At 44.2% G+C, this 72,089-nt stretch overlaps 1 protein-coding gene across 1 annotated transcript; it reads right to left on the bottom strand.

The window, feature by feature from the left end:
* Positions 1-26,262: 26,262 nt before the first annotated feature.
* Positions 26,263-53,817, bottom strand: DHRS3 (dehydrogenase/reductase 3). The gene is made up of 6 exons (XM_040429032.1): positions 53,364-53,817; positions 31,866-32,009; positions 31,214-31,333; positions 29,363-29,601; positions 28,584-28,709; positions 26,263-27,495 (listed from the first exon to the last, which is right to left on the bottom strand). The coding sequence occupies exons 1-6, from the start codon at positions 53,595-53,597 to the stop codon at positions 27,411-27,413; spliced, it is 948 nt and encodes a 315-aa protein (XP_040284966.1). The 5' UTR covers positions 53,598-53,817; the 3' UTR covers positions 26,263-27,410.
* Positions 53,818-72,089: the final 18,272 nt, after the last annotated feature.

The raw sequence follows: 72,089 nt of genomic DNA, 5'->3' as shown, positions 1-72,089 counted from the left end.
GGAGACACTGTGGGCGGGCATTAATTACAATGGGGGGCACGGCCGATCCGGGGAACATAAAAATGGGGGCCACTGTGGGGGACATGAAAATGGGGGCCACTGTGGGAGACATAAAAATGGGGGCCACTGTGGGGGACATGAAAATGGGGGCCACTGTGGGGGACATGAAAATAGGGGCCACTGTGGGGACAGTGGGACATGAAAATGGGGGCCACTGTGGGGGACATGAAAATGGGGGCCACTGTGGGGGACATGAAAATGGGGGCCACTGTGGGGGACATTATTTTTAATAAGGATCACTATTGACACTATGTGCTAGTTGAGACCTGCTGTGATTGGGTTTTAATTAGTTATTAAATGCTAACATGACAGTTTTTTGGTTTTGCACATTATTGATGATCGTATTTCATGACTACTCTTCTAAGGGTATTGCCTTCCTTTATACTGCAGTTCTCCTCTACCACTCTGCCTGCGACTTTTATCAGTTTAAGCAGTAATTTTTTGATTTTCTTTTGCTCTCAATAAATCTTGTGTTTAGCATAAAAAAAAATATATATATATATACAGGGAGTGCAGAATTATTAGGCAAGTTGTATTTTTGAGGATTAATTTTATTATTGAACAACAACCATGTTCTCAATGAACCCAAAAAACTCATTAATATTAAAGCTGAATATTTTTGGAAGTAGTTTTTTAGTTTGTTTTAGTTTTAGCTATTTTAGGGGGATATCTGTGTGTGCAGGTGACTATTACTGTGCATAATTATTAGGCAACTTAACAAAAAACAAATATATACCCATTTCAATTATTTATTTTTCCCAGTGAAACCAATATAACATCTCAACATTCACAAATATACATTTCTGACATTCAAAAACAAAACAAAAACAAATCAGTGACCAATATAGCCACCTTTCTTTGCAAGGACACTCAAAAGCCTGCCATCCATGGATTCTGTCAGTGTTTTGATCTGTTCACCATCAACATTGCGTGCAGCAGCAACCACAGCCTCCCAGACACTGTTCAGAGAGGTGTACTGTTTTCCCTCCTTGTAAATCTCACATTTGATGATGGACCACAGGTTCTCAATGGGGTTCAGATCAGGTGAACAAGGAGGCCATGTCATTAGATTTTCTTCTTTTATACCCTTTCTTGCCAGCCACGCTGTGGAGTACTTGGACGCGTGTGATTGAGCATTGTCCTGCATGAAAATCATGTTTTTCTTGAAGGATGCAGACTTCTTCCTGTACCACTGCTTGAAGAAGATGTCTTCCAGAAACTGGCAGTAGGACTGGGAGTTGAGCTTGACTCCATCCTCAACCCGAAAAGGCCCCACAAGCTCATCTTTGATGATACCAGCCCAAACCAGTACTCCACCTCCACCTTGCTGGCGTCTGAGTCGGACTGGAGCTCTCTGCCCTTTACCAATCCAGCCACGGGCCCATCCATCTGGCCCCATCAAGACTCACTCTCATTTCATCAGTCCATAAAACCTTAGAAAAATCAGTCTTGAGATATTTCTTGGCCCAGTCTTGACGTTTCAGCTTGTGTGTCTTGTTCAGTGGTGGTCGTCTTTCAGCCTTTCTTACCTTGGCCATGTCTCTGAGTATTGCACACCTTGTGCTTTTGGGCACTCCAGTGATGTTGCAGCTCTGAAATATGGCCAAACTGGTGGCAAGTGGCATCTTGGCAGCTGCACGCTTGACTTTTCTCAGTTCATGGGCAGTTATTTTGCGCCTTGGTTTTTCCACACGCTTCTTGCGACCCTGTTGACTATTTTGAATGAAACGCTTCATTGTTCGATGATCACGCTTCAGAAGCTTTGCAATTTTAAGAGTGCTGCATCCCTCTGCAAGATATCTCACTATTTTTGACTTTTCTGAGCCTGTCAAGTCCTTCTTTTGACCCATTTTGCCAAAGGAAAGGAAGTTGCCTAATAATTATGCACACCTAATATAGGGTGTTGATGTAATTAGACCACACCCCTTCTCATTACAGAGATGCACATCACCTAATATGCTTAATTGGTAGTAGGCTTTCGAGCCTATACAGCTTGGAGTAAGACAACATGCATGAAGAGGATGATGTGGTCAAAATACTCATTTGCCTAATAATTCTGCACGCAGTGTATATATATATATATATGGTGAGACACTTGCAAGTACTCTTCTGATATGATTTCATCGAGCAGTTTTGATGGGGGGGGGGGGAGTTTTTTTGACACTCGACCTGAGAGAAATTTTACCTAGAAACTGCACTGCACTGACATCATCACTCCTGCTGCACCAAGACCGGAGAACAGATCAGTCCTGCTCTGCACTGCTCATTGTGGGACAGGTCAGTATTCAAACTAAGGTATCATCACTGTGTATGGGCCTCATATTGTGTGTGGGGGGGCGCTTTTGGGAACTTTATACTGTTAGGGGGACACTAAGGGGGCATCATACTGCATGGGGGAACTCGGGGGCATCATACTGTGTGGGGAGGCACTAAGGGGTCATCATACTGTGTCAGGGGCACTAAGAGGACATTCTTACAGTATTGACACTTTAAGGGAGCATTCTTGCTATGTTTGGAGCACTGTTACTGTGTGGGGGCACAAAGAAAAAAAGCCCTCCTTAAGCTATTGAAAAGTTGGGAGGTATTGCTACAGTGACTTGTGAAAGATCAGACAGTGATCAGTTGTAATATCCAGCAGTTTATCTTCACCGCCTTGTATTACGCTAACTTGAACAATCAACCATAGGACCATATTCTAATAATTCATCCACTATGACTGTGGCGGGTAACACCAATAGCGTAATAATTGATTATGCAGGATAACATTCATTTCATTATTTCCGCATCCAGTGAATTAGGGAACTTGATGGACAGCGAAATGAATGGGAGTGATTCTCTAATATTTAAAAAGCCACATGATACAAAATGTGCATGTTGACTCCCTGCAGGCCGCCAGCAGGCAGTACTTTTTCTTTGCTTCAGGCTTTACGCTGCAGCATTGCTTGTTTATATTGACTGCTGTGTAATGACATGAAATTAAAGGAGTTGATGACATATCAGTAGTGTATGCAATCAATTCAAAGACTCCAGCCAAGTAGTATCTTGTGCAATTTAGTTTATTATGCATATACAATGGTGGTTGCTGCGGCGAAGTGACGTTTCGGCACCTCCGTGCCTTCATCAGACTAGTGCCGCTTTGTGGGAGACGAGATGCAATTGTGGACGCAGTGAGGAGTAGACATGCGGTAGTACCGCTAGAAAGAGAGAGCGCCAGGGCATGCAGGGCTTTTTTTCTCAGAGAAAAGGTGTTGGAACTCACCCCCCTCCCCTGGACACGCCCCTACCCACCCCTAGGACCGTCCCCTAAAACCGCCCCTTTAGAGAACAGGGATGCAAGTAAAATTTGGGGGGGGCTATAAAAGTCCAGCCCAGCAAAGAAACCCCCCAGATGGGGATGGCACTGTTAATGGGGGATCTGGGGATGGCACTGTTAATGGGGGATCTGGGGATGGCACTGTTATGGGGTGGAGGATCTGTGGATGGCACTGTTATGGGGGATCTGTGGATGGCATCCACAGATCCCCCATCCTATAACAGTGCCATCTACAGACCCCCCATCCTATAACAGTGCCATCCACAGACCCCCCCCACCCCATAACAGTGCCATCTACAGACCCCCCCCTTAACAGTGCCATCCACAGACCCCCCCACCCCATAACAGTGCCTTCCACAGACCCCCCCACCCCATAACAGTGCCATCCACAGACCCCCCCACCCCATAACAGTGCCTTCCACAGACCCCCCCACCCCATAACAGTGCCATCCACAGACCCCCCCACCCCATAACAGTGCCATCCACAGACCCCCCCACCCCATAACAGTGCCATCCACAGACTCCCCTTAACAGTGCCATCCACAGACCCCCCCACCCCATAACAGTGCCATCCACAGACCCCCCCCCCACCCCTTAACAGTGCCATCCACAGACCCCCACCCCTTAACAGTGCCATCCACAGACACCCCCCATTAACAGTGCCATCCACAGACCCCCCCCCTTAACAGTGCCATCCACAGACCCCCCCACCCCATAACAGTGCCATCCACAGACCCCACCCCCACCCCATAACAGTGTCATCCACAGACCCCCCATTTCCACTCCAGTACAGTTATAAAATGTGTAATTCAATTAATAATGATTCATGCTGCCCCCTCTGTAGTATAACATTCAATATATCCTACTCACAGGGCTACTGTTATATCGTAATGCAGGCCGGCCGGGCAGACGAGCGGCAGAGTGACTGACTGCCGTCACGTGCCTGCGCCGCCTGCTTCATTCATAAAGTAGGCCGGGCAGGCACGTGACGTCAGTCAGTCACTCTGCCGCTCGTCTGCCTGGCCGGCCTGCATTACGATATAACAGTAGCCCTGTGAGTAGGATATATTGAATGTTATACTACAGAGGGGGCAGCATGAATCATTATTAATTGAATTACACATTTTATAACTGTACTGGAGCGGAGGGGCCGGAGCACAGTGAACGCATCGGCCCCCAGCTCCTCCTCCCAGTCCCTCCCCGCTGATACATCGCAGCCTGCGATACTGGAGCATGGCAGGCTGCGATGTCAAAAGGTGGCGGAACGCCGTTCCGGTGCGTTCCGCCAGAAAAAAAGCCCTGAGTGTATGCCATCAATGCGTTTGATGGCCTGTTGCTTTCCTAGCACCACTGTCACAATATAATAATAGCAAAGACAGGTGCACTCTGCAGACTTACTAAGCCCTCAAACTGATGATAAAATTGAGAGATTAGCCAACATGTTCTACTAGGAGGACATGTCTGAGCCCGAACTCCGCGCCAAGGTTTCTCAAGTAGCTCGGGTCCTAACACTCACCTACCTGAGCCGTATGGGCAATACCAGGAGCCAGTGGGAAAAATTTTGAGAAAAACTAAAGGAACATGGAGCTTTCTTAGCAACGTTGCCACCATGGTAACATGCCAGCAATATGTTAAGTTAGACAATCCCTTTAAGTACAGAAGGCACACTGAGGGGGCTGTACAGGATTAGAAAAACATGGCTGCTTTGTTCCAAAAAGAATGTCACACCTGAGATGCAATTCCAGATACAAGTTGTAGAGCGGCAGACAGGCAAGTGTATCCAAGCTCCATTCAGCTCTAAGGGACTGCCAGAAATACCCGAGTACAACCACATATGTATGTCCGCTGCTTCATTCAAACAGTTCTTGTTATCACTGGGGGCCCCAGCGGTCAGACCCTCGCCAATCAGTCACCTTTTCCCTATCCTGTGGTCCTGGAAAGGGGATAAGTTGTAATGGGGGATCCCCTTTAAGCCCCATTCTAATATATGGGGTACCCAGAGATGAGACTCCTCAGAGCCCTACCCTCCTAGCACATTCCTGGGTAGAGTCAGGATTAGAGGTCACAATGTGCCCGTGACTAATCTTACTTTTGTCACACAGTGCATACAGAAACGCCTATAATACGGGCACACCCCGATTCCTGCTGTTTGGAGTACCCATAATTATTGTCCAACATCTGCCGTCATGTGCACCAGGAACAAGTCTCATTTAATCAGTGTGCTCCATATTGCTGCCTGCTTGGAGCTACAATACATTATATTGTTTTATATGGTGATATTTTCCCTTTTGATTCAGAACTGAGATACTTTGCCAAATAGTGTGAACAAAGATTACTTTGACTCATAGTAAATTGCACGGAATATGTGCACGCCAAGTCAAATCGAACGAAGCCCAAACCTGGGTGTTTCAGATTCTTATCTGTTTTGCGTTAATAGAGTTTTACAGTTAGTTCAGTTCTTGATGAGAATTTTGTATGCTTTCTTTACCTATGTCCTATAATGAATTACACAATTTTGCAGTATTTTTTCTCATAATGTCTTATTTTTCACTTTCTTGTAACCTTAAAGTGGATCTCCTCATTTTATTATTATGATATACTTTTAAGGTGAATCTGTGCTGATTCATTTCTATTTTCATAGTGGTCAGAGGTCCATGTTTCTGATACAGAGCTCCAAATCCCTTGCATAATCATACAGCTAAATTATAAACTTTTATTAGCCTGCCACTAGAGGGAGCTTAGGAGCTTACTGCATACTGTTTCATTATTAAGTTCAATGCATGTGATATTTGTATAAGCTTTGTGACACAGTGAGAGGTTTGGTCTGGGAAAATAGGTATTTTCCTCCCAGCATGTGCGGCTGGGCTGATTTAGAGCCGGGTGAGGTCAAATACCGGACCAGATTTTAAGTGCCTGTCCGGGTTTTGGCAGCACCTGGCTGTCCTTAAATAGGCAGCTGGGCTTAAAAGCCATGTCTCTGTGTTGGGATCTGGGAGCCTTGTGTCTGGATGAAGGCTTGCTACCTGTTTGGCGTGAAAAGGACTTGCTACCTGTTTGGCGTGCGGCCATTCTGCTCAAGGACTCTTTGAGGCAGAATGGCCGCATGGTGTGAATTACCACCAACACCGCAAGGTGACTTTCTTGCTTGATTATGACTGCTTGCTTTGTCACTTCCCTAAAGTGTGAATAAAACACTGAACTGTTTGATCCAAAGAACTTGTTGTTGCCTCTATACTGCATCCGCTAATCCCGTCTACCAGAGTGAAACCCCACAGCTTCTAAACCTTATCTCCTCTTAGAAAGCTGGATGACAACCCCCTTTGATGAAATAATTGCAGTCATATTGATAATCCTAAGCAGCACTTTATTAAATGTTTTGTCTCGATTTATTCGTACAAGGTTATACATAAAAATTAGGGTCCCACCACCCCTAAAAACTACAGAGTTTTTATGTTATGTAAAGAAAAATCCTAAAAATGCTGCCATTTTCACACTGGATGCTAAGCCTATGCATTTGCTGACACTTTCTGTTTATTAATGTATTTATTTTACTCACTTATATAGCGCTACTATATTCCACAGCGCTTTACAGACATTAGCATCAAGCTGAGCCAATGGGGCTCACAATTTAAGGTCCCGAACAGTGAGTCTTTGGAGTGTGGGAGGAAACTGGAGAACCCGGAGGAAACGCACACAAACACGGCGAGAACATACAAACTCCATGCAGATGTTGTCCTTGGTCGGATTTGAATGTAGGACCCCAGCGCTTCAAGGCACCAGTGCTTATCAATGAGCGACCATGCTCCCACAGTTCTGAGGAGACCATTTTTCAGCAGTCATCTCATTATTATCACAGGCAAGATGAAAGAAAACACCTATCCATATATCTACAAGAAAAAATAAGTGAATCATTTGCAATCTCCTGGATTGATTACTAATATGATGAGGTCTGATTGCGAAAGTCCCTTGCACAGGACGATACAGCATGCAATTGTCGGGAACAAAGCGGTCCCGCTTGCTCGTCAGTGGAGGAGAAGTCTGCATTTACCATACTGGCTAATTTTTTTGCCGGCAGCAGATGCTGTTTACACAGCACGATCCGCTGCTAGCAAACGATGATTTCGATGCCTACACAAACGATCCAATTACTTGATGAATGAGCGTTTAACAAATTCATTGGGTAATCAGCAGGACTTTTACACTGCTAGATAAATGTTAACAAGCATTCCTATGTGATAGGCCAACTTAAAAAGATGTGTTTTAGGGAGCACCTAAAACTGGGAATGCTGTTAATTATCCCAATTGCTTGGGATAGGGCATTCCAGAGAACTGGTGCAGATCATCCACAGCGTCCGGAGAAAAAAAATGTTGACTCTATGTGCTCATTAAAATACATGCACAGTATAACTTTGTGTGTAGTGAGTTAGATTCTTTTGCAGAAATTCTGTTAATTCCAAAGGATTAACTTATTTTTTTCTTGCAACTGTGCAGTGACCCGCAGGGGAAGTGCTGTGAGGAGGATGGGATTGGTAATGGATATGGTGATGGTAGTGGTAGAGCATTTGATCAAAAAGCATAAGCCACTGACCACGCCACCGCGCATTAGTATACAATTTTTGATCAAATTGTATACTAATGCCTCATGTATAGCATGCAGCATAGGGGGCGGTATACTATATCTTGCACTGAGAAGCAATTTAAATTATGCTGAGAAGCAGTTATTACTAGATCAAAGCATAGCATGTGAATGTGCGATCCATTTCTGTTCCCCCTTTGGATATTTGAGTAGTCTTTGCATTTTGGTGTCAGCACTCCTCCCAGTCCAGGTGATTTTAATTAGCAGGAGACTGTATCAGGGTTCATATAAGGCTACTTTCACACTGGCGTTTCTGGGTCCGCTTGTGAGATCCGTTTCAGGGCTCTCACAAGCGGCCCAAAACGGATCAGTTCAGCCCCAATGCATTCTGAATGGATAAGGATCCACTCAGAATGCATTAGTTTGGCTCCGTTCCGCCTCCATTCCGCTCTGGTTGCGGACACCAAAACACTGCTTGCAGCGTTTTGGTGTCCGTCTGACGATGCAGAGCCAAACGGATACGTTCTGACTTACAATGTAAGTCAATGGGGATGGATCCTTTTTCACTGACACAATATGGTGCAATTGAAAACGGATCCTTCCCCCATTGACTTTCAATGTAAGTCAGGACGGATCCGTTTTGACTTAGACTTTATAAAGAATAATAATGCAAACGGTTCCGTTCTGAAAGGATATAAGCGTTTGCATTATCAGTGCGGATCCGTCTGTGCAGATACAAGACGGATCCGCACCGAACGCAGGTGTGAAAGTAGCCTAAACCTACCAGCTCTCAGTTGGAGTTCCTGAGAGCATAGGACAAGGTGAGCTTTGACAACTGTTTACATGGTGCGGTGCTGTGTGGTGGCCATTGTTGCTGTGGTGTTGTGCTGGTGTGTTGGCATGGTGCAATGTTGGGTTTGGCATTGCCAGGCAGCAGGGGTGCTGCTTGGCTGCTGGGTCCCATCGCCTACCAGGGCAGTGCCGTGGTGTCAATAGTCGTTGCGCAGTGCTGCACCAAATTTAGAGTAGGTACCCACTCAAAGAGGCAACCTTGGCACGGTGAGTTGGCTTATGCTTTTCAATCAAATTGTATACTAATGCCTCATGTATAGCATGCAGCATCGGGGGCACAATACTATATATTGCACTGAAAAGTGATTTAAATTATGCTGAGAAGCAGTTATTAGATCAAAGCATAGCATGTGTATGTGCTATCCATTTGTGTTGTCCCTTTTGGATGGATCATCTCAACTGACATCAGACACCAACAGCCAGGAGTCTGACACCACACTTGGTTAGCATGTCCCAGGAACAAGCTCTGTGCCCTCATCTGTCCTGAACCTGCCTTTTTCCTTTGCTGCTCCTTCTGCAAGTAATGTATGCCGCCAGCTCTTCTCCGCTTTTCAGCTAGGAAGATATTATTGAGGACAGTCAGCAGATACTGGCCAGCCCACATTTGGAGTAGAGGTCCATTGCTTCCTCTTGTAGGCATGCAAGTAGCGATGGTGACAGTCTCGTGGGGGCAGGTGTTGCCAGCGGTCAGGGATTAGGCCATGAGACTGGGGAGGGTGACATAAGTGATGAGCAGACAGTAGTGGATGATGATGTAGCCGATCTCATGTGGGAGCTTTGTGAAGATGGGCAGGGTGGCAGCGTGCAGCTGAGCCAGCAGGGTGCAAGTGTGGCCGTGATCCAGCAGGGTGGCAGCAGTGTGAGATTTGCAGCCAAATATACCAGGGGTAGACCGTCTGCTACTCAGGAGCCTGCCTGTACCAAAACAACTAGTGGTGCACAGCTTCATAGAGGCAGTGGCAGGCAGTCAGCACAGAGTGGTGGGCGTAAAATTCCATTCTCGCCAGTGTGTGAATTTTTCATTGAGTCGCTTCAGGATGTCAGCGTGGCCGTATGTAGGATCTGAGGGCAGAAGGTGAAGCACGGTCAGGGTGCCAATGTTGGAACCATGGCCCTGCATCAACACATGGAGAGTCACTATAATGTTGCCTGGGAAAACCGTGGTGCTAATGTAGTGGTACATCCTAACGCATCTCCCAGAGGCCCGCACCCCTTCTCCAGCAGTCAGGGCTCCACCACATCAGCAGAAGGGAACTTTGTTTCCTTACCATCATCTAGTGGTCCTGATGCTCCTCCTACTATTACTCTTTCCATCACACGTTGCGCCAGCAATCGATCACCGAGGCGTTAGCAAAAGGACAACAGTATGTGTGCACTCATCTAGAAGCTGAATGTGCTCCTGGCCAAGGTGCTGGTACTGCAGTCCCTCCCTTTCCACGTAGTTAACTCTGCACATTTCAGAGAACTAATGGCTTGTGCCAAGCCAAAGTGGAGAGTCCCAAGCCATAAACTACTTCTCTAAAAAATCTGTACCAGCCCTGCATACGTACCTACAGCAGAAGTTTGGCCATTCCTTGAGCCTGTCGGTGTCTGGTACAGTTCTTGACAGTGCCGGCGTGTGAAGCTATAACTATGGTCAAGTACAATATATGTCCTTTATGGCCCACAGGGTAAATGTGGTTCCTGCACAGGCACACCAGCAACTTGGCCAGGTGATGTCAATGCCGCCTCTGCGTTCCCATGCTGTGTTTCCGGAGCAAATGTCCTCCTCTGCCTCCTCATCCTCCAACTTGTCCTCAACCCCCACTGTAGACACAGTTCAGAGTGGTCCTCCAGCATACCACCTATGCAGAGCATGGCGGTTTCATGTTTTCTGCACTTGGCCAGCCTGGGCAAATGGAATTACATCAGGGTGGAATTGCTTTTCGTCATCAACTAAGAAATCAAATCCTGGCTGTCTACTCACCAGCTGAAGAATTGGAGCCATGGTCACCAATAACGGGAAGAACTGTTTGTCTGCGCTGCATCAAGGAGGGCTGACCCATGCACCCTGCATGGTGCACGTCTTTAATCTGGTTGTAACCGGGTTCCTGAAGTCTTCCACCCAACTTCAAGATGTCTTGAAAACTGTGTGCATGCACTTCAGCCACTCTTACTGTGCAAAACATGCCCTCCTTGAGCTGCAAAACAGAATAGTGTTTCCCAACATCACCTTATATGCAACGTTTCCACACATTGGAACTCCACCCTCCACATGTTCGACCGACTATATATATATGAGGAAGGCCGTGAACGATTTATTGATGATTCAGGCAGACAGGGGTACTCCCCTGTGTAACCTGCCGTTTGCTTAGGCCCTTTGAGGAGGCCACTTTTTTTGTCACTTGCCAGAACTATGGGATGAATGATGTCATTCCACTACTTCACGTCCTGGAGCAGATGCTGATAAATTTGGCTGGCCAGGGGACAGGAAATGTGGCGCGTACATCTAATGGCCACCTGAGCCCTGTGGAGGCTGAACTGGTGAGGTAGGAGAATGAGGACGAGGACATTAACGCCCATGAATTGTGTACAGAAATAGGTGGTTTATCTGCCCAAGTGACAGGAGAGGAGCAGGAGGGGCACGAGGAAGACCAGGCAGATGATCCCAACAGACTTTGGTAGTATTGAGTGGAGATGGAGGCATGTAGTCCCTCTGATTCCCTTGCGGAAATGTCTAGATGCATGCTGAGTTGCTTGCATAGTGTCAGCCACATTATCACCATTCAGCAGTGGAATGACTACTGGCTCTACTCGATGTTAGACCCTCGCTATCGAGCCTAAATGGGGGCCTTTTTTTACACCTCCTGAGAGGGTTGATAAACTCAACTGCCATTGGTCGCTGCATATGTTGTTCCGTCAGCAGTAACTTGAGTCTCTGATGAGCATGTTTCTTCACCCCCCAACTAAAGAAACCAGCCAGCAGCAGGACATGGAGCAGAACCTAAACCAGCAGGTGGTGGCATACTTACCGTGCACCCTGTCACCCCAGATCCAAGATCCCCTGGACAACTGGGCAGCCAAACTTGAATTGTGGCCGCAACTGTCCGAGTTTGCCCTGGACAAGTTTTCCTGCCCGGCCAGTAGTGTGTATCAGAGCGGGTGTTTAGTGCGGCAGGGGGCATAGTTACCCCAAAGAGAACTCGCCTTCCAACACAAAATGTTGAGAGATTAACCTTTTATAAAGATGAATCAGGCATGGATTAGCCAGGATATCCACACATTGGTGCCTGATGCATCAGACTAGATCATTCTGGCATCGTGTTCTGACTGCCACACCAGAATATTGTGAAAAATGGCCTGTTACTTCTGGCACGTGCTTCAGCCACTATTCTGATGCTGCAACCCGCCTGATGCCACACAACTGCTGCCTCTGTGGTGGAATTGTTTTTTCCAGCTTCCCACTACATTATATGCTGTAGTAAAAGTTTCCATTTAAAAGTACAGCTTGTCTTACAAAAAACAAGCCCTCATATGGCTAAATTAATGGGGAAGGGGGAAAGATATGGCTCCAGGCAGGGTTAAAAAATGAAAATGCAGAAATGGAAAATCCTGAAGGGGTCAAATCCATCAGTGCAATAAAAATAGTTGCAAAAGTGTACATGTATACCCTTTAAGCAGAAATAAAATTCATGATGAAAATAATATAGCTGTGAGCATATACTATGCATTTGGAAAATCTTCAAACTGTGCGGCTTGTCCTAAAATAAAATAAAGTTCCAGTTTTTCGTCATTCTGCACTCAATACCTCATAATGACAAAGTGAAAACAGAAGTTAGAAATCTTTCCTAATATATTGAAAAGTAAAAACTAAAATCTTGCATTGACATAAGTCCCTTTACTGATGACTTAGTGAAAGCACCTTTTGGCAATGATTACAGCCTCCAGTCTTCTTGGGTATGATGTCACAAGGTTTGCAAACCTGGATTTGGGGATGTTCTGCCATTGTTCTGTGCAGATCCTCTCAAGCTCTGTCAAGCTGGATGGGGATGATCGTTGAGCGTTCAGGTCTCTCCAGAGATTAGGTTCAAGTCAGGGCTCTGAATTAGGTTCAAGGACATTTGTAGAGTTGTCTCTAAGCCACTCCTATGCAGGGCCGGTGCAAGGATTTTTGCCGCCCTAGGCAAGATAAAAATTGACGCCCCCCCCCCCCCCTTATCAGATGATCTGCCCATATCATGTTCCCCTTTCTCAGTTTTTTAATTAAAAGAACTGCTATGTTTCCCTTAGGGTTAATCCAGCTTCTTGTAGCTGTCTCTTTTTGCGGAAAGGAATTGCGGGCCCATACAACGTGCGGCCCCGATCTGGAACTGCGGACCCGGATCCGCAATTCCGATCCTGAAATAAATAGAACATGTCCTATTCTTGTCCGCAATAGTGCCGGCAATGTGCGGTCCGCAAAGTGCGGAACGCACATTGCCGCTGTTCGTGTTTTGTGGATCCGCAAAACACACACGGATGTGAGGTAAATTAGTTTCCAATGTAGTATTAATAACTAAACAATTACATAATAAACATATTGCATTGTCTACTTACCACCAGGACAATAAGATGATCTGGTCTCTGGCTGCAGTCTGGCTCTGGGAACTCCCTTGTCACTCTCTCTCCCCCCCCCCTTGTCACTCATTATTCCCCCCTCCTTGTCACTCATTATTTCCACCCCCTTGTCATTCATTATTTCCCCCCCCCCTTGTCACTCATTATTCCCCCCCCCCCTTGTCACTCATTATTCTCCCCCCCTTGTCACTCATTATTTCCCCCCCCTTGTCACTCATTATTCTCCCCCCCCTTGTCACTCATTATCCCCCCCCCCTTGTCACTCATTATTTCCCCCCCCTTGTCACTCATTATTCTCCCCCCCTTGTCACTCATTATTCTCCCCCCCCTTGTCACTCATTATTCTCCCCCCCCCTTGTCACTCATTATTCTCCACCCCCCTTGTCACTCATTATTCCCCCCCCCCTTGTCACTCATTATTCTCCCCCCCTTGTCACTCATTATTCTCCCCCCCCCTTGTCACTCATTCTACCCCCACCTCTAGTGTAGCGTGGCCGAGCTCTGTTCGATCCGCGGTACAGGAGCATTTGTTTCCTGTACCCGACCGGACTGACAAGAAGTGCACACTTAGTGTGCACTTCCTGTCAGTCCGGCCGGGTACAGGAAACAAAAGCTCCTGTACCGCGGACCGAACAGAGCTCGGCCACGCTACATTAACAACAACACAGAGCAGGATTCTTTAGAGCGGCAAGCGCTCAGCCTCAGCCGCTCAGGCGGCGCCGCCGGCCGCCCCCAACTTATATAAGCAATTATTTATTTATTTTTTTACCGCAACGGGCGCCGGGCGCCCCCTGCTGCATGGCGCCCTAGGCGACTGCCTAAGTCGCCTTACTGGTGGCGCCGGCCCTGCTCCTATGTTGTCTTGGTGGTGCGCTTAGGGTAATTGTCTTATTGGAAGGTGAACCTTTGGCTCAGGGCACTCCCGATCAGGTTTTCATTAAGAATATCATTGCACTTTGCTCTATTCAGCTTTCCCTAAACCCTGACCAGCTTCCCTGTCTCAGGCACTGAAAAAAACACTCACAGCATGATGCTGCCACCACCATGCTTCACTTTAGGTATGGTATTGGGCAGGTGATTAGCAGTGCCTGGTCTCCTGAACCGACGCTTAAAATTGAGGCCAAAAAGTTCAATCTTGGTTTCATCAGACCAGAGAATCTTGTGTTTCACAGTCTAAGTCATTTAGTTGCTTTTTTGCAAGCTCCAAAAGGGCTTCCATGAGCCTTTATTGATGGTTTACCTTCTGGAGGTTTCTCCGATCTACACGCAGGATCTCTAGATCATAACCATAGTGACCACTGGGTTTTTGGTTACCACCCTTACCAAGACCCTTCTCCTTGATTACTTATTTTAGTGGGGTGACCAGCTCTAGGAAAAATCCTGGTCGTTCAAAATGTCTTCTATTTAAGAATTATGGAGGCTACTGTGTTCCTGTGAACTTTCAGTTCAGCAGAATTTTTTTTGCCCCCTTTTCCAAATCTGTGCCTTCACACAATCCTGTCTCTGGGCTCTACATGCAGTTCTTTTCTCCTTACAGCTTGGTTTATGGTCCGATATGCATTGTCAGCTGTGAGACCTCATATAGACTGAGGTGTATCTTTCCAAATCATGTTCAATCAACTGAATTTACCACAGGTGGACTTCAATCGAAGTGTAGAAACAGGGGCGTAACTAGAAGTGACTGGGCCCCACAGCAAATATATGTAAGGGCCCCTCCAACGCACTTTGCACCTCCCTCCTCCTGTGTAAACCCCACTCCTTTGGCACAGTGTAGCGGTATACTGTATATTGTGTGGCACAGTGGATGCTATATGTGTATAACATAAACATATTTCATATGAAAACTTACAGTTACTTGACCCTTGGGGATCTCGGACACCACTTCAACACTTGGCCGGGGGCTCGGCGGATGCTGATGTTGTGCTTTATCCTAATGAGAAAGATTTCATAATAAGGATTTGGAGAAGGGGCAGAGGGATAGCAGAGCAGGGAAAGGCTGGTGCTGCTACTAGGGGGTCATACCATGGGGGAGTAATAAAGCCCACTATAATGCCCCCCCCAGTAGTAATAATTCTCCTTATAATATGAAAGTGCAAAAATACCCCCTTGTAATGCCCCCAGTTGAGCTAATGTCCCCATAGTGCCCCCATAATGTCCCAGTATAAAATACCCCTATATAGTGCCCCCAGTAAATTCCCCCATACTGCTCCTCTCCCCCCTTCCTGCTAGTGCCCCCATAATGTACCAGTATAAAATGCCCCATATATAGTGCCCCAGTAGAAGCCCCTCAGTGTCCGGCCTCTGATAGGCTGCCGGCCTAGTGTCCCCCATAATGCCCCCCAATAATGTGCCAGTAAGTGTCCCCATAGATGCCCCCCCATCATGTGCCAGTATCAAGTGCCTCTCTCCTCCCCCCCACATGTCCCAGTATCATAGTGCCATCTCTCCCCCCAATGTGCCAGTATCAAGTGCCTCTCTCCTTCCCACCCCCCATGTGCCAGTATCATAGTGCCAAACCCCCCAATGTGCCAGTATCAAGTGCCTCTCTCTTCCCCCCCATGTCCCAGTATCATAGTGCCATCTCCCCCCCAAAGAAGTGCCAGTATCAAGTGCCTCTCTCCCCCCCATGTGCCAGTATCATAGTGCCAAACCCATCCATGTGCCAGTATCAGGTACCAACCCCCCCTCCCCCCAGGTGTCAGTATCAAGTGCCTCTCTCCTCCCCCCCATGTCCCAGTATCATAGTGCCATCTCCCCCCCACACAAAAAAGTGCCAGTATCAAGTGCCTCTCTCCCTCCCCCCCTCATGTGCCAGTATCAGGTGCCTCTCTCCCCCCCATGTGCTAGTATCAGGTGCCAACCCCCCCTCCCCCCCAGGTGCCAGTATCAGGTGCCAACCCCTCTCCCCCCCATGTGCCAGTATCAGGTGCCAACCCCTCTCCCCCCCATGTGCCAGTATCAGGTGCCAACCCCTCTCCCCCCCATGTGCCAGTATCAGGTGCCTCTCTCCCCCCCATGTGCCAGTATCAGGTGCCAACCCCCCCCCATGTGCCAATATCAAGTGCCCCCCCGCTCCCCCCATGGCAGTAACAGTCGGGTATTAAAAAAAAATAATAAACACTTCTACTTACCTCCATGTTACTTCCTGTGTCCCGCCCTGTATGTCCATATATGGAGTCAGTGCTTGTATTTCAGAAAAGTTTCTGCTGGGCTTCGAACCCACGACCTTCTGTATCAGAGGCAAAGCACTTAACCACAAGACCATAAGAGCTGCCTTGCTGCTGACGGAAAACATATGAGACTTCTACTGTTATAGCTGGCTAAGTGGACATCTATACACATGACAGCTGCTCATATATAGAGATATAGCAGAGCTGAGTGTGCTGGGACAGCTGTCATATAGAGATATAGCAGTGCTGGGTGTGTTGGGGCAGCTGTCATGTGTATAGATGTACACTTAGCCAGCTATAACAGTAGAAGTCTCATATTTTTTCGATCAGTTGCAATGCAGCCTTTATGGCTGTGTGGGTAAATGCTTTGCCACTGATACATTGGAGGTTGTGGGTTCGAATCCCAGACACATCAGCAGACTTTAGGAGACAGTAAGATTAGATCACATTAGCGAGGGGGCCTGGTCAGCTGCTGCTGCTGTGAAGGGGCCCTGAACATTAAGACAAGAATCGATATTTAACTAACTTGAAAATAAACTGTCACACACGCTGCTTCCCCAGTAGTTACGCCACTGTGTAGAAATATCTCAAAGATCACCAAGAGAAATGGGAGGTGTCCAGAGCTAAATATCAAGTGTCATAGCAAAGGGTCTGAATACTTATGTCCATATGAAATTTTAGTTTGTTCTTTTTAGTTAATTTGCAAACATTAGCAAAATTCACTTTTTCGTTATGGGGTGTTGAGTGCTGATTGATTTGTGTAAACTTGATTTTTTATTTTATTTTAGCACAAGGCCTTAACCTTCTGAACTTTATGAATACATTATTAATATAAAAAATCACTAAGTGATAGTAAATGGCCCACTGACACTAAATTATTTCAGAGATTTTCTGTTCAAAAATGACTATTCTGGTATGAAATTCTTTGTTATTGCCAAGTTATAAATTGTACCTTCATAACCTGCAAGAATTTAGCACTGGGCAAATTTCCTAGTTCTAAGTTCTGAGGATAATTGTGTATAATAAAATAACATCTTACATAATCTCAGTTCTGAAAAGATCTTTCTGGTGTCACCAGAAATCATATTATATTCGCTGCTGTAGTACAAATGTTGGGACCATTTGTTTACCTGTTTACAGTGTGAGAAGCTACATCCTTCCCTGAGCCCATCTTCAATGATCGACAGTGACTCATGACCATCCTCAAATTTAACCGGACTCCATGTGAACTACCAGTGACACCATACATCTTCAATAGTGGCCTCACAAACACTGGCTTGGTGAAAAGCTATTGTATCCAACATCCCTATACACATATATGCTTGGCTTGACCTTTGGGGAGAGGGAAAAAAGTAGTATCTGGTGTTGGCTTATCCCTTATGGTAACAAAGGATCAAGCATGTTCAAATCCAACATGCCATATCTTTCTTTTTTGCCAACATCTGCTGTTGGGAGAGAGTCAGAAACCCCCAGATTCATCTGACTTTTCTCTGGCTTGTAAAGTCACCTTTAGATCTATGAAGAAAGGAAAGATTAGGGCCATTACCACTGGAATTGCTTGCAAACCCTCCCAAGGAAGCCACATTCTCAGCTGATCATGAACTAGAAACACTTATTAAAGGTGTTTTCCAGGATAGGTTCTCAATAGCAGATCGGTGGAGGTCCGACTCTCGGCATCCCTGCTGATCAATGCAACTTCAAACAAATGCTGCGGCCTCCTCACAACTTACCAAGCAGAGGACTGTACATTGCATAGTCACTGTGCTTGGGATTGAAGCTCAGGCCCATTCAGTTGCACATAGGCTATGTGACCAATGAACGTGATGTAACTAGCCTAGGAACAGACCTTAGCGCTTAACGAAGTCCCAAAGCCTCTTCAAACAGGTGATCAGTGGGGGTGCTGGGTGTTAGACCCCACCAATCTGATGTTGATAACCTATCCTGAGGATAGGTGATCAATATTTTCCTCCTGGAAAATTCCTTTAATACTGGACTCAGGTCACATGTAAAGTGATCTTAAAGAGAACTTGTCACTGTGAACCTGCCCCTAGTTACAGGAGCATAGACAAGCTGAGAAGATATATATTTACAGGTAATAGCTTTTTGGGAAGAGATTGCATAAACCTTGTGATGTCTCTGGTGGTTCTGGGCTTATGAGTCCAGGAGATGGAGTCAATCAATTGACAGCCTTTGTCTGTGTGAGTGCAAACATACACATGTACTTGACATACCATAGCAGTCAATTACTGAGGATGGTCCACTGGATAAAGTCAGCTTCATAGCAGGTTGCCTTTTGCTGGAACTGACATTGTTAGAATCTGGGCCAATGGAGGATATTCTGGTCCTCCACAGAATTAGCCCCATGCTGCTTAATGCCATTACTGCTGAACACTGAAAATTAAACTGGACATTTGGTTGGTTGTGGCTGAATTTTACATTCTGTCTTTGCATTCTTCTGATATTTGCATTCCTTGGATATTTCAGGCTGTTCCTGGGGAGGCGTTAATGAAGCCAAAAGCAATTGTCTCCCGGAGGAGAGTACATTTTGTGAATGTAATAGCAGGCTGTAGGAGTGCTGATTGACTTGTGCACTGGCTGTACTCCACCTGTGCTGGGCCGGGTGAGGAGCAGGTTAGCTGGGCAAAGAGTTCATGGAGAGGTGAGCTGTCTGTTTGTCCTGCTTAATTTATCCACTATTTGGCTAACCCTGGTCTGAACCTAGCCCCCATTATGCCCTTCCCCTTGCCCCCCCAGCAGGCTCATGTCAGCATCAGATCCCCCTCCATGTGACCTGGGTACATAAAAAAAAAAACGACATCAAGGATGGAAACCGCTAGGGAATTCTTTCTGTTTGACTTCTTTCCATGGAATAATAAAAAAAATAACTGTGCAAGCAAAACAGCATTATCATTGAGGCTCAGGAATTCTTATTCTTATCCACAACTGGGGCAACTGGCTGCATATTCCCGCAGTGCGATCTGTGCAGTTGTCATGTTCTCTTTTATCTGTTCATCTGTCTGTTGTTGATATAACCCATTAACATCTAGAAATGGCCATAAAACACTGTCAGAAAAATCACACAAACAGCTCTTCATACAGTAACATCTAAAAGGCTAGAACTATAAGAAGGAAAACTCTCTCACTTGAGAACCATTACACATTTTCCACTGATTCTAAAGATGACAAGACCACAACTGATTGGAGGTCATAATAACTTAATATTTCCTTAGGAAATAACATGAGTGACAAATCAACCAGCTCTGGGATGTTTTACATGAATGAGATCTTCTCCAAGCTCTTGCAACCTCCAAGCATCTAAAGAGATGAGGCATTCTTCAGTAGACCATGTGCATGGCCTACCAAAACAGAAATATCTAAGAGGTAATTGGGTGCCAAGCAGTTCATAAGAAACAAGTAGGTATGGTGAAATATGGAAGACAGGCCATAAAAGTGGAAATCCTATTTATTCAACTTTATAGAACAGATATCAGAGAGATTCTGAAAAGGGCCTTACGAAGCAATGGGCCAGGCAAATTTTTTGGTCATATGCCCATTTACTGTATATAGGACATTCCCTACTCTACAGCATCCGAATCACAAACAGTACATATGACCCCTTTCATCATACACCAAAAATAAATATAGACCACAGATCAGACCCTGTAAAGTAATATAGACCACAGAACAATGAATCTACATAAAAGTACAGTGACTTCTTAAATACATTTCACTATTTGTAAGGATCCTGAACTAAAGTCCGTATAATACTCCAGAGCTGCATTGACAATTATGCCAGTTAAAATCTCCCATAATTCCTTGAGAGTGCAGTATTTGCACTGAGTCAATTCTGGTGATTTACATTCTGGGTATTGTCATATTTACCACAGACTCTGTATGGTAATCTAATGAAGGGAAAACGAAGTGTTTATTTACATGGGTTGATGCACAAAGCAATGATAGGAAACAAACTGTTTGTTCCCAATCATCCAGGAAGGGGGGGGGGATGTAGTATTTCTTTTTGTGGAGAGCGCCCAATAGGCATCAGGAGTTTTAAAGGTCATGCAATGCTTCCCTGGGAAAAAGGCGCACAAATTAGCGCTCTTTCCAAAAAGAAAAGAAGGCTCGGCCTCTTATGCCACCAGAGGTAAGTTAGCTGTTCTATAAGTCAATGTTCGATCTTTTAAACAGGCCTCTAGACAAAATTTAGGATTATGTCTAAGCTAGTGCCTCAACTGCAGACAGCTGTTTTGGAGTAACTGCTCCTCATCAGTGCAAAGGGGATAAGTATTAGATTGGTGGGGGTCCAACCGCTGGGCCCCCCACCAATCACAAGAATGGGAGCCCCATACATCCTGCAGCTGTCACGGACGTTCCCGCAACAGGTGGCAGGAGATCCGTGAGACTGGCAACACGTGGTTTGATCTGACATGTTTTCCGTTTGGATCAAATGACGTCTGTGTTGTTTCTGGTGCTTGCTATACCTTCTTTCCCCAGGTGTGGCTATTATGGTAATTTGATCTTCTCTATTTATAGTTGCTTCTCCCACAATGCTGTGCGGTTTATAGCTTCTGTTTGGACCTTTGGATAGATTGTGGTTGGATCTCCTCTGAGTTCCTGGTGCTTCCATTGCTTCTTTGAAGTCTTTCCTTTCCCTTTTGTATTTTGTTTGGGTTCTGTGCGTTGCATTTCCCAATTGTTTGTATTAGGCCTGAAGGAGACTCCTGTTCGTCCTTCATTTTGGAGGAAGGCTAGATAGGACTCCAGGTATTCCTGCGTATGAACTCACCTACCTTTGGGGTCTGTTCATACCAGTAGTCAGTCAGGATTTTGGTTAGGGTTTTCACTAGGAGGTGTCCATCTTCCTTCACTAGTTCTCAGGCCTGATTCCCTGTTCCCCCCTTTCCCTCCTATCCTCGGTGTGGTGTTTCCATCCCACACCGAAGCGTGACAGCAGCCCCTTAAAATGAATGGAACGGTCGGTCATGCATTTATTTATATGGGAGGTCTGCAGATAGCCGAGTTCAGCGCTCGGCCATCTTGTGGATAGGGGATAACAATGTAACAGGAATACCCCTTTAACTGAGTGAGAGGCCTTTGTCAGGATTTGGGGGGTACTATTTCTCCTTGTGGAGAGCACCTGGTAGGCAACCGTGGCACACTCAATTCATCCCCACATAGATTCATTAGGGGTCATTTAACAAAGACCAGCATTTTACGCTGGTCCCCCTGTGCTGCTGATGGATGCGGTTAATTTATGACGAGCCACAGGCCTTTCCATAAACTAGGTGCATCCTCCAGCAGCCTGCCTAGATTGAAACCTACTTGAGCCCAGGACTGGATTAGATTTCAGTTTTCATTTACATTTGGGAACTGGTCTAAATGCTGGTAAATTTGCCTGGGCTGATGGCCCTGCTACACCCCCACCTAGTCCTCGCCATCCCCCATTGGCAAGGATGATGGAAATATCTTGTGTGCACTTAAATTCAGGCACAAGGGTGACCCGAATAGTTTTTTGGCACCACATCCCTGATTACACAGGGCAATGTGCCGCATGAAAGATGCTGCATGATTGCTTATTTGTCAGGTGATCAGGTGGAACCTTTAACTGGTGCAACTACCAATAAGGAGCATTTGTATGAATGTTCATCCATGATAATTGACCTGATTCTTGGCCCATCTAAATGGGCACTAACTATCCCCCATGCTTTACAAAAACTCGAATGAGATGATAGTTGTGTGCGTGACAATAAGCCTGTTGACCACCAGCAGAATTGTGAATGCATCTCTGACATATAATACAGGCTGCAACAGTAACATATAATACAGGCTGCAACTGTTTTTTTTTTACTCTTTAACCCCCATGAAGAGACTGCACATATGATATTGTCCTGGGTTCCACCAATGACCTAGGTTACCACAAATCTGCTTTAACAGAACACATTCATTTTTTGCAGTAAGGCCTCATTCACACGTCAGTGTTTCGGTCAGTGATTTCCATCAGTGTGAGCCAATACCAGGTGCGACTCTAAACACAGAACCGTTGCAGATATTTCCCTTTACCTTATGTCTTTCGAGGCTCCTGGTTTTGGCTCACAATCACTGGTGGAAATTACTGACCAAAAGACTGATGTATGAATTAGGCATAACTCTCCAGGGCTTGAGAGACTGGCAACAGAAAAGCTTCCATTCCATCAGCATTGCAGGTCTAAGGCCAAGGCAAGTGCATTTATAATACTGAGGCAGTGTGGCTGGCACATTGGCATCTTCATTCTCTAGCAGATATAATGCTGTGGGCACTGCTATGTGGTTTTTACAATTTTAGGTATAATTCTCTGTGGTAAACATAATATTATAGGCAATTGAATGATAACAACTTCATTGGTAAATATGCTGCAGGCATCCATAGACCTTTTTTTATCTTATCGTTTATGATTCGTAGATGAGACATAGTAGCATTGTTCATCCTGGTATTGCTGGATGCTGACAGACGGGCTGATACACGAACACATTGAGCCATACACCCTACTTGTGCTGCTGCTGTATGTACAGTTTCTAGGGGTAAATATATCTGTTCAAGCAAACTCTAATGTAGCAGGCCATGGTTTCTCCTGTACAGGAACCAGCAGAAAATACCTCCATATGTGTCATACACAGATTTACACAAGTCTTTGAGTGCATAAGCGCTAAAGCCTGGCAGCAATATTATGTAATACAAGGTCTAATATCTGTGTGCTCTCTAATGGGAATTAGTTGTTTGATCATGATGCATCCGTCAACTGATCCTGAATTTGTCATCCCTTTTCAGTTGTTTTAGGGGAGCTCTTTAAAAGGGTTCTATAAGTGTTTGATCTTGATGACCTCAGGATAGGTCATCAATATCAGATTGGGGGGGTATCACTTCTGGCACCCCCCGTCGATCAGCTGTTTGAAGAAGCCACATACCCCAGTGAGATACTTCCTAAAGGCAGTGACGCCACATCCATCGGTCACATGGTCTAGGCACAACTCAAGTGAATGGAGCTGAGCTATCATTCCAAGCACAGCCGCAATCTAATGTACAGAGCTGTGTTTAGTAAGCTGTGTGGAGGCTTGAGCGCGGCGACCACCTCCAACAGTTGATAAACAGGGGGTCCTGAGTGTCAGACCCTCACCAATCTGATATTGATCACGTATCCTGAGGATAGGTCATCAATATCAAAATCTCAGAAAACTCCTTCAACATACTGCAAAAAAAGTACATACATAGCCCTAATTCTGGAAAATACAAATGTGATAGCACTCTGCATCCAGCATTCTGCACTGCCTCCATGCTGGATGAGGCATTGGTGTACATTTTGGCCAAAGCCTAATAAGCCACTCACCACGTCAAGGTCGCCTCTAATGAGTGGTCCCTAACACTAGTTCCTACCTGTTCATGGGCCATGACAGCCACACAAAATCCAGGGAATGCAGGTCAGCATTCACGCCAAGCACACTCTGCTTTTAACCCCGTCCGGTGCCATTACAGCTTTCATCGGATCCAGGGATGCAAGTACCAACATGCACGCTGAGCCCACCATATACTTCTCCTGGAGTCAAATGGCTACTGGTAGGTTCTATATAAGCAGACTCAGTTTTATACTGACTTTAAAACCAGCCTCCAGGACAGATTGACTGGTCAGGTGTGCATGACTCCAAGAAGATCGCCACGCCTCCAATATATACTACAAAGAAAAAATGTGGGGGATTGAGTCAGCACAACCCGCCTGTAGGTGCAGATCACTATGGCGAAATACATATACAAACGGAAAATACAAATGTGATAGCACTCTACATCCAGCATTCTGCCCTGCCTCCATGCTGGATGAGGCATTGGTGTACATTTTGGCCAAAGCCTAATAAGCCACTCACCACGTCAAGGTTGCCTCTAATGAGTGGTCTCTAACACTAGTTCCTACCTGTTCATGGGCCATGACAGCCACACAAAATCCAGGAAATGCAGGTCAGCATACACGCCAAGCACACTCTGCTTTTAACCCCGTCCGGTGCCATTACAGCTTTCATCGGATCCAGGGATGCAAGTACCAACATGCACGCTGAACCCACCATATACTTCTCCTGGAGCCAAATGGCTACTGGTAGGTTCTATATAAGCAGACTCCGTTTTATACTGACTTTAAAACCAGCCTCCAGGACAGATTGACTGGTCAGGTGTGCATGACTCCAAGGAGATCGCCGGAACTAGTGTTAGGGACCACTCATTAGAGGCGACCTTGACGTGGTGAGTGGCTTATTACGCTTTGGCCAAAATGTACACCAATGCCTCATCCAGCATGGAGGCAGGGCAGAATGCTGAATGTAGAGTGCTATCACATTTGTATTTTCCGTTTGTATATGTATTTCGCCATAGTGAAGTGCATCCTACATACAGGTTGTGCTGACTCAATCCCCCACATTTTTTCTTTGTAGTATATATTGGAGGCGTGGCGATCTCCTTGGAGTCATGCACACCTGACCAGTCAATCTGTCCTGGAGGCTGGTTTTAAAGTCAGTATAAAACTGAGTCTGCTTATATATAACCTACCAGTAGCCATTTGGCTCCAGGAGAAGTATATGGTGGGCTCAGCGTGCATGTTGGTACTTGCATCCCTGGATCCGATGAAAGCTGTAATGGCACCGGACGGGGTTAAAAGCAGAGTGTGCTTGGCGTGTATGCTGACCTTCATTCCCTGGATTTTGTGTGGCTGTCATGGCCCATGAACAGGTAGGAACTAGTGTTAGGGACCACTCATTAGAGGCGACCTTGACGTGGTGAGTGGCTTATTACGCTTTGGCCAAAATGTACACCAATGCCTCATCCAGCATGGAGGCAGGGCAGAATGCTGGATGTAGAGTGCTATCACATTTGTATTTTCCGTTTGTATATGTATTTCACCATAGTGATGTGCACCTACATACAGGTTGTGCTGACTCAATCCCCCACATTTTTTCTTTGTAGTATATATTGGAGGCGTGGCGATCTCCTTGGAGTCATGCACACCTGACCAGTCAATCTGTCCTGGAGGCTGGTTTTAAAGTCAGTATAAAACTGAGTCTGCTTATATAGAACCTACCAGTAGCCATTTGGCTCCGGGAGAAGTATATGGTGGGCTCAGCGTGCATGTTGGTGCATCCCTGGATCCGATGAAAGCTGTAATGGCACCGGACGGGATTAAAAGCAGAGTGTGCTTGGCGTGTATGCTGACCTGCATTCCCTGGATTTTGTGTGGCTGTCATGGCCCATGAACAGGTAGGAACTAGTGTTAGGGACCACTCATTAGAGGCGACCTTGACGTGGTGAGTGGCTTATTACGCTTTGGCCAAAATGTACACCAATGCCTCATCCAGCATGGAGGCAGGGCAGAATACTGGATGTAGAGTGCTATCACATTTGTATTTTCCGTTTGTATATGTATTTCGCCATAGTGATGTGCACCTACATACAGGTTGTGCTGACTCAATCCCCCACATTTTTTCTTTATAGCCCTAATTCTGTATATCAAACTACAATCAAGAGGAAGAAACAGAATTTATATTTCTGTTAAATTTGGATGAAATTATGTCCCTATGTAAAATAAGTGGCCAATAAAATGTTGATGTACCATTTCTATATATTTTTCTTACAGCACATCATTTCATTATTTTCATTATAAAACATAAGAGACTCCTCATTAATATTATTTTCAAATATTTTAATTTCAGTAATTCAACAAACAAGTAACTAAAACAGACTGTGGCACTTGTGTTGCTCTGGTGAAAACGCTGTATACAATGCAAGATTTATTGTCATTTTTGACATTTGTGATCTATGTCTACATGAATGTCAAAGTGCGAACAAATGGTTCCTTCTCGCTATTTTTAAATAGGACTTAAAACTGTACAAAACCTGATTTTCTTCTTCAAGCCCTTAAAAAACAACTGCTCCCCAAGAAGGTTAGTTATAAAAAAAATATATAATAAAACTACTTGACTGTAAGTTGAAGTAGAACAGTGATTGCTTTGTAGAGGGAATGAAGAAAACTCACAAAAAGCACAGAAAAAACATTTAAGACAAAAACACCCAGAAACATTCTAAAAATATACAGATCATAAAAAATAAAAACATAAAAAGTAAAATTGTAGACCAGAAAGGGGGAAAAAAAAACAAACAAACATACACAGAAACACCTAAAAATATTTTAACAAAACACGTGACAAAGTGGGTGAGGTAAAGACATATAGAAAGGGGCATATCCGAAAAACAAAAAACTCACAATGAGGGTGAATTCACACATGGCATCTGAAAGGGGCTTCTGGAAATCCATGTAATTGCCATCCAAACAACCCCATTTAGATGTATGGAACACATTTTCCACTGCAGAAATATATGCAACAAATCTAACGCATGTGAATATACCCCAAGAGACACACACACACTTAAGAATAAAATGTTGGAACAGCAAAGCTAATCAACTATTGTATTTTTGGAGGACTGAAAAGTGGAGATGAGATTCCACACGTGACCAGTAGAATAACCCAATTAAAACACAGAACTTTAAAAGAGATGTGTGAAGCTTTACACTATTGGTCGATTTAAACAATAAAATTCTATTAAAAAAGTTCAAAACGTAAAATCGGCCTTTAACCTCCAGGTACGTTACAGTTCAGCAATATCAGGGCCTGAACAGAGGCCGTACTGCAATGTCTGTGATCTCGAAGATCAACGTTGCTTCAAAAGCCTTTGTAGATCCGAAGACTCGATGCTTCACAACCATGGTCTGGATGGTTTTTAGGGAGGGGTCTCCATTTCTGCTTTATTAACTATTTCTTTATTCTTCAGCTGAATCTATGTCCTCCCTTTAAACGTGTTCATACAAGTATAAGATCCAGAAAACCTATGGATTTCTTCAAGTGCCGACTGGGGAAGAATGCTGCAGAAACACAAAATAAACAAACTATATCATGGCTGATGTGGAGAAGAAAGGACATGAAACTGAAACGACCTGTGGTTTTGTGTCTACAAAAGGGGAAGGAAATGCTACTGGTCTTACTGCTGACAAAAATAAGATGAGAACACAGGATGCTGAAAGAGGCCTTCAACAGAACTTAAGAAAATAAAACACCGGTGAAGAAAATAAAATGTCAGAAAGAGGCATGGTAATCTGAGGAGGAGCAGAGGGAATGAAGGGCCTATCAAATATGCTAATCATACAAATGTAATTGAGACAAATTTGCTATAGCTCATCTTAAGATGTTCAAGCATGCATGTTTTTTATGGGGGAGAGGGTAAAAAGCTGCTGTCAGACCCCTCTGGTGGTGGCTCCTCTCCCCCTGGAAATCTAACATGTCTTTGGGGAGAGTCATGACACTCCGATACAAATTAGCTAACGGACACCCTAAATTTACTCTTTCATATGCATTAAATTATCAGAAGGTCTCATCACAATCTGCAGCATATGCTAACAGGTCGCATAGTCAGCTTGAGCCGCAATGCAAGAACTAAATTAAACCAAGTGCTATATGACTAAATAAAGTCTGCTACATCTGTACAGTGCTAGACTGATGTGAATGATGGGAGCACCTACCAGATCGATGCAGACTATGGCCTGGTAGGCTTTAAATCTGTGGCTTTACCATTTCCACCCACTGAGGTACTACCGAGCCATGAACAGCTTTAATAATGAGAATCAGCTTCTAATGTGCGGTAATTATGGGCATAACTGCCAGTAATGTAGGCTTAGCAGCTAAAAGGAACTCTACCTCCATTCACAGTTACAACTGCGGCTCGTAGAAGGGCAGTAGAAATTTTAAGATCAAATCACCAAGAAAAATTATCATAAGCTCTTCATGCCCTGAATTCTTTCTGTTGGATTTTGTCTTGGTATAGTGAGCCCCCATTTGGTTCAACAGTGGGGCCCCAGTGGTTACAGCTCTAGCAGTAACCACTTTACACATAAAGGAATTTGTAGACCTTGAGGAGCCCATCATGAGCTTCCCACCACAACAGTGGTCTCCTTACCTTTTAAGGATGACAAGAAGGTGCATTGTCCAAGGGAGCAGTAACAGAGCGTGATTCTTCTGAACAGCTTCCACTGTCCTCCTAGCTACAGTTTCTGGCTTCAGAGGAGGGAATAGATTTGGAAACCTAGAAAATAAGAAAACAATATATTTATACAGTTATGTCTAGCAACATTTGTGAGAAACAAGACAATGAGTCATGGCACTGCTCCATGGCCAAGAGGATCCAGGGGACATGGGCATTTTATTGGGTGTGACTGTAACACTTTGCATTTTGACATTTATTGGGTGTCTGCCTCACTCTCCAAATCACAGTAATGAATAGAGCTCACGTATCAGCGGCTGTAAATTAAGTACAGTGCATTGACTCACGATGATTATTCTGGATCGGACCCAAAATTTCTTAGGTGGGACCTCAAATGTCATTAGATCACTCGATGAGAACAGGATATGGTTTAAAAAGTCAATATATCTTTGTCCTAGGTTCCCTAAGCAAGTGCATTGATGTCTACTGTACACGTAGCAAGGCTCAATTTATGATTTAGCCATTTATTTTCTGCACTAGTTTGTCATAAGGAAAGTCAGTAGGCTTACTCTGCTGCACTAACAAAATTGCTTGAAATTAACCAGTTGGTTCTCAAAGAGACTCCAACCTTCAATGAGGACCTACTGATCTCACCTCACTTTTCTGCAGTGGAAATGTGCCATCTGCTTCATCATAAACATGGTCTCCACTGAATGAAACCCTACAAGCCTCTAAAATATGTAATCTGCACAAACCTGACTCGCATTCCTTGAAACATCTCAGTGTTCGTATGAAAGGGTAATACTGTTGTTGCGTTGACACCCGGGCAATCCAACAGCCCCAAGGTCAGGCTTTCCATAAAAGCAAAAGAGGAGGCTTTAGAAGTGCAGTAGTCAATGGCACCAGGGATTGCTGATAAGGCCAGCACAGAGTTTATGCAAACAATGTGTCCATTCTGTAATTCCAACATGCGTGGCAGGAAAGCTTTAGTCGTCTGCAACAAGACAAAATATCAGTGAAAGATTATATTATACACAGCAGGTACCAAAAAGACACTGATAGTGCAGGCTACATTTCAGATAGGTCCACTGAACAAACCCATGCCAAATTTATTACTATGGAAAAAGAATTGAACCATTTTCCCCCAACATTTAACCATACGTACTAGAATAGGCACATTATACATGAGTGGGACATCGGGACCCCTCACGACTCTACTGAACTTATATCAACATGGAACCCTATGCTGATCTAAGTTGAATTATTGGGGGTTTGGGTCTCTTGGACACATTATATCTATGCTCAAAGGTTGTAATCCCAACTTATCTTCAAGTATACACAGACTCTTCACTACACTTCTTAATCTCCAGACATGATTGCCCTTTGGCGTGAAGTCTCCAGACATTCCAGCATGTACAACAGTAATAATAAAGATACTCTTGCATGCTTTGCTAATTCAGTTCAGGGCAGAGTACATTTCTAATACTGAAGTAGATTTAAAAATGAAACTTTTTAAGTGACCAAAAAATATAAATAAATTGAGTGGGGTTTAGTCCCTCTAAATTGTAATGGTAATCGTAAATCTGTCTCCCATAGCCCTACAGATTTACAGATTTAAGTAAAAAAATTGCGCAAATCTACACTTGTTGACAGCAGGCACAAATTTGGTTCTTTGGTGCACATACTCCCCACAGAAGTGCCAAACTTATTAAGAGGTGTGTTCTCCTTAATATATTTGTTGACTGTTACTCCAGGGAACAGGTTAAGATCAGGTCTTAAAGGGATTCTGTCACCAGGTTTCACCCCTGTCAGCTAAACATATGCTGATGTTCAGGGCCTCATCAGGATTCCTAATGTGGGCTTCTAAATGTGATCCGTAGCCTTATTTTGCTAAAAAACAGGTTTTACTAACCTGTCACTCAAAGAAATAAGGTGCCCAAGGGGATGTCAGGGGATGCAAGGTGCCCGCCGCACCCACCGCCGTTTGTGCCCAGCGCCGCCTTTCCAGACTTCTGCACCGCCTCCTAATCCTCTGTGCCGCCTCTCGCTCTCCCTCCCTCCCTCCTCCTCCTGCTGTAAGATATCGCACGTGCGCACAGGGCTCTGAGAGGCTGGCGCCAGAGTGCAGGTCATACCTGGGTTGAGCGAAGTGCCGGCGCATGCGCACTTCGCTTCAAGAAGCCAAATCGAGAAGTCCGCACGGGCGCATCAGGCAGAGCCCTTTGCGCACGCGCAAGATCTTACAGCAGGAGGAGGGAGGAGGGGGGATGGAGGGAGAGCGAGAGGCGGCACAGAGGATTAGGAGGCGGTGCAGAAGTCTGGAAAGGCGGCGCTGGGCACGAACGGCGGTGGGTGCGGCGGGCACCTTGCATCCCTTGACATCCCCCTTGGGCACCTTATTTCTTTGAGTGACAGGTTAGTAAAACCTGTTTTTTAGCAAAATAAGGCTACAGATCACATTTATAAGCCCACATTAGGAATCCTGATGAGGCCCTGAACATCAGCATATGTTTAGCTGACAGGGGTGAAACCTGGTGACAGAATTCCTTTAACAATCCCCCCACCCAGAGTGTTTTAATAATGGAGGCTGTAGAAAAACAACTCACCCAAAACTGTCCTAATGTGTTTATGTGCTGGGACTTCAGAAGAGCATCGTCATCGCTGTCCATTAGGCTCTTCCCATGAACCACTGCAGCATTATTTACTAAAATGGTGACATCACCCACCTAAAAAAAAAAATGTGCATGAAATACAGAATAAATTATTATATGGCTCAAGCTAAATGAAAGTATAATCTAATGCATCTGCACTGGGAAGGATCATATATAAGTTAAAGTGTTAGGTCCCAAAAGGAAATTCCCTGGTATCCACAGTGGTCTTGGGTGCAGAGCATATAGAGGAAGCTAGCCCCATAGCAATTTAAAAAGTTACCCTTCAGGAGCGGCTTAACACTACCAGAGTACCATTCACCTGAGAAAGTTAGCCCTTATATGCCCCATCTCATCTTCATAAGTCTACTTCAAAGTCACAATAAAAAGTTCCAATTACATAGCTTAATGGTACTTGCTCTGCAGGTCCCAGAAGTGAAGTGGGTATGTTCACACAAAAGGTACGATACAATGTACCCTAGTACCTTTTGCCTTGTAGAGACAACATCCCTGTCAAGTTTCTCCTTCCCATTAAATTGGAAAAGCCTGAAATAGAACCCCCCAGTCACCACATGGGCTGCCTCTATGTACGTACACCTCTGGGTCTTACCTTTTCCCTGACCGCTTTTGCTTGCTGGTAAACTTCTTCTCTATTGCCAACATCACAAACAAAATAATGGCATTCAGCCCCCATTTGCTTTATTTCTTCAGCTGTTTCTTTGAGGCATTTTTCTGTTCTGCCCCATAAAATGATCTTAAAAAAAATATATATATAATAATAAATTAGATATACATTGTGGATACACTCTTACAATGATGTTTTGTAGTGAAGTTTTGAGGATTTCTGCTCTAATGAAGGACTTTTAGATTAAAAGGGTTTTCAGAGATTTTTTTTTTACTGATGACCTATCGTCAGGATAGGTCATCAGTACCTGATCGGTGGGGGTTCAACACCCGGGACTCCCACTGATCAGCTGTTTGAGAAGACACTGCTGCTCCTGTGACTGCCGTGGCCTTCTTGCAGCTTACCAAGCACAGCGCTGTACATTGTATAGAGGCTGTGCTTAATCCTGCTCAGCCCCATTCACTTAGCCTAGGCCACGTGACCGATGAACATGTGGTCACTGGCCTAGGAAAAGCTGAGAGAAAGCCATGGCTCACAGTGCCTTCTCAAACAACTGTGTCGGACTACCACCAATCAGATACTGATGATCTATCCTGAGGATAGGTCACCAGTAATGAAATCTTGGAAAACCCATTTAAGAGCTGGGATCCTTTCAAAGAATCTACTACCTGTTTGGCTGGCTATAGACCTGTTTGGCTGGCCATACATATTAGATTTTGGTGGGACTGGCCGACCATATGGAGGGTTCCCAACTCTTCTGCACTTGACATACTGGGAGTTGTAATTTTGCCACAGGTTGGAGCCACTGCTCTAGAGGATGCTACTCTTATAGCAGTGTTCTGTAAACCTGTTGAAAAACTACAACTCCCAGCACATCCTGACATCTTGTAGTTGTCATGGCATGCTGGGAGATGTAATTTTTGAAACGGCTAGAGAGCCAAAGGATGGGCACCTCTGATCTAATAGTACTGTTGTGTGGCTTCTTCCAACATGTCAACATGATTCAAGAAGTGACAGTGGCCAATTTGTTCCCTGTAGGTGACCATTTTGCACTGTGCTCTGGCCAGGATCAAAGCCTGTTTACTACTATTTAAATTCCTGATTATCTTCAGGCAAGTAGGTCTATTACCACCTTATTGTGGCCATAAAAAGATCGTAAGGATAGACTACGTAGACATACTATTGCATGCAAATTGTGGTTCTACAGCAGCACTTTCTGTGCTATTGTAGTGAAACAATGCACAAAGCAGATATATCTCTTCAGACAAATCTATATAGTAGGTTTAGGATTCCATGGCCTCAAGCATGCTATAAACCTGATCATCCCAGTAAAGGAGCTATTTGCGATCCAGACCATCAGAGGAGCTTCATAGCTCTCATACCTACTGCATTTGTAGGCATCTGGATAATAGCAAAACTGGTCCAAGGCTAGGTCACAATCAAAGAGTTTAAAGTTATACATAGATATACTGATAATCCAGCTAATGTTTTCCTCATGGCAAATACAGTTAATTTTTTTTATTGCAGTTATCATTAGGAAGAAAGTGGGAGACACGAGGAACTGTATTATACTTTAAGAACTGCAATAAAATGAAATGTTCTGCTTCAACAAGTAAAATAAAAGCACCGTTGTCTGTAAAATGTTTGAGTTTTTCAGGATCAGACTTCCAAAAATAGCACCAAACCTGTCCACAGGTTGGATATGGTATTACAGATATGTCCCATTCACTTAAGCTGTGCAATACCAGACTCATGTCCCATGTTAAACAGGCGCCTGGCCTCAAAGTGATCCTCCAGTTCCAGAAAAGAATTCACATTAACTGGAGAAAAAAAATAGAAGGTCACTGTAAGTATTTTGTTTCTTCCCCAGTTAATATAATTTTTTCTTGAACCAGAGGGTTGCTAATAACTTTATAAGTCATATCCCCATGTTGGGTAAATGTTCTCTGCTGTCCCCATAGAGGTTCTGTCCATAACATGACGGCTGACGGAGAGTCATGTGACCAGATACATCCTCAGCCTTTTCCATTCAAACACACTCTACCTGAACTAAACTCCCAACAGTGAAATGCAGATGGCAGATGCAGTGTACTTGAATGTAGAAGACATCACATGAAGGGGATTTGCCTGGTCACATGACCTCAGCAGCCATTTTATGGAATTTTGTGTGGACAGCACACAATGCTTGGGAAACAATGGGGCACTGCTTAGGAAATATAAAAAAGTGGCACAGAATTTCAACAAAGGCTATATTAATAAGTGCCACATAATCATCTTAAATTCGTGAAATACATTGGTCAACAGTAACCAGAAAGTGGCCAACTACTTTAATACCAAAGAAGTCCTTCATGTCTCGCATGACACATGCCCGATATGAGGATAAATTACCTAGAAATAAGTCCATGTGCTTAAACATCATCAGTGCAATCACAGTGCCACCTCCCTGCCCCCGAATCTGATCATATCCGCCTCATTCATGCAGTACATGAAGGTCACCATGTCTTCATTATAACTACCAGATGTTTTCTAACATATAGGGCAAAAGTTCACTGTCTGTATTGCTCCAGGATTAAAAAGGAACAAAGAGACTTTTTCGTTTACACCACACAGTGAATGACCTCGTAAAAATGAACAATACACCGGTCACCTACAGGACAGGCACGTTCGGTAATAAAGGTTTCATTACAGTTGACAGGAAATGTGATTTTACTGCAGTTGTTTCAGGTAAAAAAAAAAGGAAATATGTTCAAATTAAAAATAAGAAAAAAAAGTTTTGTACACTTTGTAAAGTTCATGGACAGATATCTTCTTTTCTCCTGGACGAGATCCAGATGAAATTCTCTTTGATTACCTCCCTACTGAACAAGACACACTCTTCTTTCAAATAATTACTGACCAGAAAATTGACTAGGCCAGCGGCCCGGTGAGGCGGCAAATCCCTGTAGAGTCAGGACTGCCCTGAAAAGCATTCTGCCCTGATGTCACCTCTTACTGACCCCAGGGGGGCCGACCGCCCTCAATGCAGGTGGAATGTGCAAGTATTATTCCAAAGTGGACAATGTAAGCCACCTGATAATCAAACCGGAGTAGATGGCAATGATCCTAGAGGCCACCTGAAACTATTCCCAGAGTTCCCCTCCTCCACCACCTCTTTTAATTAGCACAAACTGGTTTGATAGGGTTGTGTATTTGGTAAAATGTTATATAATGGTGAATGGTAAAAAAAACTGCTTTCATCTGTATACAGGGGCATACCTATAATTTATAGGGCCAAAACACCTAGTATAGGAAAATAAAAAAGCAGCATCAGTAGCAATTAAAGGTATGTAGTAGCACAATATATCAGAAAACCCACATTATTGGCTGTAGTTATGTCCATTTCTATATATCTTATTTTTGAAGAATTTATGTAATCAAATGGAGCTTCTCTAGTTACCGTCAGTCAGTTCACCGGGCAGGCCTACTCCACAATGTGCACAAATGCATTGAATCACCTGGTATGAAAAAATAAATAAAAAATAAGGATTGTGCATGGATGTTGATTGCATCTCATCTCATTATCTGTCATGAGGATAAAGCATGTGTGCAAAAAGCTAATATCAAGCACCTCTGACCAGGGACCATGGACTTGTCCACAAGAGTAGCAGAGGATATCTAGTGGGCCCCAAAGGTCCAGGAGAGAAATAAACACTTGGCTTCCTTTGGATCCAGTCACTTGCCACTAGGGTCTATTTCTTAGATTCAAAAACCTATTAACCTTTATTGACGATATAGGGGGTTAGGCCTCAACAATAATTTCCACTGGTGGGTCCAAGGATGCCCAGCATGCCAATGCCTCTGACAGTGGCGTACCCAGGTGGATAAAAACAGACCAGGCATATTGAAATCAAACATGCAAGATCCAACTTTTCACATCTGCCCTCAGGGCAACGTTGGAACAACCAATAGATAACTGAATGGTTCAGCTGACAGTATTCTAGCGTGTATGGCCACCTGCAGTTTAAAAAGTGTTTTAAAAGCGTAGATATAGCGGGAGCAGGGGTAGCAGTGGTGCCATGGAACTTAAAGGCCCCTCTGCATCATAAGATTTTACAAAAGGCACATGATAAATGTTTCAAGATATGCCTGTGGATGCAGTGTAATAAAAATGGTACTTTTTGAAACTATCCGTATTAGGCCATCTTGGCAAGCAAGCATTTGCTGTAAACATAGAAATTTTCCCCTTCACTGTAAATCTATTAAATTTTTATGTCGTCTTTTAAGTTAGGTTTTACATACAATGTTGGCACAAGTGAAGGAAATTTTTAAATAACTGCAGGTGTCTCAGCTTTATAAATGGATTTGGTTTCCTCCTAGTGAGCAGCTAGCTGGACAGCCATGTATTGTCTGGACTACAATTTAACACCAGCTTCCGTCTGAATGTCAACTACAGGAAGCCAGTTAAAATAGGAAACTATGTTATCTTATCCTGTCCATCCAGACTAAAGTACAAAAAAAAAAGAATACTGGCATAATCAAGCTAGAAAGAGCAGTGCTGCCTCAAATGTACTAAGCATTGTTCAAATGTGAGCACATGATCTGTTTCATAGCAAAGTGGCCATGTTATAGGAGCTTCATTCCGCTTCTAGATGGAAGAATAAGAAAACAATGTATTGAATATTCTACATTATAAAATATTTAATATAATATCTCTACCATGACTCTTAGTCTTGTCCTAACATCCAAGCTAAATCTACGAACGTGAGAGGGTTGATAGGCTCACTGCATCTTGGAGACAAGAGGCATGGATAGGAAAAGCCCAACACAGTCAATTACTCCTTAGTCAATTGACAAAGAATTAGTTCACACTACTGCTTCCCAGAGGGTTTTGTTAAGGTTTCCATTACTTTTAGGCCTCATTGCCTCATGCAAACCGCGGATCAGCAAAAAAAAAAACAGAAGCCGCCCGTGTTCCTTCCGCAATTTGCAAAACGGAACGGGCGGCCCATTGTAGAAATGCCTATTCTTGTCCACAAAACAGACAAGAATAGGACATGCTATATTTATTTTGCGGGGCCACGGAACGGAGCAACGGATGCGGACATCACACAGAGTACTGTCCACATCTTTTGCGGCCCCACTGAAGGGAATGGGTCCGCACCCGAGTCGCAAAAAATGCGGCTCGAGTGCGGACCACTACAACGGTCGTGTGCATGAGGCTTTAGGCTACATGCACACGACCATTCCGTTTTTTGCAGTCCGCAAATTGCGAATCTCCAAAAAACGGAAGCCGTCCAGGTGCCTCCCGCAATTTGCGGAACGGAAGGCCCATTGTAGAAATGCCTATAATTCTCCGCAAAACGGACAAGAATAGGACATGTTATATTTTTTTTGCGGGGCCACGGAACGGAGCAACAGATGTGCTGTCCGCATCTTTTGCGGCCCTATTGAAGTGAATGGGTCCGCACCCGAGCCACAAAAACTGCGGCTCGGATGCGGACCAAAACAACGTTCGTGTGCATGAGGTCTTAAGGTCAAGAAACCTCATCAGAACCAAAAAGACCCATTAATAAGTCAATGTGGTTCCAGTTGGCATCACATGACAAATCCAGTAATTTATGCCATGGCTCCTATTGCAAATGAAAGCCTTGAAGCCAGGGTGAATGAAACTTTTAGAGGCTTTTGCACATTTAACGCTGAATACCTATCCCTAGTCTAGGCCATTATAATGTGGGGTAGGTGAGGGAAAGACCTCAACTGATGTTGAAAATGAAGAGTGACATGGCGCTCAGTGGGAGTTTCACTGTTCTCAGCCATGAACCAAGTTCATGACTTTGCTATACTGGACCCAGCCATCAGGCAAAAGTGGTGCAGCGTCAAAAAATATGATGGGCTTCAACACATGCCTCTGGACCTGTGATTGTGGGGGTCACTAAACCAATGATGTTATGAGCTCCTATTTGTGTTGTGCCATTTTCATCTGTTCTCAAATTAAACAATAAAGACCTTTATTTTTTAAATGACAGTTAATAGTACAAAGACTTTTGATACCATAAAAAGATATAGCTCCATATGAGCAATAAAATGTTCTAGGTGGCTTTCTTCAGAACATTCTTACCAAGATTCATTTAGAGAACCCTGATAGATAAGCATCATTTAGATGATGCAATCAGTAAGGTCCAGTCAACAATAAAGCAAATGTAAGGGTTTAATGCTAATAACCACTAATCTGCTAACACTTTGCAATTAGTTTCAACTACACTGTAAAAGCACTTACTTCTCTCGACCATTGTTATCCAAATACAGTATTGTGGAGGTGACAAGGCCTGCCATTGACTAGTCCTGAATATGCACAAGTGTAGATTAAGCCTAACATTCCCATTCTTTTGTAGAATTATTAAAACAATTGAGGGTGTGGGTCGGTTGTTTGCAAAAAAAAGGTCAAGTAGGAGTCAACTTTTGCAATCCTATTAACACAGGTTAGGGTCACAGAAAGTGCAGCCTACCTACAGTATCCAGGGTCTCAAAAACTTCTAATACTGAATCAAATGGGGAGGTAATGCTACATCCACCAGTTGTGTGATGGTGCTGGCCATGCATCAGAAAAACATTGAAAACTGAGTCATAACGCTTGGTTATAGAAATGTTGCAAAATGTTTAGAGAATATTTTTTACTCATGGAAGAGGCATGATAAGTTCAGATGGTGCCTGCAGAAGTAGCTTAAAAAAAAAAAAGATGCCATATCAGGTCCATCAACCATGTTGGAACCTGGGATATTCTAGTAAAAGTTAGGGGCTGTCAACAGTCATGAAAAGCAAAATTTTAACTTATCAAAATCTTGAAAGGTTTAACCTAATCAGAGGACATGAGTTATTTGCAAGTGCCGCTATGTAGGATATGCCTATTGCTATAAGTGTGTCCAGCGCATTATTTTATAGTCAGGTCTATTGCTTTTTCTTACATTGTAACCTGGTAAAACTAAATACATAATTGTAGGGGCAATGTTTAAAGAAGTGTAATTTTATGACACATGAGACCATCATGGTAAGCAGCCTGCCACTGTAAATCCTTGGAAGCTGCAGTAGTTATAGAAGAATACGTCATTGAAGAAAATGAGGAATAGAAGGCATCAGTCAACTTGCTAATCATGAGGCTGGATGGGTTGGACCGGTGCCAGCCATTTGCTGTAGGAGATCTGGTGCCGTTACCTTGTCCATGCACTGTCTGGCAAAGCTGGTGCAGACATAGTCATTGCTAAGTACTGGAGACCATCATTGCTGCACTTCCTCCGAGAGTGGTAAACAAGTGTAGTGATGTCATTAAGAGTTGGCTGACCTGCCGATGAACCCTGGGCTGTAAATGAGAAGGTGCCAACTCTCTCTCTCCTGCTCTACGCAGACTCACACAGGGGCTAAAGTGTCACTGACCAAACCACAAGAGCTTCACAAAAAGAGAGACAATGGAGACAGTGCAAGCCTTTGATGCCCCTGCACTTTTATATTCTCCCCTCATTTTATGTGTCTTGCGCACCAAGTATTTGACACAGGATAGGTTTTTTGGAAGTCATAAAAACTGGTGGGAAATGACACTTTCAGTTCCTGAAAAGTAGTTGACGGGTGTTAGGTGTTAGCAATCCAAAAAAGTAGACACATGGGCGTTAGCTATTTTGAGAGCTAAAATAAAATCTACTGGGCTCCTGACAACTTTTTACTTAAGATGATGTTTGTTTCAAAAAATATTTACACTAGACTCTACAAGGGATATGACAGGTATTTACTATAACAAATGGATCATGCATGGTGAAGACTAGGATGCTATGTGGCATCTTCTCTCTACTCTGTGATCCATCTTGGCCAGTCACCAGTTCTGAGATGGACCATGTGATATAATCTGGTACTCCTTGGTAAAGGTCTTCTCTGAAGGGCAATAATATGTTGTGTAATCACCCCTGGCACTGCAGTGGTAACTAGATAAAATAGATCACTGTGGGAAGACACCACATATTAGCTTTGCCAACCCCAGACATTAACCATGTGGGCACAGGCTTGGTGAGGCACCTAAAGCCAACGATTAACGTAATAATCCTCAAATACCATATATTATGAAGCCAAGATAGAATTTGTAATTAATCATCCAGATTTGTTTTTAGGTCATCATTGAGAAGGCAAAAGACCACAACAGCAGCAAAATGTGTTTATTCTGGAAAATTACAAACACATCAATCCAACTTTAGGTGGCTACTTCTTAAAACCACATATTACATGTTAAAATATACAAAAAGTCTTCATAAAGAGGTCACCTAAATCCCTTTATCCGAAGAGTATAAATGTAACCTGTGATTAATAAGTGCAGGATACTGAATAATTAGACCCAGCCATGATTTGTTCCTTTCATCTTCCCTTTTTTTTAAGACTCTAGAGAACTGTTACAATCATTCCTGGAATCATTCTACACAATTCGATTATACAAATGATGGAATGAGCGCTGTATAAATTATGGCCTACAGCTATAAGCTTTCAACATCTCTTCATACCAACAGCTCTAAAACCAATCCCATATACTGTGTATTATTTTAAGACTGAAGGACTGATATCTGTGATCCTAGTAATGGGGTTTTCCATATCTGAGGGTATGTCAGTCATGTTACATTGGTTGAGTTGAGCTAACTAACCCCAAAATGATGTCCTAGACAATGGGCTACTACAGTTTTCTGTAGCTATAAACAGCCAGTTTGGCAAGGTTTAACAGTTAACGCAATAGAATGACTCTTTGTTCCTGGCATCAGTAAGGGTCCCAGCTCAAGAATTCTTATAATTAAATTCATTGCCAAAGTACAAATATGGTAAGCATGTGGACAGCCCCCCTCAGTTATGACAAAAAAGTGTTTAAAACTAGTTCCTCAGTAAGTTATCAAAGCAAGTTCTATGTCCATAAACAAAAATGCACGCTACGCTTGACCTAAACTTAAACACATATAGTTGGTCATTTATTATCTCATTTACGCTAGTTTTGGCATAATTAGGTTGCAGATTTTGCAACAAGATCTGCGACTTTACCCCACTCAAGCTACTTTTGCATGGTGGTGGGAAAAGGGGGCAGGGAAGAGGACAGGCCGTCCAGTCCATCTCATTCATTTTCCATGCCAGTTTATGACATGGAAAATGGCCTAAAATTACGCCAGCAAGGGAGCTGGCATAATTTAAAGCATGTCGCATGGCCAGCGGCAGGAAGAGCCAAATTTATGTAGAGGCCTGCGCCTCTACATAACTTTGGCGCATCCACCGGCTCCACAGAGGGATTAACACCGGCGTATAATTCGCCGGTCTTAATAAATGTCCCCCATAGAGTCCAAAATCTGTTAAGCATGTGCAGCAATGTACCATATGTGAGGGAAAACCAATCCTATCCCATCTAGGTTCCACTGAAGCAGGAGGCCGCAAAAGGAGAGTCTTGAATTCCATGGTACTTGCAAGGTCTTCCATGGAACTTACAAGGATGCCAGCTTAATTCACTGGAATTTCAGAAGACAGTTTACAATGCATTCATGGCTGCCTAACAACCGTCTGGCCAGTAGTTCAGTTTACACACTGGCCTTCCCAAATGGTCAATGGCCCAATGCTTCAAGAGGTTTTAACACATTACATCTACCTCTTGGAGACAGGGAGCTGCGTTCTGTATAAAGACAGTCAGGACAACATCAAAGGCTGTTAGAGTTCAAGGCCTCTTTATAAAACAACTGAGTCAACTCTTTAAATAAGATAAGACTGTAATCTTTGGGTCACACTGGCCTAACAAAACCCTCTAAGCTTTTGAAGTCCTTTGAAATCAGGTGATAATTTTTTAGAGGTGAGGTAAAGACACAGTCAAAAGACTACAAGTAAAACTAGTCAATCGTGCACATATTGAAAAGAAGAACTAGACTACTGCTTGTGCGGGACTTAAACCAAGAGAACAACACATTCCAAATTTCCATTAAGTCACTCCTTGTATGATTTAATTCGTTGGTGACATAGCACTTGCCAAAGGAGCCATTTTTTTAATACCATTACAACAATAGTCACACCAGTAGAAGTCTATGGAAATGATGGTAATATGTTTTATTGGTAATGGCATCATGATATAATGTACTCGTTTTAAGTTCAATGAGCAAATTTTCTAAAATATAAAAGATTTTTAAGGGAGAAACACACATCTGCAATTAAGAATGTAACTCCGTGGGTTCCTATTTAATTTACACTGAATGTCAGCTGAAGTTTTCTAAAATCTATCTTGGAGAGTTCATGCCCAATAATGACCGTTTATAAAATCTCCACACTGCTGAGAGGCCATTACTACTACTGATTCTTCATTACCTATGCTTCCCTTTCTTTGCTGTACTGAAAGCAAGTCACCCACCCACGGACTTTCCTATGAAGGAAGCAAAGCTCTTGAAGGCGAAGAAGAAATTAGCAACTGAAAGATGTAGACTAAAAAATAAATAAAAGGGGCTTCAAAGGAATGAAAGTCTATTTTTCAAAACAATACAAAAATAAAAGAAAGGGTGTTAAATTGCTACTCCAGAAAAGTCCCCATAAATTGCGGCCACAGAGGCAGAATTACTTATGAAGTGAAGATTTTATGGTTAACATTCTGCATTTTATAGGTCTGAACAAAAATCCCATGCACTTCCCCACACTTTAAACAATCAAATTTAAATATTATCTTCAGGATTCTTCATCCTGATCCTCTTGGTTCATGGATAAACTAGAAGAACCCTATAGAACATGTACAAAGACAAAGAGAGAAAGAGAACAGGAATAGAGAAGCTGAATATCAAGACATTTATGCCAGTGGTTAATGGGGCTGCCCTTGCCTTTACTATTGATGGCCTATCCTCAGGATAGGTCATGATCTCATCGGCAGTAGGTCGGACATCCTGCACCCCTTTTCTTCAGTCAAGTCTGTGCTGGAAGTCCACACCTCTGTCTGTTGTGTAGTGGGCAGAGAAGGTTAGTGCACACTGTTCCCATTGAAGCGAATGGGACCAGTGCTGCAGTTACAAGATCTGTCCACTGCACAATTAACGGAGAAGTCTAGTTCCTGCTCCGCAAACATCTAATCAATGGGGTGAAAGGGGTTTTGGACCCCGCCAATCAGATATTGATGGCCTATCATGAGGATAGGCCATCAATAGTAAAAGAGTGGACAATCTCTTTAAAGCAGCCATACATACAACCACTCATTTGCCCAAGAATTATTTTATCTAACTCCATGATAAATGTGCATGCTCAACTCAGGGTATGGGCTTATATTTCAATGGAAAGATGTGAATAAACCACTACCAGACCCCTCTGGCAGTAGCTCATCTCCTGCAGGAGCAAAGGATCGGCCAACCTTCCTGTCCCCAGCCGACATTTCCTATCAAGGAAACCTGATTCACATTACATTATCAGCCGACTTCTGAAAACGATTCAGCTGTCTTTACCTTATACGTATGGCCAGTTTAAAGGGGTTGTACAGGTTTAGAAAAAAAGTAACCACTTTATTCCAGAAATAGTTGCACAACTGTCCATGAAATGTGTGTGGCCCCCTGATTGATCAGATACTGATGACCTATTCTGAGGAGAGATCACCAATATTTTACTCCCGGTACACTCCTTTAACGTCAATTCAGTTGAGCTTCAATACCAAATGCAACCAAGACAGGTGTGGCGCGGTTTTTTGAAAGACAGCAGCCGTGTTTTTCTAAACTTATAAAGGGAACAATATCTGGCTGAATGAACAGTACAGGATAACTCAGGAAAGTGCATCTAGATAATTAGTCTTCCACAGAATAATCCCTTTTATAAGACCATAAATCACATCTATGTAGAAGGCTAACAAATATATCACAGGCTATAACTAAATTACATAGAATTTGATTTAATGCTAAATGAAAACCAAGGTCACAAATCCTTGTTGTTGTGAACGAGTGCTGCCCTGCAGAGTTCACTCCTGTTCAGACCGCCCCCACTGGCATTTAGAAAGCCATTTCATGACTAATATCCGTAATGGTATTTTTATAGACAAATAGCCTGGCTTCAGCACTTGATAATTCAAACTCAATGTACTGTGAAAAAAAAATCAATAGGATCCATAAATTACTGGAAAGCTCAAAGCTTCTTTCCCCGTGGAATGAACTGCGTAGTCCTGGATCATTGTCAAAACTGGAGGTCTTAAATCCTTGACACAACTCAATATCCCTTTCCTTTAGAAGGGGACGGATAGAGGGGGGTGCATTCGTATCCTTGTTATCTTAAATTGAGGACAATTATCTGCAATTCTCTGACTGTTTGTTAATAGGAGCACAAGGACAAGAAAGGAAGTTAAGAAAACGGTCAACAAATTCAAGGCCTCCAGGGGAACCTTCATGAAACGTTTTGTCAGTAACAATTATTGACGACTACAGGATAAAACAGAGCATGTAGGAAATGAAGGGAAGGAATTGTAAATCGGAGCCTGCAATTGTCAAAGACCATTTCCTAATGATATGCCTTTCTGAAACAGCTGAAGATATTACTGGAAGTGGAGAACCATTGGCTGTGGAATTCCATAATGGTTTGGATTACAACTCTTTCAGGTCAAAGTTCCTGTACTTTTGCTGACCTAAAGGTTTTTTTCCTGCCACAACTTGAATTGGATCCAAAAAGGATGAGAAGTTTAAGGCTGACATATTGCAGTTTTTGATATATTTTTTTAAAAAGTGGATGACACAGTTACAATGGCATCAGCTATCAGTAGATGTGATCAGAAGCGAATGTTACAACCTACTCTCGGGAGCTCCCCACACACATTAGACTGTTGTCCAAACCCGTCAGTCTTTGCAAGTTAGGCTACTTTCACACTCGCGTTTGGTGCGGATCAGTCATGGATCTGCACAGACGGATCAGTTTGTATTATCTTTAACATAGCCAAGACGGATCCGTCTTGAACACCATTGAAAGTTAATGGAGGACGGATCCGTTTTCTATTGTGCCAGATTGTGTCATAGAAAAGAAATCCGTCCCCATTGACTTACATTGTGTGTCAGAACGGATCCGTTTGGCTCAGTTTCTTCAGACGGACACCAAAACGCTGCAAGCAGCGTCCGCCTCCAAAGTGGAATGGAGACGGAATGGAGACGGAACGGAGGCAAACTGATGCATTCTGAGCGGATCCGTTTCCATTCAGAATGCATTAGGGCAAAACTGATCCGTTTTGGGCAGCTTGTGAGAGCCCTGAACGGATCTCACAAACGGAAAGCCAAAACGCCAGTGTGAAAGTAGCTTTAGGCCGAGAATAAACTGAAGTGTATGGGGGCCATAGGTTTTCTAGTTTCAGCATATTTCCATCTATATCCAGAATTCCATTCCAAATTCTGCTGGCTGCCCTTGGTCACAGACTGTGGTTTATCTACACTCAGTGACATTAGTCTTCAAAGTAATGTACAGGTGAAACTCGAAAAATTTGCAACGTAAAAGGTGAAACTAACATATGTGATAGACTCATTACATGCAAAGAGAGATATTTCAAGCCTTTATTTGTTATAATTTGCATGATTATGGCTTTTGGTTTAAGAAACCCCAAAGTCACTATTTTGAGGTACCCTTTGCTCAGGGGATATGGATTAATTAGCTGACTGGAGTGAGTGTGACACCTAGAATATTGAACCTTTTCACAAAATTCTAATTTTAAGCTGCATCGATGCAATTCCTTTTAATTTGCATTGCTGAAATAAATGGACTTTTGCACGATATTCTAATTTTTCGAGTTTCACCTGTACATCAAGAACCTGTATTCTATGCAAGGACATTTTTAGGCTTTCTGAAACAAAATACTCTTCATTTAGAAGTACATTCAAGATAACAGGAAAATGCATTTTCATTGACAAGGCTGTGAGATACAGATAGGCTGACATCAACTGGCTGTGTACTGAGGAAACAAAGTTCCTGTTTTGTTTTTAAACTTTTGTGCATTTCATTAGCAGATTAAAGGGAATGTGTCACCAGAAAATAATCTATTGTTTAAAATCACATTTTTATGTTTAACATATTTTTTAAGAATTTTTGATGATGTTATTTTTAATTTTCCATGTCAATATCTATATTTAAAGAGGACCTTTCACTAGTTTAAAAACTAAAAACTAACTATATCAGTGGGCAGAGCGGCGCCCAGGGGTCCCCCTGCACTTACTAGTATGTCTCCGTTCGCCCGGTATAGGCTCCGGTGTCTGCAGCTCCCTCTGTTGTACTGGGCGGAGTTTTTGTATTAGGGTTGTCCCTTGCTGCAGCGCTGGCCAATCGTAGCGCACAGCTCATAGAGTCCCAGGCTGTGAGCGGCCAGCGCTACAGCCAGGGAGAAGGAGACGCCCAGGAGAACAAGGGCAGTCTCCTCCTACTATAACCAACACCGTGTGCTGTCCACATCCGTTATTCCGTACCGCGGCTCCGCGGAAAAGATAGAACATGTCCTAGTCTTGTCCGCAATCACGGACAAGAATAGGCATTTTCTATTATGGTTGCGGCCATGTGCGGTCTGCAAATTGCGGGACGCACATGGCCGATATCCATGTTTTGCGGATCCGCAAAGCACTACGGCCATCTGAATGGGCCCTAACTGGCAGAAAACCTTTTTGGTGTAGCATTTCCTTTAGGGCTGGGCATGCACCTCAGAAATCCGTCAACAAAGGGCTCATTTGGATGATAGCATCTAACGAGTATGGCTAGCTTTACAGTTTTAAAGGATTTTTCCATGTTCTTGTACTGGAGTAAAAATAGATCACTACATAACTCTATAAAAGGATTGGAAGCTACATACCTTTGTAGTCTCCCTTCAGTTACAAGTTTGGTGACACAGAAGGGAGAGTGGGGAACTCAGCCCACAGCCAGATGTCCAGGACGTAGTAAACATTTTTTTTGTTAACATGTGAGCCTATGGGTGATGTACGCCACTGTATGTATACTATGCATATAAGGTGCCATACATTCATCCCAGGATAGGTCACCAATATGAGATCGGAAGGGGTTCGACTCCTGGCACCCCTGCCAATCAGCTGCTTCGGTGCTTACTGGAGATCTGGTGAGCACCGCGGCCTCCTTGTAGCATACCAAGCACAGGGCTGTCCATTGGATAGCGATTGTGCTTGGTAACACAGGTCAGCCCCATTTTAATGGTACTGAGCTGTGCTTAGGCCCCTGCCGATCTCATCTTGAGGATAGGCCATCAGTATCAAAAAAGGAGAAAAACTCTTCTTTAATCACTACCTCACACACTCTTGGACCAGTTGAGCTACTGGTATGGATTTTGGAGAGTGAGAACATGAAGAACTTACCAAACACTGGAAGAACACACAGCCTCCATGTTGATGTTGCCCTTGTTGAGTTCAAGCCCTGAACCCTAATGCTGCCAGTCAACAACAATTCTAAACCAGTCAACTTGGTTGCTCAATATAAATATGATATCAAGTATCATGGTGTCCATTAAGGATCTTGCCTTTATATTTCCATCTCCTATTACCACATTTTCTAAAAAATCCCAGTATAAAGATCACTTTATTCTTTAGTTTGTGCAAAATCCTTTAGTGCGGGTGTAGGTTCCATGTGTTCACCAGCTTAAAATAACTTTGGTAGCTGTGAAGACAGACTGTTCACAACTCACTGAGAAAAGTACATTTACGAGGATGGCAGGTTACGTTTCACACCTTCCGTTCTCAGACCTTCATAGAAGTGCAGTTAAAAATGACACTCGTCACAGGAGACAAGGAAAGCGACATGCTGCAGCTAAAGAACTCTTTAAGCCTTGTGCTACAATTCATTAGCAAGGGAAGAAAATCTCAATGGATTCACAAGATCACAAGAGCAAGTTTCAAATAATTGCCTCCACATGCGGTTGCCTCAAACAATGCCCCTTTATGCCAGTGTGAAGTTCCTGGGAGTGAAGTTTCCTACATATGAAATGAGAGGCATGCTTGTCCATAAAACATGTTCCAGTCACTCTTCAAGGGATTTTCCTGTAAATCTGTAAGGGGTACGACACTAGATTTATAACTAAGTCCATTTTATTTATTTACGACATTGGTTGGCGTCTTTCTTGGCTATCATTTTTGGTGATATGTCATCCAAGAGACTTGGAAAAGATATTTCTTGGGCAGCATTTCTTCAGACCACAAAGGAGACTCATGAGAAGTTTAATCTCTTGAGTTGAGGGTACCAGTTGAATGAATGGTTCCTTGCTGCCGAATTTCATTGCAAGCCTAACATTTTTGAGGCTCCAGAACAAAATATATATATATATATATTAAAAAAAGAACATCAAGTTGCCAATAGTATGAAAGAGTGTCCTTCGAAATTGAAAAGAGCAGATAAAAGGCCAAACGTATCAAGATGCTACCAATAAAGAAGCTTTTCCCCATTGAAAGCTGATGCTTGCATATTGTCTACTGCCACCTACAATAGATATTTGAGGGACTGCACATCCCATTAAAAAATTTCTGGTTTTGCCAGCAAATACCTTATTGTGCCTGTGCAACTTCATCCACACCATGTCCCTCACCAGTTTCTGTTGAATCTTTACCCTGACTCCCCCATACACATGTAGCTGGGCTGAGTGTGCATGTGTTCTTAATGGGAAGAGAGGACTATGCCACTACCAGACTCTTCTGAGAACAAGGAAATCCAGAATTTGTTGCTGGAGAAGGGGGGCGGTTTAGGACACCCCTGATACACATCAGACGGCCAGCTGGTCCTGCTGAAACTGGCCAACAGTCATCTACTCTGTATGGCTATCTTTAAAGGGATTCTGTCACCTCGTATAACACAAATTCAGATTTTAAACCAGTCATGCTCCACAGCTTACCTTCAATCGGCTGTGCTGTTTCTTTACTGTAATCCGTCCAGCAGTTTTGCAGAAAAACGACTTTTATAAAACCCTGAAGGTGCCCAGAGGGGCGTTATGTTCCCCTTTGTGTGCCCAGTAACGCCCCTCTTACAGTGCCCAAAACACCTTCCTCCAGAATCCCTAACCGCCCACAGCGTCTCATCCCTCTCCTCCCCCTTCCTGACGGCCGAGCGAAGTCTCACGCAGACGCAGTACCCACTGAGGGCTGCGCCAGTGTGATTTGCTGGAGACTGAGGGCAGGAGCTTCATCGTCGTCACTGGGCATGCGCCGAGCCCAGTGATGTCCGATGCTCGCTCTTCCCTCAGTCTCCAGCAAATCGCACTGGCGTAGCCCTCAGTGGGTACTGCGTCTGCGCGAGACTTCGCTCGGCCGTCAGGAAGGGGGAGGAGAGGGATGAGACGCTGTGGGCGGTTAGGGATTCTGGAGGAAGGTGTTTTGGGCACTGTAAGAGGGGCGTTACTGGGCACACAAAGGGGAACATAACGCCCCTCTGGGCACCTTCAGGGTTTTATAAAAGTCGTTTTTCTGCAAAACTGCTGGACGGATTACAATAAAAAACAGCACAGCCGATTCAAGGTAAGCTGTGGAGCATGACTGGTTTAAAATCTGAATTTGTGTTATACGAGGTGACAGAATCCCTTTATAGTTGCCCCTGGTCATCATACTGCAGTATATTATCAGTGACTAGATAAATTAAAATGTCCTTGGGTAGGTTTGTTACATTAAAGGAAGGGTCATTTATATCCCCGTATTGATGGTGTATGTTCCCATTGTATATTTTTGCTGAAAGAAACTTTCTGTTCTGCCCTCTGCTGGCATCTAAAAGATAACACAGACCTCCAATCCAGACATGCAGGCTATTTCAAGAAGAGACGCTCAGTCACACTGACTTGAAGCAGCTAAACAACTTTGATATCCAAAATTTTGCTGTCCTATGAATCGAGAACCACAGTTTAGATATCGTGACAGCACAGCAATTATACCAAGTCTCCAAGTCTAGCCGTCTACATGGTTGGATCCTAAAATCTCGACCCAAACTGTAAGGAAGAACCGTGCAGCCCAGTGATAGTAATAGTAACCAGGCACAAGTGTCTCTGCGGACTGCAATGAAGCCATAATTAGGGAATTGTTATTTATGCAATCCCCCTAATATATGCCCAGAATAAGTTGCACCATCTACAAGCAGAAGAATTCTGGAAAGAGAGTTGGGAATTCACTATGCCAAAACAGGAGGCTCTAATACGTCGGAAAATCAATGCTTCTGCAACACTATAACATATGGACAAATGATATGTACTTCAAACTGAGCAGATATTTACAAAAATTACCACCCAAAATCCTGACATCAGATCACCTACAGACAGAAGGCCCCGCACTAGAGTAAGTGCCAAGAGCAGGACAACTGCCAAAGCAACGAGAGCTTATATTGTAGTTCCATTAGAGGCCATTCACATGTAGCTTCTGAAGCTCATAAACCAGACATGATATAAACACTGAGCACTGACCACTTGAGTCACTGCAAAAGAGAAGGATGAAAACCATCTGGCACACGCTCCCCGGCTCATGGATTTCCATCAAGGGCTCCACTGAAGTCAGTAGGTATCAGTGCTTGACTATGCCAAGCTTTGAACGTCTGAGAGTAAAACTGGATCTGTGTCAAGTAGACCTGAGACTTAAAGGGGTTGTCCAGAATTAGATTATCTTGGCTGCTTTCTTCCAGACACCGCACCATGCTTGTCCACGTGTTGTGCCTGATACTGCAACTCAGCTGCACTGGAGTTAAGACCCCCATAAACTATTTCTGGCCGAACCTGCCGATAATCTAATGTTTATGGAGAGCTCCAGATTCTAGCTTGACTGATGATGTTGAATTTCAACACCCAATCCTTTTGTTCTTCTGGGAGATAAGCTGATGCCGAAGGTGCCTGCCCGCGGCTTTCATCTCTCAGGCTTGGTCAAACAGAGGGTGTTGGAAATGTAACCATCAGCTGAGTGTTTGATGACTGCTATTGAAGGTGTATGGGCACCTTTAGACTGAGTTGCAATACCATATACAACCTATGGACGTGTGGTGCAGTTTTAAAATAAGTCAGCTGAACACGTGGAGTTCGGCCGACATGCCAAAGCGCGTGGGAAGCTCCTGACTCTTCCAAAACAGGTGATGTCGGGGGAGACAAGGATCAGGTGAAATGAAAATTTTCTCCCATAACCGGGGGTTATGCTTAGCAGTGCTTGTGTAAGGCTACTTTCACACTTGCGTCAGAGGAATCCGGCAAGGCAGTTCCGTCAACAGAACTGCCAGCTGGATCCGTCAAAACGTATGCCAACTGATGGCATTTTAAGGGTCCATTCACACATCCGTAGTGTGTTTTACGGATCCACAAAACACAGACACCGGCAATGTACGTTCCGCATTCTGCGGACCGCACATCATTGCCGGCACTAATAGAATATGCCTATTCTTGTCCGCAATTGCGGACAAGAATAAGACATGTTCTATCTTTTTTGGGAACGGAAATGCGGACCCGGAAGTGGGGGTCCGCATTTCCAGAGCCAGGCCGCACATCGTGCGGCCCTATAGAAATGAATGGGTCCGCAATTCCATTACGCAAAATGCGAAACGAAATTGCGGCCGTGTGAATGGGGCCTAAGACTGATCAGGATCCTAATCTGTCTTACAAATACCGGATCAGTCTTTCCGGTGTCATCCGGAAAAATGGATCCGGCATTTATTCTTTTACATTTTGGTACTTTGTATGCCTGATCCGACACTAATACATTCCAATGTAAAAAAAAATGCCAGATCCGGCATTCCGGCAAGTGTTCAGTTTTTTTGGCCGGAGATAAAACCGTAGCATGCTGCGGTATTTTCTCCGTCCTGATCAGTCAAAAAGACTGAACTAAAGACATCCTGAACGGATAGCTCTCCATTCATGGGGATAAAACTGATCAGTTCTTTTCCGGTATAGAGCCCCTAGGACGGAACTCAATGCCGGAAACTATAAAAACGCTAGTGTGAAAGTACCCTAAGACCAATAATCACTGTCTAAATACTCCTTTTTGATGTGCTACGATCTTCCAAATCCTACAAAAAGTTCCTCAAGTACTGACGTAAGGAAGACAAACTATTTTTGTGGCGCCGCTTGCAGGCCCACCACGTATGGCGTCAGGTATACATTCTTCTGAAACAGGAAGACTATCATGAATGAATGATGGAAGGACTGCCTGGGGTTGTTCTATCTTTTTAAATACTGGGTCCTCCTCTCTGACAAGATCTTATGTTCCGCCCAGATCTATTTCTGGACTGGATCATGAGGTTGAAGCACCTGACTGCAACAAGCGGGTGGTTCATTCTCAGTACACAGAGATAGAAGTCAAACATTAGGGTCTAGAGATCATGTTGCGTCCTCAACCTGGACCTTGTACCGAGCAACATGCAAACCAAACATTTCACAGGGGCAGGACGGAAAGTGCTCAGGTAACCTGCCCTGAAGACTCAATGCAGTTTGGGGCTTTTCCAGATGACCTCAGCCTTCAGTCACCTCTCCTGTCTAAACCTTGACGCCACTTAAGACAGGCAAAGAAGGTGTAAGTGATCTCAGACCGTCTTGGCTCGTCTTCAACTATCCAAGCAGACATAAGAACTGAATAACCCACAAGCTGCCAGACAGGTCTGCTCACTCTAGGACCTGGGCTGGGGTCAAGAATGGGAGAACAAAGTCTACACAACAAAGTCAACAAGAGGCAACAGATGCCAGGGGGAAAGTTGGCTATAGATGACCAATGGGAATCTGTTTCAGGGGTTAAGAAAAATAATAATATATATACAAATATACATTATACCCTCTTCTTATTAATAGACAGTTTAACCCACACAGTGCCATAGAAACTGCATTGGAGTAAACAGCTGTGGTCTAGAGTTAATGCCATGCTATCTGCAGACAATAGCCTGGGTAGCAGCTAGTGCCAATTTGTGCCCTATTCCTGCTTAGCTAATGCAAGTATTGATGTGCATTACAACATATGTAGCAGGTCACATCAGTTTTACAACTGTGCCAACCTGGCTCTGCACTGTAAGTGAAGGGAACAGAGACTGCCATGCAAATCGGTGGTATGCCATGCCATGCATATGTCAGTCTCTTGTATTGAAACCAAACATCCCTAAATCATGCCAGTGTCAGTCTGGGTAAACATCAGAGTAAGTATTGGTGGCAGTTACTGAAGGTGATGCACCTAATGCCAGTGCCAGTCTGTGTATGCATTACAGTGAGGGCTTCATGCCAGTCTTGGTAGGCACTGAAATACAAGGTCATGCCAATGCTTCTTATGTTGACATTAAACATATGCCAGCCTGGGTATGCTTTCCATTAAGCGGGTGCTGCGCAGACTATGCAACAAAATGGTAAGCCATGCCAGTGCTCCTTGCACAATGCCAGTCTGTGAGCAGGCTACTAACACTTCTCTACTATTCGGTGGTTCATCATGCCAGGGCTTCTAGCAGTGATATATATATTGCGCAGACCATGCCAGCTTGGGCATTCACCCCCGCAGCGGGCACAGCACACATTATACAGACTGCTAGCCTATGTGTAATATGGGCACCACTTACCTTCTTAGCTCCTTGCTTGGCAAACTCCCTGGCCAAGTGCCTCCCTATGCCCCTGCCCCCGCCAGTGATGAGCACGGTGTCCCCACGCAGATCTCTCAGCCGGGTGGGCACTACCAGGCAGGCGGCTGCCCTCAGCACACACAGGACTATCTGCACTGGCAGAAGTAGCAGCTTGCCCAGACACCTCCAATCCATGCTGATGCCTCCGTGCCAGTCCCTTGCAAAGTTTACCATCCACTTCTGGGAGTCGATGACAGCAGCAGTGCCCTACAGAAGAGTGCCAGGCTGCGCATAGTCAGTGCGCTGCCCCCCGGTCACAGGGCAGGCGGGTAACTTTCTGGGCTGCTCGCACGGGGCTGGGGCAGGCAGCTTTTATACCCCATTAAGCCTGATTGACGGGTACAGTGTCGGGGATGTCTCACTACTGTGTGCGAGCGGCGGCCGCCTGCAGTTGGTCCCCTCCCCCCGCACAGGAGACGCACACTCCTTCTCCTGCCTCCACCCTCCCTCAGGGCTGTCTGCATGAAAGGACTCGCTACAAGCCACGTTTAGCAGCTGGGAGTCAGACCTGTCTCCTGTGAGCTGTGCACATGTAGCAGTGCTGAAGTCTCTGGGAAAGCTGGGTGACAACCAATATGGTCTCCATGGAAGCCCAGCATAGGTTGTCAGCCCCTGTAAGCCTAGCCAGAGACCGCTCTGCTGTTCGGGAGGCTGGGAAAGCTGGGTGACAACCAATATGGTCTCCATGGAAGCCCCAGCATAGGTTGTCAGCCCTTGTAAGCCTAGCTAGAGACCGCTCTGCTGTTCAGGAGGCTGGGAAAGCTGGGTGAGGACCCTTGGACTGGGTTATAGACCCGAGCAGAGGACTGGAGAGCTGGGGACTGTCCTTACATAGCAGTGCCATCTAATCTACTAAAATCAGCCCCACACAGATAGTGGGCGTCCATGAGGGGCCATATTGTAGTAGATTACATAGTCATGTCTGGGCAATGGGCACTGTGTGGCACCGCTGTGTAGACACTATGAACACGTGGGCACTGTACATGGTAATGGTATTTGGGAATTATATGGCAGTGTTACTTGGGGACTATATGGCACTATGTGGGCACTTTTATCTGGGAATTATATGTTAATGTTATTTGGGTTCTATATGGCACTATTATGTGGAAATGATGCAGTAATGTTCTTTGGGCACTGTATGGAAGTGTTATTTGGGCGTTGTATGGCACTGTTTTTGTGACTACTGGATGGTACTGTTATTTGGGAATTATATGGTAATGTTTGGGGACTGTATGGAAATGTAATGTGAGCGCTATATGGCACTATTACTTGGGAATTATATGGTAATGTTATGCAGACGCTATGTGGGAACTGTATGGCAGAGTTATTTGTGGATTATATGGTAATGTTATTTGGGGTCGGTATGCAGTTATGTGACTACTCTATGGTCCTGTTATTTGGGAATTATATGGTAATGTGAGACCTTGATCCGTGACACAGGACCCTGCCCTAGCATTCATTCTCTATAGTGTGCACTTATCTATTCTGGTCCCTATAATGGACAGAACGTCCAGTCTATATAGAAAGCCCAACAGTATAGAGCACCACAGCATGACTTCAAGCACCTCCTGGTAATAGCCTGTTCATCCGGAGCTATGAATAAAACGCAAGCAATACAGTAAAAACTGACACACAGGCAATGAACTATGAGAGGGGTCCAGGGGATGTAGCTGTGTACAACAGTGTAGAGTTCTATGCCATTCAGGGTCTGTGAAAAGTTGGGGAAGAACCTTTATAGGCAATGTGATGGTCTGTTCCAGGAGCCTTTCTGTTCTGGGAATCCTCCATGTCTCTGCTGTCAGTCCTGATGTGCCCGGCTCCAGGCGCCTGAAGATGTTCCTTGAAGTGACAGTGTATCCTTGTCATGTCACAGTGTGTGCTTCAGCTCCAGGACAGGAGGTGTAGGAGCAGGGGGGCTCCTTCACAGGGGCTGATACTGCAAAGAATGAAATAGTGTTTTATATCAGTTTTGTAACATTTTTTGTTACAAAACAGCCCTGGAACATGGCCACCAACTATGGAAGATCCATATAGTAGGTGTTTCTAGGTAGTATGTGTCTATTAAAAGCAGCAGTAGTTGGTTTCAGAAATCAATTCAAGAAATGACCACCACCTCAAATTTTTCCCTATGGGGGGGGGAACCTCAAGCAACCTTTCAACCACTAGTCACACGGTCGCCTGCAGCCTTTTTTCTCCAATTGAAGTCACGTTGTGACCATAATTTTAATGCTATAAGGCCAAACCTTATTTGTTATGGTTGTTGTCTCATGAGGACAACCCCTTCTCTATGCAAAGCCGCCCTGCTTGTTATCAAAGGGGTACTTAAGGTGCGGACTTACAACCATGTCATGGTCACTACCACAGCGGCAGGACTAGAGAGCTGCTCTCTGCTCTGGCTCATATCCATCTAAGATGTCCATATGTCCCTAGAGGGCATCTAGACAGGGGTTGTGTTGAGTCAACCCACTGAAACTTCAGAGATCCTATGGCTGAGAGTCCCCTGTGCCTCCTTCACTTTGTTTTTTCATAAAACACCTCGTGTTAATTATCTCCCACAACTTCATTACTTTACACTGCTGCAAGTCAAACACAGTGATGAGAAGTAAATATTCCTCACTGAGAGGTTTGTCTTCCCAAAGTACAGAAAACCTGTTGGCTTAAAGCCGTTGCACTTCTGCTAAATGGATTTCAATGTGTTGGGTACACAGATCAATTACACCATTAGGCCCCAGTGACACAGATGAATTCTGGTATTGTGATGACATCATCGGAGTCACCTGTGATATCAGCAAAATCCGTATTGAAAAAAAAAGTTAATTATAATGTGTGTCCAATAATCAGGGTCATAGCTATAAGGGGGGCACAGATAATCGTTGCACCCAGCCCTGCCTAAGGGGTCCCATAGGCTCCTCTGCCACATATGTAGGCACCAGTTTTACGAATGACACATGGTAATTGAGGGACCCTGTTACAGATTTTGCATTGAAGCCTAGAAACGTTACATAACTGTGATTGCAGAAGCAGATAGTAATCCAAATTGAAGCCCAGTCCACTGCAGGAGAAATGTGCAGTCATCCTACAACTGTCCCTGCTCATAACAGATACAGATCATGTGGACGTCCACTGCTGTTATCAATGGACATGTCATCAATGTGGTCTAATGGGATCACTGTAGATCAACCCATAAAAAAACTAAACCCTGGGGAAAGTAATTGGCTTCAGACTGAATTAAATTAGGACCACCTCAACCCCCACTGATATAGTGCACAGTACGTAAGCTTTTTGCCAACATTTGAAGATATGGTGCACACTACTATAGTAAAGTGGACAATGGGCAGTAGAAGACTTCATAAACTTGCCCCTTATGTTCTTGATGTTAAGGAGGCTTTTTGCTATTATATTGCCCTTGGAGCTGTAGCCATAATGTTTATGTATGCCTATTCCATCTAGGCATATTGAGGCTTATCTCACCATGGCCTGCAGAGTACAAATGAGAGATTTGCATTCAGTCAATGTATCCAAAGATAAAGCCTCAGCACGGAGGTCCATTTACCAGTACATCTTGTGGTTCAGCAAGATTGAATACATCACCATTCAAAACCCTGCTGGTTGATCTTGGAAACAGATAAGACCTCTTTGCCACCTTCCTACCAACCGTTCGCTGAAAAGTTAAATTGTTCATGATGACGACCTCTAACGATTATGGACACCGTAACTACATAACAGTCATCTGTGCTCCCACAAGGCACTGCTTTTTGCTAACAGGAAGTTAGTAGAATTCTGAATGCAGCTCTGGATGTGAGAAAACATCTTGGATCCTGAGAATGATGATTCCCTGAGTCCCCTCTCTGAATGGAGTTCATTTCTAGGGGGCTGACATGGACAGCCCTCCTTCCGTACCATAGAAATGAATGGAGCAGTGGACCAACATGTGCCCTACAATGTCGATCAAAGAGTGGACTTGGGGACTTGTCATTCTTAGGATTACTAGCAGTCCAAGAGATTGGACCCCAGTGATTCCATATTTAACACCTATCCTGTGGATCTGTGTTACATACTTTTTGGGGGATAGCCCCTGTGGGGATTCGCTTTGGAAGACAAGGTGTGCGGACACAGTACAGAGGCAATGTACCAGTTCTTAAATCAAACTTCCGTGTTTATTCACACATAAAGTGTGTGAACTAACACAGTCTTGGTGTTAGTTCACACACAATGGAAAGTCCACATACCAAAAATCACCTTGTTGGCAGTTCTGCCTCCAGCAGTCCATAGCAGGCTTTTTAGGGGGCCTGTTTCCCTTACAGACGGGTCTCAGCCCTCCAGCACGGCACAAGCCTCAGATCCCAGCACACACACCTTCTGACCTCCACTGTCAGACTGAGGTAATCCTCCTCACCTGGCAGTGCTGGATGGTTTTTAGGCCTGGCAAAACCCGGCCTGGAACATAGGGGGTAGACACCCACCCAGCACTTTGACTACTCCCAATAAGAGCCATCCCGGATCAGCTATACAGCCATACTAAGTATTAAGGTGTCAAACAGCAACTGTTGCTGACACATAAAAACCGTCTCTTACTCCACCGAGGCGAGGAATCTCGGTGACACGTACCTATCATCCATGATGATTCCGTGTACCTTCTTACACCCCTTTAAGCATTTTAAACCAAAATTAAATGGGTACTGCAGGCAAAAAATAATAATTAGATAACCACTGTACTGCTGCACGATCTAAGCTAAGAGTAGATGGATTAGCGAACACGTGCATATCTGCCCCGTTCATGCTCTGTGGGAGCAAACAAACACTCAACCTTTATGTAACATAGTAAAGTCTTTTCTGCTTCTTTAAGATTACATTTGATTATTTTTTTTCCCGAGCAGTTGTTTTTTTCCCCTGTAATGAGAAGTGATGAAAGGTGTTAGGTTTTCCATTGCTAACATCACAAGTGAAGCCAAAAAGGCAGCATCGGTTAATCCGTAATGTATACATCAGTGTTTCCATTACATTGAAGTTGCAGCTTAAGGGTGTAGTCCATGTGAAAATCCAGTTAAAGGGAAAGACTGTGTAAACGTTATGTCATCTCTGCAGGCGAACGCAGATTCGTCATCAGCCGCTATTGATTTTTAATGGAAAAAGCACAAAGCAGCTCGCCCTGTGACTGGCACCTTCTTTAGGCCTAGCCTATGGATCCATGAAAACCACAAACACAACCTGGATGCCATCCGCGTTTGGTCCATAGTTTTCACAGACTGTTTATAGGAGATGTCCATGGAATACAGAGGACACCTAGACCAAACACGGATCCTTCCCGGACATCTTCATGGATGAACCACTTACAATCTTGTCACTGATGTCATCAAGGACGCATGAATGAGGCCTAATGCAGAGGCCTTCAGTCTCCTGTTTCTTCTCCTCAGGACAAGCGATAGATATAGATTTGTATTAGGAGGATACCCTGCCCCTCTTTGCAACTCCCCTCACTGCTGCTGCAGGTCAGGAGGATTGTGGGCTTGAGGTCCCCCCTACTAGTCAGTATATGGAGAAGCAGAGAGGCATCCATGGCATGATGAGTGCCAAGGATTCCTCTCTGCTTCTCCATCTACCGGTAGAGCACCACTACATAGCCCTATCCGTCCATCCATGGAAGTAAGTGGCCCATAGATTGTACACCAGCAGTAGTAGTGCCAGTCCTTCTTCTGTGTAGTCTCCCTACTTATCACTGTGGAGACCCAGCAATCTTAGGGAAAGTTCATCTCACTGTTTCAGTTCCCGTTCTTCTGATCCAACACAAAAAAATGAAATGTATCCTGTAAAAAGAAAACTGATCCTGTGCATCAGTTATGCACATTTGGCATCCATTTGAGCCATTTCCGTCCGTCCGAAAAAAGTACTGCTGTAAAAACGCCAGCTCCAGATATGAACAGTGATGGCCAGTGAACACATGCGGGCTGCCATCTAGAATCACCAGTCTGGCGATGCACAGGTAAGCCCTTACCTGTGCCGGGAGCCGGTCTAAAATCAAATGCGGTCACCGGGAGCAGGCAGTTCCGAGAACAGCCGCCGGGGGCTTTGATCGGAGCTCATGGCGTTTTTTTCTCAGCTGTTTTCACATCACCTTCTTTATAGGGTAAGAACACCATGAAGAAAACACTGGTGGTAAGCCGTCGGTGAAACTTATGTTGGGTGTGGTGGGTGAGCTCTGCTTTTGTACTTATGATGCAGGGGTTCAGAGTTGTGACTTTTCAGCCTTTATCCTGCGCACCGGCCTGTTTACTGTATTACTGGATCAGTATGATCTACAAGAGAATCTAGACTAAAACCTTCAGGATCGCAGGTGCATCTCTATGAAGCAAGCAGGATTATAAAAAATAAAATGGCTGCACACCATTATACATACAAACAATAGAGCTAAGAAATGGGGGTCATTCTAAATAAAAGTGGTACAATACCGACTATAAGTGAGTTAATGGAAGCTCTTAGCGCACATATTTGATCAAACGTGCGTCGGGCTCATCTACCAGGCGTCAAGGTGGCTTCCGCAGATGGGGCCCTAACACTAGTATACTGCCTCTCTTTGTACTTACCTAAGCCTACAATATTCAGGGCAGTGTAGGAACCCGCTACATAGGTACTCTGCTCAGAAGTTCCAGGTAGATGGGCGCGTTCAGTCTAAAAGAGGCGCTACCCTCAATATATACTACAAGAGAATTTAGACTAGAACCTTCAGGATCACAGGTGCATCTCCATGAAGCAAGCACGATTATAAAAAAAGCCACCTTGACGCCTGGTAGATGGGCCCGACACACGTTTGATCAAATATGTGCGCTAAGAGCTTCCATTAACTCACTTATAGTCGGTATTGTACCACTTTTATTTAGAATGACCCCCATTTCTTAGCTCTATTGTTTGTATGTATAATGGTGTGCAGCCATTTTATTTTGGATCAGTATGATGTTACATGCATATTTCGGATGCAGCCTCACCCTCTTGTTTAATCTGTATCAATTCTTGGCGTTACTTTTTTTGATATGGTGTTCTAACAAAGAGGTTTTTAATATGTCATTTTCGGTCTGGTATCTTCTTTTCTGTTTTGGCGATATAGTGGTGAGACACTGTTGGAAAAAAAAAGAAAACCGCCAAAAGCAATGCAGCCAGAAAATGCAGATAGCCAAAAAGTTGCAAGCAGTTTTTACTGTGTTTATTTTTGTAGTGGTAAAAACACCAGTGCCAAACTCATGTATGTAGGGACCCGAACAAACATGCGCCATTCTTCTATTCTCCTATACATCGCTGATACTGCATGCTATCAATTATTACTATTGGAAGGATAAAAAAAAATAATGTACAAAAACATTGTGTCCTGTGTTTCATATTTCCTATAGACTTTCAGCTAAAAGCACTCTTAGGGGACATTCACACGATGGCTTTTACAGCGCAAATTTGGCACGTACAGCCTCCAAAATTTAGCCGAACACCAATGTCCTTTCTGCCTTCCAGACATCTGAATAGGAGGCAGCACTGAAGTTCATGGAGCGGCGTCAACGCCGTGTCCACAACGGGAAGGGACATGTCTCTTCTCTGCGCAGTCGCCGCTCTACGATCGTCAGCGCTGCCTCCCATTGAGATGTTTGGGAGGCAGAAAGGACACGCCCGCAGGCAGAATTTTGGTGCCAAAATTCTGCTGTAAAAGCCGTTTGGGATTGACCCCTAAGGTTGGAATCACACATGCACACATTTTTTTTTTCCGTGGCAGTTTTTTGTGCCAAAGTCAGGAGTGGATCCAGAAGAAATACAAGGAAAGGTGGATCCTTTTTTTCCAGCCTAACTGCCAGTACAATACCATCACAAAAGGCAAAAAACACCTCTTATAACAATACTAATGTAACTTAAGATAAAAAAAAAAACTGTTTCCCTGTGTGTCCACGTCTTAAAGGGCAAGTGTGTATGTGTTGGTCAATAGTTGCTGTGGGATGTACATATTAACTGGATTGGGATCTTTCAGCTCCAGGGGCCGAGCTTCCTGCCGTTCATGATAAATGCAGATTTAACTGTTGCTTGTATGGAGTTTTTTTTTTTTTTTTATCACAGTTGTCCCCGGGGATAAATTGGAAACTAAACAACAGTGTGCCCCCCCTGTGGCTATCGGCAATTAATCAGGTCCACAAGGAAAGGTCAGGGGTCAATGCAGAGCTCAGGGGTAGGTGGCCTGGGGAGTCACTTGCTGTCTGCCCCTGCTTTGAATGATATATTAAATTATAATATAATACCCCAGAAATGAGGATTGTAATTGAGGTTTATGTGAGAAAAATAGGCATGACCGCAGCTTACCCCATTTTCTTGAATGCTGCTATACCAGACACTGTCCATGAGCCAGGGTGGCGCTCTTCCTGCAAGCATGCTTTTTTAACTCATAAACCCCTTGTAGTTTTTCCCAAAGTAAAAACAAATACTAAAATAAACAAAAAATAATAATTGTTCAGCCATATTTTCTATCTGTTCCTAGGAAAGCTGGGTGACAAATACGGCTGATATTGCAGCTTTCATATAAGTTGCCAGGCTATAATGGAGTGTATACACACACCTACCTAACTAGCCAAAGTTGTCATTCAGGAGCCCAGGAAAGCTTGGTGACAACCTCTGTGGGAGATGTGATGACAGTCATAGTATGTGCCCAGCTTTCCCCGAGACAGATACGAGACAGCTCGAAGCCCCAGATTTGCTGGCGATTTTTTGCTTCTGTGGAGAAACGTTCTGGACGGTGAGAAAAAAAAGAAGTTGTTTGATGTTTTATCTGTTGTGACGTCTGTTGCTGTCAATGTAGTGATCATCTGCCAATTATTTTATATATAATTTACCTTTAATACTATTTATTATGTTGTATCTTTTTATATGTCAATTTTCCTAATACCCTGTAATTCCAACATGCTTGCCTTAATTCCCCCCCTAGTGTTCACATTTTGAATTACAAGGTATTAGAAAAATTGACACCCCTAAGTCAGGGGGGTCTTATCTATGTGATGTGGCACTACATTATAATACTAAAAATTAGATTTATTTTTTCTGTATTTTAATAGCTTTTGGGTGGTGATGGCATGAAGAAGAAAAAAAAAAAAACTCAGCAATTCCGCCACATTTTCAATTTGTGTCTATGGCATTCAGCATGCATGGGCAGTATGATAAGGCTACTTTCACACTGGCGTTTTGGCTTTCCGTTTGTGAGATCCGTTCAGGGCTCTCACAAGCGATCTAAAACGGATCAGTTTTGCCCTAATGCATTCTGAATGTAAAAGGCTCCGCTCAGAATGCATCAGTTTGCCTCCGTTCCGTCTCCATTCACCTCTGGAGGCGGACACTGCTTGCAGCGTTTTGGTGTCCGTCTGACGAAACTGAGCCAAACGGATCCGTTCTGACACACAATGACACAATAGAAAACGGATCCGTCCTCCATTGACTTTCAGTGGTGTTCAAGACGGATCCGTCTTGGCTATGTTAAAGATAATACAAACGGATGCAGACGGTTGTATTATCTGAACGGATCCGCACCAAACGCGAGTGTGAAAGTAGCCTTACATGAATACCAAATTTACATACATTTTTTATAGTTTTTATTGCATTCTTCGTAAGGTTGAATGAACCCTCAAGCAGCAATTTTGGTATTTAAAATTTTATTTTTTTAATAACATTTACTGTATGGGATAAAAAAAGTGTATTATTGTGCAGATCGTTACAGACAGGAAGAGACGAATGGTTAGAGAGAGTAGCCATCCCCTATACACAGCGTTTGGGGAAAATATACTCTGTGAAACAGTTGGGAACTGGGTCTAATGCTTGTATTTGCATGGTGACACCCATCATCTATTCAGTAAAAGACCTTTGGGGTAATTTATCAAACTGGTGTAAAGTAGAACTGGTTTAGTTGCCCATAGCAACCAATCAGATTCCACCTTTCATTTTTCAAAGGAACTGTCAAAAATGAAAGGTGGAATCTGGTTGATTGCTATGGGCAACTAAACCAGTTCTACTTTACACCAGTTTGATAAATTACCCCATGTATTTTTATCATAACCAAGGCCTGGTCATTGGTCTACGCATCCTATCCAGCCCCCTGTTCTCCTGTCTTGCACCCAAATACCCATTCACCCAGCATAAAAAAAATAAAATATATATATATTTTTTTTTTTTAAATTCAGGCTGTAATACAGGCTCAAACTGGTCCACATGGGAACGGGTGCATCCCCCGATGGGCACCTAGTTCCCCACCCTCTGCACAAGTGTCACCTGGTACTGACTGTGCTACATATAGATACATAAGGATGCCTCTCTCTCAGCCTATATTCATATTGAAAACCATACTGACATCTAGGTGCAGAAGCAGGCCAGCCTCTATGCTCTTTTCCCAGGGACCTGTCCTCTAAAAGTCACTACGGGGGCCCCCATAATCATGTAGCGTCTTGTCGCTGTGTGAGCGGGTAATATTTACATGGAGCTTTACAGTGGCCCTTCAGAATTCATTTTCCTGGTGGGCCCCAGTCCGAGTCTGTTGTATACGAACAGAAAAAAAAGCCCTGGCTGGTGAATACTTTTGCGAGCATCTCTATATCCTTCGTGTTATTCTTGTTTCACCGGCTCATCATTTTAATTGCTGATACATCAGAATAATTTATAGGGTAAGTATGATTAAAATCCGCCTGACTCCCATCATTGTAGAACCTGCATCGTCGATGTGACTCAGTGATTAAATTAATAAATTGCTACTAATACTAATTCTGCATGCAAGGGTCCCAGGCTGAAAGGAGGTGATGCCAATAAATAGAAAAATCCTCTGGTGATCGGCCATACTTTGTGGGGAAACCTGGCAGCAATTGTTTATTCCCCTGCATCTCCACCACCAGAGAAATGAAGTATTACATGGTGCCCATAAAGATAATTTGTCTGATGCAGTGACATGCATAGTCCTACGCAGAGAGAAGATGTTGTTTGCTCTTTCTATGCTTAAAGGGATTCTGTCACCAGATTTAACCCTATTAAGCTAGCTGACACTAGCGATGTGCTAATGTCAGCTAAACCTAACCAGCCTATTCCTACTTTTATCTATGCCCCCGTTACGCCAGAAATCAAACTTTTATAATATGCTAATTAGCCTCTGGGGGAAGAGGGGGGGGGCAGTGTTCCTGCTCCTAGAGGCTCCGTTCTCCCACCTTCCCGCCGTTCAGTATTCGGCAGCCTGCGAGCTTCTTTGCCTCACTGCGCCTGTGCCGAATGCTGAATGGCGCGAGATTTCACCAGAGCACAGGGCTGGCAGACAGATGGGAGCGCTGCCTGGCCCTGTCACTCAGGACTTGGAGGGAGGCGGCAAAGGTGGTAGAACGGAGCCTCTAGGAGGAGGAACACTGCTTTCCCCCTTAGAGGCTAATTAGCATATTATAAAAGTTTGATTTCTGTGCCCCCGTGGCCGTATTGTGCCCGCATACAGCAAGTCCGCAATACACGGGCACCCGCCGTGTGCATTCCGCATCACGGATCGCGGACCCATTCACTTGAATGGGTCTGCATTTACGGAGACGCGAAACAGAGGCATGGATCGGTACCCCATGGAAGAACTTAGCAATTCGGGAGAAAAAGTACTTTTTTATCCATATGCAAATAAGTAGTTAAGTGCACCAAGAGCAGGCCCACGCCACTGTGTGCACCCTTGCTCCTCCCGCTTCCTCTGTAAGTCTTTCTCTCTCCTCCTTGGTTGACAGGGCCAGGCAAGATGATTACCCAGGAATATGGTCCTGTCAGTCCAGGAGACGGGGGCTAGCAGAGGAAGCAGGAAGAGGAAGGATCGCTATTGTCCTTGATCCGAAACATGTAGACTGGAGTGTAACTGGCTTTCAATCTGCACTGAAAAATAAAGGTAACATTTTAATCGAGCTGGACTTTTCTCTCTCCTTTACAGGAAGCAGGAAGAGGAAGGATGCAGAGACTCCAGACAGACTTCCTTTAAGTTGTCCTCCTGTGCCCTTTCTAGTAGTATTCAGTAGGACATCGCCCCACCACCCTCCTCCAGAGGCTCAGGTCTGTGCTACCTTTACATAAATCTTGTATTATTTCCAGCAGATTTTCCTGCTTCTTTCAATCCTTTATAATGCAGTCCTTACAGTACTAGATCTGCCTGACTAGGAACATTCAGGAGTCAGGGAAAGTTGGGTGACAACCTCTGCCAGATTTGTAATGGTTGTCTGCTCTCCCGGAAATTAAGGAATATAATAAATTTTACAGTACAGAACAGCTGGAGAACATTAAGAAGAAAAATTAAGAGAAAATTAAGTTTTAGGTGGAAATGTTTTTTAAAGTATACATGGAAAAACTGCTTATAATATAATTCCGCAATAAAATATTATTATTGGAATTGCTCCGTTTAGCCTATATAAATGGTGTTTGTGCCTGCTGACAGGTTTGTCAAACGACCAAGGGTTGTTGAAACGGTTCTATATGTTATTTCAAATTACAGAGTAACTCCATGAGAGCATGAAAGGTAAAATCCATAGATGTGAACTCAATGCGAAAGCAATACCTTCTTTTGTGGGGTTTGAAACCCTCTAGTGGATGAAGAATAAAATGCAGCTTACATTTCCTGTTTCCTACAAAAAAATTGGGATAGTCAAAAATTGTCAGATCTACATGGCAGCAAATATGTTTTAGAAATAATTGCACAAATAAAATACAGGCACCTAAAAAGAATTTGTCACTTTCAGGGTGAATAACATGAACCCACTTTTTATTAGAAATGTTTAAAGGATAACTGTCACATTTAGACCCTAATTTCAATTTTCATATATGTAGTTACTAATAACGTGATATTCCAGAATCAGTTACTATTAGACTGACTTACCCCATATTTAATTAGATTCAGCCCTTAGCAACCAGTCTGCATAAAACTGCAATTTCACTATTCAGTTAAGATGGCCGCCACTGCCCTCACCCTGAGGCTAATCCCGCCTGCCCTCACTACCCACAATGCATTGAGCTCCTCACATGCACTAGCCAGTAACAATAGCCCCCCAAAAGTGTCAGTAACCAGAGCCCTCCCCCCTAAAGGGTTAATCTCCTGCAGCACAAAGGGGTCCTCTTACCACATGTTGCTTTCATTTATACACTGAGCAGATGGCAGATCTCCCTTCCCTGGTCTGTGCTGCTCCAACTCTGCATTCTCCAGCTCTGCTGAGTGAGGGAGCGTCTGCCAAGCGCAGGGACAGGGAGAAGTGCACACAGCCCAGGCACTGTTATCAGCTGCTGGGGAGGACCTGGCTTTAATCATTTACTTACAGTCCCTGGCTGTCAGTAATGTGACCTTGCACGCAGCCTGCTTCTGCGTCCTCCATCCTTCAACAGATAGACGGACCATGCCTAGCAACCCTATTTTAAGCACAGGTAAAAGTAGGCAGTACAGGGAACAAAAATGTGGAATATGGGGTAATTGAATACACAGTGAAAAGTTGAAATAGGGCCACCAAGGAGATATTAATCACCACAATCCAATACTCCAAAAAATATATATACGACAGTTATCCTTTAAGCTGATCTAAATCAGTGATGGTTAGCGTACATTCCATTATAACCTACAGGAGATAGAGCAACAATGAAGTGACTGAGCCCAACTGCATCCATATCTCCTGTTCAGAGTGCAACCCAGTGGCGTACATACAGAGGTCGCAGGGGTCGCAGTTGCTCCACTACAGGGGCCCAGGGCCCGGCCGCCTGTGGACCCCCCTGGCCCCTGCAGTTAGTGTTCCCTTATGACTAACTAAGTGGCGCGGGTGGGCGGCCGCGCAGCCATATCGCGCCGCTCAAGCTGCTTGCAAAATGCGAGCGCCCAACAGTCAGTGAGTGGGTGTGTCAAAAACATGTCCGTTATGCGCCTCCTGCCCCGTCTGTCTGCTCCTTCCACTTTATGAATGAAGCAGGCAGGCGGGGCAGGAGGCGCATGACGGAGGGAGAGATGTCACGCACAGGCAGCACAGCAGCAGAAGGGCGGGCAGCGGCGCTCTAGTTCGACTGCCGGCCATGTGAGGAGTGGTGGAGTGGTGAATCGGCCGCCGCTCAGGAGACTTGTGGAGCAAAATGTCCTGCAGCAGAACTGTGTGCTCAGCGCTGGGCACTGCACCGGCCCCGCCGCAAGTGTCCCTGCCTCCTCCCTTCCCCCCACTAATATATTACTAGAAGGCACTTATGGGGATATCTATGGAGGGCACTGTTGTGGGGGGATCTGTGGAGGGCACTTATGGGGGATATCTGTGGATGGCACTGTTATGGAGATATCTGTGGATGACACATATATAGCATAAGATGCTATATATGTGTCATCCACAGATATCCCCATAACAGTGTCATCCACAGATATCCCCCATAAGTGCCCTCCACAGATGTCCCCCATAAGTGCCCTCCACAGATATCCCCCATAAGTGCCCTCCACAGATTCCCCATAACTGTGTGTCATCCACAGATCCCCCCATAACAGTGCATCATCCCACAGATCCCCCCATAACAGTGCCTCATGATCATCCCACAGATCCCCCCATAACAGTGCGTCATCCACAGATCGCCATAACAGTGCGTCATCCACAGATCCCCCATGGGGGGATGGAGGGGGCCCCATGGATCAGTTTTGCACCGGGTCCCCATTGATTGTATGTACGCCACTGGTGCAACCCCTGTTCACAGTAACACTGGGTACCAATTGACTGGCTCCTAACCATCAAACATTTATGGCATATGTACTACAACTACGTATAGTGGGAAAAGCCCGTAAAGGAGTACTCTAGTCCCATAATAGTAGAGCACCCCAAACAATTTATATTTTTGCCCCACATTCCTGTTTTTCATGTCAGAACTTTCCTTTCCATGTTCTCTGCTTCACTGAATCCTGGCAGGAAGTTTACATGCAGAACTTCCTGTTTTTATCAGCTTCCTGCAGAGTTTGTTGATCAGTCCTAGCATACTTTGTACTGTAAGGATTCTCAGAGCTTGCTCTGCCTAACATGGGGAGTGGAGGTGTATCGGAGTGCGATTACTGCAGAGAGAACTGCCCTGAGAAACATTACAGAGGAAATCATGCTGGGATTTGTTGGCAAACCTAGCAAGAAGTTGACAAAGAAACAGGAAGTTCTGCATGTAAACATCCTGCCGGGATGCAGTGATGCCGAGAACAAGGCAAAAATATTCAGTGCACCTAGGAACTATAACAATTTTTATGCAGTGAGCTCCCCCTGTGTGGTGGCTGCCTGAAGGTGGACTGAGTTTTATCATGCAATGCCAATTCATGTTTAGCGAATTACCATTAGTATTGATGAGATTCATCCCCATATCCAAGTGTCCCTGGATAAGCCGATTACAATGTATCCCCAGCAAGCACCTGTAATCGGTAGAGAAACCTGGCAGCAAATGTTCCGTTTCCCAACGGCGCCAACACAGGGTGAATGAGGTATTACATGGTGACAATTCAAGTCAAGGGGTTGGCTGTGTAATCCAAGACAAGGCAGGAAGAGAGGAAGAGAAAAAGAGACACTCTTTGAAACTGCTTCCCATCTGGCCAAGAGAACAGGGAGCCTCGCGCCATTACTCTGTATATCAAAATGGGGTTTCTAAAATAGACCGCCCCTTTAAAGCAGCTTTGCGGGTAGCATGTTCACATTACTATTACACATGTCCACTGGATAACTATCCTCTGGAAAGTTCATTAAAAACATCAGCTTAGCAAAATAAAAAGTAAGTGACCTAGACAAGGTAGGTGCCTTATTGCTACCTCTGTCCTTCATGGGAATTTCTAGGTGTCATTTGCATTGTAAGTGACTAACAAAGGTAAATACGGGGCACATGCATTATAAAGGCATACAAAGATAACACTGCGGTGCCCTTGACAAGTGGAAAGTGGGGTAAAGTTCACTGGCGCCTACAGGGGAGTAAACTATGCTAATGTCTACCACTGGAATAACAAAAACGTCTTGCAGTAGACAAAATTATTTTTTTTGGCAGAGCAAATCACCCTTAAACTCAATAGCATTAAACTCTATTACTGATTACTGCTGAAAATATCTGTACGGTGCCAAAGGGGTTTGGGGTCCAATGCTTCTGCTTCAGAGTTTTCCTGAATCAGTTGAATGGGAATGGCAGCAAGGTTTTTGGTAATTCTGGATTATCAAATTCTATATTAATGGGGTTCTCCTCAGTATAGGTCATCATATTTGATTGTGGGGGTCCGACTCACCCCCACCGATTAGCAGTATAAAAGGATGCGCACTGCGGCCTCTTCCTAGGCCAGTGACATCACATTCGTCAGTCACATTGCCTACGTGCAGCTCAGTCCCACTCACGTGAATAGGCCAAGGCTGCAATACCGAGTCATGCCTTCAGCGATATTTCTTATGTTGCATATGTATTATGCTTTGTGTTCCAGGTGTAATAGCTCCACCTAGTGGTTGTCTGTTCAATCAGTTTAGTTAGCTAGAATACAATTCCATGTATGTCCCTAGGGAGCCACTGTACACATGACTTGGTGACATCAAGTGAGCTCATGTAGGAGCCATTTTTTCTCTAAGTACCTGCTGAACTAGCAGCATCTGAAGTAATCCTCCTCATCCAAGCCTACGGTGGCATCGCTGGTATGTCTAATGAATTGTTAGGATTGAGCTTAGCTGCCTGTCAACTTATGCCCCTCTCACACATAAAAACTCAATGGAAAAATGAATCCAGTGGAAAAGTGAATCCAGCCAGCAAAGGAAGCAATATGGAGAATCACAATACATTAGCAAGTGGCTTGTATTAACTTTCTCTACATGATAAATACTATTTGCTGAAGAGAGGCTGATCTGTTATTATTAAGGATTAGTATGATTAAAAGAGTCATCTGGTTGAACAGATGGGGGTCTGGCAACAAGGACCAAATGTCTGTGGCAAGAATGACTAGAAAGTGCATTTCTCACTCTGGAGGACCTGACACATCCATGCATTGCATAGGCAGCCCATTTATTTTAAAGGGCACTGTGTAATGCTTCATTTATCCAGTGTTGGCGCTGCAGGGGAACTAAAAACTTGCGTCCAGGTCTCCCTAACACACGAGGATTGTCTATAGTGGACATTCCCCTTGAAATTGTTTACTCCAATATTACACAGTCCAGAATTTCTTGAAATCTCATTAGAATATCCAGCATGTACTAAATCCAGTCAATGGCAGATAGAGATTAGCACATTTCTTCAAATTCGATTCAGGACTGATTCAGCCAAATTGATTCAGGTCTCCATGCAGCGTTTAAAATGATGCCACTGTTTATGCTCTGTGTGTGTTAGATTCTTATAAAAACCGATATTATTGATATGTAAATTACCTCTGTCAGGAGCCCAAGGGGTTGTCCCGCGATATGTTGGAGCCCAGCCGCACCCATCGATCCGGAGCCCAGCACCGTCTACCACTTCATTTATTCACTCGACTATCCCTGACGTCAGTTCTTCTCAGTGCCGTAATCTCGCGCAGAGGGAGCCGGCGCATGCGCAGTTGACTTGTCAAAGACCTGCATCACAGTAGTCAGCACGGGCGCAGACTGCAGTGTCCACTGCGTCTGCGCGAGATTACGGCACTGAGAAGAACTGACGTCAGGGATAGTGGAGTGAATAAATTAAGTGGTAGGCGGTGCTGGGCTCCGGATCGATGGGCGCGGCTGGGCTCCAACATATCGCGGGACAACCCCTTGGGCTCCTGACAGAGGGAATTTACATATCAATAAGATCGGTTTTTATAAGAATCTAACACACACAGAGCATAAATATCGCTATATCGTTAATCCTGGTGACAGAATCCCTTTAAATACCTATTGTCTAATTTTACATTTCTGGGAATTTACAAAAAATAAAATAAAGTCTCACAATGAGAACAGTATTGCAGGGTGTCTGAAATCCTTCAGATATGGAAAAACGGTATAAATGTTCAATACGTGAAGGGTGAGGGAAGCCAGATCAGCTCTTAATCGATCACATGAATCAGAATGCAGTGCACCTAGCCAGGGATTTGAGCAGTCGTCTTCTTGTCTGCTGAAGCAAAGTCCTGCAAACTCTTGAGCGCCAGTGGAGCTGTGCGCTAATCTCCAGGACTCTGCACATATTGAGCACATATGTGGAGAGTTCAGCCAGCTTCCTCGCAGAATATCACTGACTTCAGTGCCATGAATCAGACTGAGATTGAATGACAATGATTGCAGTGCAGAGAGCCAAGTCTCAGAGGTGGGGTAAGGTTATGTTTGGCTCGGGGCAAACGCCGAACACTGATTTAATATCATGCCTGCCAAGATAATGATTGAAAATGATGAGCTGATGTCCAGGGGGCCAGCAGAAATACGCGCAATGATGTGCCAAAGAAATATCAATGCTGTAATAATTTATAATCATTTACATTGGCATTTGGAATAAACCAGAACTGGCAGCCATGGCACAAATAGGTTTTTAAAATGGAGCGCATTAGTTGTCAAGCTATTGCAGCGTTATTTCCCTAAGGCCTCATGCACACGCCCGTTGTTTTGGTCCGCATCCAAGCCGCAGTTTTGGCGGCTCGAATGCAGACCCATTCACTTCAATGGGGCTGCAAAAGATGCGGACAGCACTCCGTGTGCCCTCCGCATCCGTTGCTCTGTTCCGTGG

Source organism: Bufo bufo, chromosome 1 (assembly GCF_905171765.1).
Source record: "Bufo bufo chromosome 1, aBufBuf1.1, whole genome shotgun sequence".
NCBI lineage: Eukaryota > Metazoa > Chordata > Amphibia > Anura > Bufonidae > Bufo > Bufo bufo.
The sequence above is the reverse complement of the archived record's forward strand: the minus strand, read 5'-3'. Positions and strand labels throughout refer to the sequence as shown.

Coding starts and splice junctions, on each gene's coding strand:
- DHRS3 (XM_040429032.1), bottom strand. CDS start 53,597: ATGGTAAACTTTGCAAGGGACTGGCACGGAGGCATCAGCATGGATTGG. Junction 29,602..31,213: donor ACACATTAGGACAGTTTTGG/GTGAGTTGTTTT, acceptor GTCTTGTTGCAG/ACGACTAAAGCTTTCCTGCC. Junction 27,496..28,583: donor CTTCTTGTCATCCTTAAAAG/GTAAGGAGACCA, acceptor GTGTTTCTGCAG/CATTCTTCCCCAGTCGGCAC.